The following is a 72,089-nucleotide window of genomic DNA, read 5'->3' on the forward strand; positions in this document are numbered from 1 at the left end:
CTCCCCATTCTTTCCCATGTCTATTTAGGCAAAACATTTACGTTAGAACCTAGATCCAGAATAACCTAGTCCACCTCATAATCTCCTATTTGCATGGTGAGCCTCATCTTGCACCTTGTTCTTGCCTTATGTTCTCCATTTTTTCATACTAAGTGGTGTCCATCAGGAGCATTTTCTTTACCAGCACACTTGTTTATCAACTCCTGCAGACCCTTCACAGCCTTTCTATTGTGCTAAACTTTCATGCAAGTTTCCAGGAACATGGTAAGTACAGAGGGATCAACCTCTGTAGGTGCACTAGTTTCTGGTGCTTTGTTCTGACTTCCTGCAGTAGATGCCTCAGCGAAGCTTTTCTTGGTTTCCATAAAGGTTTCCTTCACATGCACTAGATCAAAACCCGCTTCCTTCTTTGGGTCCTTGCTAACCCATTCGTATTCTTCAAGATGTTTTCCCTTATCATCCCCTATTGTTACTGTGCTTATCAACACGATATTTACCTTCAGGTCTTCCTCGTGGGGCTCAACTCTCATCAACTCTCATCATTTGTAAGTTTTGTGTAGGGTGTTGTGGCTGCGCCTTCTTCTCCTGCATCTTAGCTATCAGCACAGGGAATTATTCTACAGTGTGGTAAAACTGAGTGCAGTATTGACATGATGGGCGCGTCTAATTCTAACACTCCCGCACGTAGTTCCCTTGTGTTCCACAATTATAGCAAATGACCTATCCGGGACCTATACCAGGTCCTCCTCCTCCTCGGCCTCGTTCGCGCCCCTGATATCCTCCACACACTCCCCCAACGACATGATTCGAAGGCTGTGTTTCTGCTTGCATTCAATAGGTAGGTGTCCTTTCCATCATTAGTTCATAACTATGACAATGGAGCTCATCGTGATCCATTGATTTGCATAAGCTGTAGAACAACTGTTATGGTGTATGAACGAACTTTGCAGCAAATGAAAATTATCCTTTACATGTTTTCCAGCCACCTAACAAATAGCACACCATAGCGTGGGTCCCACACTTGTTCTTGCTGGAGCTTCCTACCTTAGGGGCATCTATCCCCCTCCTATAATATAATTCGCGAAGAGAGGACAGTGGTCTTTATCATGCCCCTGGATCTTAAATTTGAGGCACTAGACTTCCTCGCGCACCTCTGGCCTAGCCTCTTTCTCTTTTTCAAGCTCTGCAATTCCAAGTAGAGGTTCTACAATTACGAGTGAATCTACTGGACTCCTAGAGTCGTGTCCTGAATAGGTTTCTCGTGCAATCTCATCACGATTTCCAGGTCTTCTTCTTGAGTTCCTATCTTCTTCTATGACAAAGCAATCGTAAGGTGGGGTAGAAGCGAGGCTATAAACCGTTCGCGGTGTTGACCATATGTGAGTTGCATATTAGCTTCATGGATCCCACATTTCAGCCTTTGATCGACTCCCATGGTGTCTCGCTAGCCCTCATCATGATTTCCTTAAACCCAACGACTGACTGCGAGTCAAACTTAGGCTTACTAAACTCCTTGTTGAAAGCATCCTTAGTATATGCTAGCGTTGCTAAAGGATGATCAATATAATACTTAATATACCATGTTAGCGCGCGATCCTGCAGAGCGGTAAATAAGTGCGCCTTCTTTATGCTGTCATCAGTGATTTGCTGTGCGGTCCACATAACATTCACAACAAACCATAATTGATCTGTATCTTCGATCCTTATAACCTTGAAAATTAACAACTTTACTGAGTTCGACATGTTGAATGGCGGAGGTGGTGGCAATGGTGTGGGTGAAGGTGTATGCTGTGGAGGTGAAGGTGGAGGTGGAGAGGATGGATGATGTATCTGTAAAAAACCCAATCTTATCAGCTAGACTGCACTCTGCAGTGAGGCTTGTGACGTTCCCTCTTCATCACTCGAAGGAGGTCCAATCAACGAGCTATATTCAGGGCTTATTTTTTCTCGATTTCAGAAGATCTGTCCACTTCACGTAGATCCGAACATCAAGGCAACAACATAACCCATTTTTCACACAAGAGAATCTTAATCCAGGTATTCAAAGATATAAGATACTTACCTCGCGATCCTTTGAAGAAGCATCGCTCTGCTTCGCTGTAGCTGACTGAGGTATCAACTGCGAACTCTGTAACAAATCCTCCTATAATTCGATCGAGCCTGTGGTCAACAACGCGCGTGATCTTGTCGTTAGAGGCTTCCAACCTTCGCACTAGCTACAATTCCACACTATTGGACCGTCAAGCCTCCACCTTCCTTGGTCTTCTGCCAACTTGGCTATCCACTCGTATAGTTTGATCAGGAAGGTGCATAAGAAAACTTTGTGTATTTTTGTGTACAAATATCTATCCAACCACTGCTCCTTTGACAGGTGCAGATTCCTGTTCTCTTGCGCCGTGAATTCGTGAATCTTCCTATCCAACCACTTCTCAATTTATTTCTTGGTCAAATTCTAGTGATGCAACATCACACATCTCTTTATGCAGATCCTGATCCTAGAAAGGAAACCATTTGTTGGCTTAGGGGGTCCTGACCCAGGTTCAGAGTTAATTGTGCCAAAAAATCCCTATACTACTGGCCCTTTCAACATCAACCCGTGTAGCACAAGTTGAAGTCTCACCTGAAGCAGTATGAGGGGATGATGGAACCAAGTTTCCACATACAGAGATCAGTGTGATGTCCTTTATTTCCCTAGACCTACCTTCGCGTAGATCTATAAGCGCCTTAGTGCTCTACACTGTAATTCCCTTTAACGACTTCTAGACCTTCGCGAAGGTCGACGATTGGTCTTTGCAGACCCTTAATAGATGAATTAGCTACCTACGCACACAATAAAGAAACCCTAGATCTAAGTTCACATAGATCTACTTATGTATTCAGTAATCGTAACATAATTTACTATAAGCTTCACGTAAATACGTAGCATACACTGCGTTTAGTTATTAAGACTTATCTGATAGATTCGCGCATTGATACATCATTAATTCATAAAGACATTATTTCAATCACAACATACATCACAAACATAAATAATAGCAGTAAACAGATATACACATGAAGTTCTCCAACCTTCTTCTTTATTGATCTTCAATATAAGGTTACATACCCAAACTTCCCTGTGCACTCAGCTGCAGGGGTCTACACACTCAGCTGCGGACTCTACTCTAGGCCTCCGCGCACTCAACTGTGAAGCCTTTTCCCTCTTCTAATGCTCACATTTATGCACTATCTCTCTAAGACTCCATCCATTCTTACCACAAACCCTCTCTTTTTACTCTCTAAGACACACCTATTTATATCATTTTACATACAATCCCATGGTCTGCGGACCATGGGTGGATCTCAAAACCAACTTAACTTTACATAAACAAGGGTAAAAACCCTTTTTGACTCCTAACTACCTATGCACTCCGCTTCCACAAATTGCGGAGACTTTACATGTTTTTACAAAATTTACATCAAAAATTGGGTTTTTAACCCCAAAACTACACCAAAACTGACCCAGCGGACCCATCCCAACAATTAGATTTAGCATTCAATATACAAACTCTTCCAACCTCCGCACCTAGCTGCAGGGGCCCACGCACTCAGCTTTGAACTTGCCAAGGTCTCCGCGCACTCAGCTGCAGGAGCCTTCCCCTTTCACCTAAGTACAGGAAACAGAGCTTTCCTGCCTTAGCACTTGCCTTTTTACTTGTTCTTCACTAAAAGTTGTTCTCCTATACTCGCTATGACTTAAATATTTATAGCCTTTCTATTACAATATAATGGCCCGTGGCCTATGGGTGAGTCTCAAAACCATCCTATTACTTACCCATACAAAGGGCTAAAGCCCATTTGACTCTTACTTAGTTGCATGCTCCACTTCCACATTTCGTGAAGACTTTACATTCTTTACAAAATTCTACTCAAAAATTAATTAAACTAACCCAAAATTGACCCTAGGGACCCTATCCCAATAGGCCCCCAAAAAAAATATGGTCACTCGTCCTCGAGTCACTCAACTAGCTTCTCTACTTTATGGTGGAGCTCACTGAAATTTTGCTTCAACGCTTCCAGCTCCGCGATGCCTTGTACTACAGCCTACTTCACCTCTTTAGCAAGTATTCTGTAGTTGGTCCCTCTACCACAAGCTGCATGGTCCTATGAGTCTGTTCCAGAGCTTTTAGTTTCTCTTGAATGGTTTGAGAAATCTGGCTGGCCTCCTCTGTCCAAGGTTGAAGCTGAGCCTTTAACACTTATTCTTTTTGCTGCAATTCCTGTACTTGTGCATGTAGCAACTTCCCTTCCTGCAGGTGTCCAAAGCATTGGACTGGTGCCAATGTGTGCGCAATCGCCCTGGTCTCATCATATTTCTTTTGGGCTTCCCTGATTTTTGTACTTAACCTTTGCAGTTTTGGGCTCTCCTGCAAAGTATCCGATAACTCCATGGCGTTGTTAAAAAGGAAGTCGCAACCATCGACTGCATTCTCCAGAGTAGTCATGTGCTCTTTTATAGCTATGCCGCGCTTCTCCCTGACCTCTGGCAGAGTAATCGACTATAGCTTTAGCTGTAATTCTGATATCTTCATCTGGAAGTCTAATGTGATTCTGCCTATCTCATCTTTTGATTCACGAACCGCAATAGTCAATTTCTTGATCTTCTCTATATCTGTGTGTTACAGGGAAAAGTGTTTATATAGAACTGCTCTATCCCACTAAGGTGTGACAGTTGCCTTAGAAACAAACAGAGAAAAGCTACTTATGTTTTTCCTTTATGAATTATAGATAGAGAGGAATAGAAAGACCAACCTATGTCTTGCGCTAATCCTTTGATTCGAGCCCTCTCTTCTTTGATAGTCCCTAGCTACCTGCTCCCTTGCACGCCCAGCTTCAGAAAGTACCTGTAAGATCACAGAAGCATAGCACTATACAAAGACATGGATCTATATTCATAAACAATCTAGGATCAGATGTAAATTAATCATACAAATGTAACAAGCATCAATGATACAACAACATGGAGGAAAACTCAAATAACTTTTATTGATAAAACAAGAAAAGATCCAGGAGGAGTTACAACCAGTTGTTCCGACCCAGCATCAACCTCCCAGCAAAGAAGCCCCTCTTCACCTCAAACAAAGCTTAGATCACCCAACAATCTGATGTTTGTCTCTAGAAACCAACAACAATTCCTTACAATATGCAAAATTCCAGCCTCTGGATCTCTGGGATGAGGGATCCATATATAGATATCTGTAAGGGGGATGAGTCAGCTTGTGATTTGATTAGTGTCTTCTCTCTAATAGTTCTTGCTTCCACTTGGAGACTGAGGGCCTCTTACTCATCCTTGGTCGAATTCAGTGAGGCAAGTGTCACAAGAGAAGATTCTGGAAGCTTCCATTGCCTCTCCACCTCGCGGAATGACACTGCCATTTGTCATTTCTCACCCATCGCACCCCACAGAAGGGACTTTTGAAATGCAACGCACCCTCACAGTGTATTTAGGTGAGATGCAACGCACTTAGCCAGTGGAGCAGCTGCAATGATCTTGTTTTGACCAATTCTGAGTAGTTTTTCATGGAGAACTTCTGGGAGAAGCTGTAATCTGTCGACCTTGTTCCTTTAGGGGTTAGAACAACACTTTTAGGGACTTATGAGCCCTTGGTTTATGGACATTTCATGCTTGGGGTTGTAGGGCACAAAAATGTCTATAACAGTTGCCCCCTAAAGTATGAGGCCGTTAACCTTTTGGTGTCGGATGAAATGCTTTATTATGACGATCCGAAGTTCTTTCAATGCTGGGAGGAGACCTGTAATAAGATACAATACAATACATTATCTTCATAATATTTTCATGATCTAGCTGAGGCGGGCATTCCCATGCTCAGCTTTATAAATTCATTTTCATGTACATAGGACAGACAATCGTCTGAGTGTAGACTGATGATTCTGGTAGAGCCATCATCCTTTTGGTAGGATGATTATCTGTGCTGCAATGATGTACATTTAATGTCTTTATTTCCCTGAATATATATCGCAGCCCGGATGGATGAAACTAGATCCGGGGTCTTCAAACTCATCTGATCTTCACTCGAAGTACAAGTCGATCCATGTGAGAAATGTTATGAAGTCGAACATTGAAAGACATCGCTTGATTACCAGTCAATGATGTAAACTGTTAACAAGCGCGAGAGGAATCATCGATAATGATAATGACCCTCAAGGTACTTCAGTACAATTCACGTGGTGTGAATAAAGGACTTGGTGTCGAACACCACGCAAAATCTTTCGGTCGAAGGCCATTGATGTAAACTTGTCGCCGGAACTGTGAAACTTGCCATTGAGGCATGCAAGCTTCAAAGTACTGAATGGGGTGTTCCTAGATCAACTTCTTGGATAATGAGCTCATGTCGACAAGAAGTGATCCGTCACAGGAGGGCCTTAATGAATCCCACATCAATGAAACGGAACGGAGCAAATGATTTTAATGGAGGTGAGGACGATCTGGTGATATAAGGTTCAGGGTGGCGGTCATGAAAGAATGGAGTATAATGGATGGTAGTGGGTGATACACAGGTGAATTCTCTGAATGACTTCTCTTGAACATATCGGCGATACTGATGTGATGGATTGGTAGCATTAACCCCAAATGTGGATGGTATGGCGTGACCATGGTGATGTGACTGGTGAATGAAACAACCCAACCCGACTCGGACACGGAGCGGAAGTGTCATGTTCAAGAGAGACTTGCTACCAACAAAGTTTCTTTGAGTTTTCTTCCCAATTTTTCCCCAGTCATTGCTAACCAGTACCTCTTTATTTTTGTCAGGCTTGAGGAGGATAACATATGCTTGTTCTATAATTTTCCCTTTGGGCAAACCCATCGCTATGTTTTAACGAGCCTAGCGATAGTGAGACTTGTTCTCGTCTATAGACAAGTTTGTCGCTATTAATCTTTTTAACGAGTTTAACGACAAAGATAACTCGGTCCCTTTCAATTTTAGAGAGTCTAAAAAGGAACGTAAAGGTAACTCCAAAATTCCTTTTTCGTCATCTAATCCCTTAAGTCCGAAAAAGTATAAAACAATACAGAAGGGATGGATTTTCGATACTTTTAACGAGCCGAACAAAACAAGCGCTCGATCTTTTTGTGTAATAATCCCTCAGGTCCAAAAAAATTAAAATCTAGAGGAGGGATAGCACTTCCGGTCCCTTTAACGAGCTGGAGAGGCCAATGGCTCGACAATCTTTTCATATTTTATGAGTCAGTTGAAAAGAGCTTAAAGGAGACTCATCTTTTGAGGAACGAGTGATAAAACCGGTAGCAGCTGATTCTAGGTAAGGTTTGGAATTTTCCAATCACGGCAGTGTCACAAGGATGGCTAGTGAAATCACTCTTCGCAGTTGTTCCTCAAAATGGGTAAACAATCAAATGGAGGTGAATGATCGGCCAATGAAAAAGTGGAGGTGATAGTGCAAACACGACCAAGGCTTTAATGGTTGAAGTACTACATTCACGATGGTTATTTACCGGGGAATAGTTCATTTTTTAATGAGCTTAAACGCGGGGGGAAACATTTGCTCATGTCTTATGTTTATTTTTTAACGAGCTTGAACTATGTGCTAAAACTGCTCGATCAATCTAGTCGTGTGATAAGAATGTCTCATATAAAACGACAACTTTTAGAGTTTTGCCCCACATCCTTTCTTTATGCAAGTTAGGAAACGACCAATCCAAAAAAACAGATAAATGATTGCTCTTTGCTTGCACTCCAAAAGGTTTTCATGCCCCCAGGTATAAAACAGAGTTTCAAGGTTACCCCTTCTTTAGTTCGTTAAAGCATTTGTTTTACCGAGAGAGGCCTACCTCTTACAGGTTACCAAAGATAGTTCTATTTACGGCGTAAACAAAACACTTCTCTGGCGATGTCTACCGAAATAAACAAAGGTGAGCGGCGATGCCCGCCAACTCACATAACTTTGACAAGAGAATCTTGTTCTAGATTAACTCCCTCTTCAAATCACGGATGGGGGTACAAACTAGTCATATTCTCCCGCGGAAACCTACCCTATACCTGAAGTTTTCCTACCGAGGCAGACCAGGGTGCATGCCCCCTGGGTTTCAGTCATGTCCCCCCGAATCACTCGCGCTCATTGGGAGGACGGACTGGAGATTGAGACATTTCTTGCGTGAAAAGACCATTCAAGGATGGTATATGACTATTTGCTCTGTATGATCCGGGAAATGAAAGTTGGTCCACGAGCTTGACCACTCTTCCTTCGTGTGGAAAACACATTACTCTAAAGAGTGAGGAGACAATTTCTCCCATGCAATAAGTATAGTCTCGTCCAAGGAGTAGATTTTAATCTAGGGGTCCTTGAACTACCATTACGTTCATGTGAACGGTTTTCCCTCTCAATGTTATGGGCACATTGGGAAGGATCCCTAACGGTCGACTGGTTCCTTTGTCAAAACCTGTTAGATTTCTCATCTCAGGCAAAAGCGATGGCGAACCAAGCGCTTTCCAAGCAGTTGAGGAAAGGATACTCACAGAAGCCCACTCATTTATGATGGTACCAGCCATAACCATTCTATATATTTGAACAATAATCCGGAATGGTATACTGGCTGGTAAACGGGGTCTGCCTAGTTGATTTCAGTCGAAGGAGACAACTAGGTTTCTTGGAGGTGGGACCGAGTAGACGGCTGGGTACGACTCTGACGAACTTCCTTCCTGCGGTAAAGGAACGGGTAAATTGCCCCCATGTTCGTTGGAGTCTGTGCTTATGAAAATAATTTGGACGGTGTCATCCTTGTTCTTTTCAGTGACTGTATCATCTGAAGATGGAACCTCTGAAGGCAAGACCGGGTCAACTGCCGCCTCGACCTTTTGACTTTCGTCTGGTATGGATTCAGATGGTTTATCTTCAATGATAGGTGCTTCGGCCGAACACCTGAGCGGGCCAGCCGGATTTTCAACTAGTGATGGACTCGGCAAGAGTTTTTTATATCCAGGAGGAAGTCGTAACGGTGAAACCGGACGATCGTTCAAAACTCTTTTAGCTTCGTCTAAGAAGGGACAACGGTGGACGACATGATTGCCTTCACACAATTTACAAGGAAATCTATATTTTCCTTTTTGTCCTGGGGCTTCACTTTCACTAGTTGACGGTGTGTTTTCAACATGATCATCAGAAGTTGACGACACCGGGTTGTGAAAACGAGGAGACCAGTCCCTTAATATCCGAGGGATGCAAGGATAATCTCTGTGATAGTGGTCTCCTTTGCAAATGACACATGGCGATTTAGGCCTGGTCGGTGCAGTGTGTGGATTTTCGCTAGACGACACTCATTTGTCCCCATTCGCTTTTGGCTCCTTCTTCTTCATCTCTTTCTTCTTCTTTTCCTTCTTCTCCTTAGGTACTTGACTTTTGGCTTTACCAGCCCCATCAAGCGAAGAGGAAGGAGGAGAGGAAGAATTAGAGGAAGTAGAAGGTTGGTGGGTAACTCTGGACTCGTCTAATTTCTGATTCAATTGTTCAGGAATTGTGGTGTTCTGAACGACAGAGGTTGAGAAGAGCCATACATGCAAACCAATTATCAGTCCTGGAAGTGACAATGTGGCCATATGGGGTGCACCAACATCTCCCCAAGAGGAGAAGGGACTAGGATTTCCTCCAAGGGGAATTCCTTGGTTGGTGGATTCCATTTTCTCAACCCAAGATCAACGTAGGAAAGGGGTAATGAATATTCCGTTTAAAATAAATTTTAGATGCTTTGACACAACTTGTTTTTTCAGTTTTTAAGAGTCGAGAAAAAACAAAAGATGACTCTAGTCGCCTTCAATTTTTAATGAGCCTGAAGTGACAAGTGCTCAGATGGACCTTTTCCATTAAGGAGTCTGAAAAGGAACGAAAGGGACTACTCTGGAAGTCTAGGTAGAGGGAGTACCAAACCAATCGCAAAACTGCAGAATACTTTTTACGGTACGGCAGTCAATCTTCCTGAATGCTGTGTTTAGTGCATTGCGATCGATAGGGCGGCAGACACGGCTTCCTATGGATAAAGGATTAAGCCTATAGGGGTCTCCCAAAATATACTCGATGGTACGTGGGAGCACAAGTCCGTACTGGCACTTATCATCTCAAAGTGGAGGAATCACCCAACCATCAGTGAGAACAACAGTTACCAGGCTTTACGACGCCAGAATACGTCTCTAGCCTAGACCTCTAAATGTTGTGCGTTAAGTTCCAAAGCATTGTTAGATTCATTGAATTTATTTTAAATTGATCTTGTTTATGAAGTTTGTCTTTCGGGTTCACCACGAGATGTAGATGTAATTCCTAAAATGCAATCTAAGATGATAAACAAACTTTTTATCTTCTTAATGCAATGAAAATCCTAGCTACTAGGGAAAAGAAAGACAGAATCTTTTCACAAAGAGCAAAGAGCACACTCTAAATGCACTTTTCCTAAATCAAGCCCATCAGACTGTCTATATGCAAATGCACATGCATGTATTTGTTTTTCGACTTTCTTAATATATGGATGCTAAAAAGAAAGTTGATGCACAAATCTGAATTTCTTTTCAAGCGACAAATATAAACAAGCTTCTTTTCGAAATAAAAAATGGAGACGATTATGACACCTTACGATTTTGAAATGAACACTCGTTCTTGACACTAGAAAATTACAAATTCAGACCAAAAGCAACAGTAACAGGATAATCGACCATCAACAGCAATTAAACTCTTTCCTAGGATTGAAATCGACACTTGTGACAGTTTCAAATCAAAGGGCGACAGTACGATTATGTTACTTTTGCAAAGGAGAACTGTAAACGACTCAACAAACACACAAAAACATCTACAGTTCTTTTGTACAAAGGAGGCGGAATAACAGCAAGGAAAAGGGCTTTCAAACAGACATATACTGATCACAGGCAGCAAAAATCAGGAATAGAACTAGAAAGAATGATCCACAGAAACCACAACTGCACAGAGCTAGTCTGATCAGCGCACCTGTAACATAGAGAATCTGAAATGCAACGCAGGCTGTCCACTCGGGAAGTGCGCTGAATTTCAGAATCTCTGAACAGTACCTGCGCTGGGCTAGAAACGAGACTCTGTTCAGTCTCCGGGTCACAGTTTGTAGTTCAGATCTTGGTTTTTGGCCGAGTAAAAAGCAATTAGTAATGCAACAATCAAGGGTAGATCTAAGGAGGATCTAAGAGCTATCACAAGGGCAATCAGATAGTTTGTGAATCAGTTGTTTAAATCATAAACAGATCTAGTAGATGGATTGAAGTAGTAGTTGTCTACTTTGCATTTGTTATGGCAAATGCAGTTCGAATGCTACTCGTAAGTTTATGAAGCAAACAACAAAGAATGATAAACAAACAAACTAATTAGGTCCCCAGTGGAGTCGCCATTTTGTTACAGGGAAAAGTGTCTATATAGAACTGCTCTATCCCACTAAGGTGTGACAGCTGCCTTAGAAACAAACAGAGAAAAGCTACTTATGTTTTTCCTTTATGAATTATAGATAGAGAGGAATAGAAAGACCAACCTCTGTCTTACGCTAATCCTTTGATTTGATCCCTCTCTTCTTTGATAGTCCCTAGCTACCTGCTCCCTTGCATGCCCAGCTTCAGAAAGTACCTGTAAGATCACAGAAGCATAGCACTATACAAAGACATGGATCTATATTCATAAACAATCTAGGATCAGATGTAAATTGACCATACAAATGTAACAAGCATCAATGATACAACAACATGGAGGAAAACTCAAATAGCTTTTATTGATAAAACAAGAAAAGATCCAGGAGGAGTTACAACCAGTTGTTTCAACCCAGCATCAACCTCCCAGCAAAGAAGCCCCTCTTCACCTCAAACAAAGCTTAGATCACCCAACAATCTGATGTTTGTCTCTAGAAACCAACAACAATTCCTTACAATATGAAAAATTCCAGCCTCTGGATCTCTGGGATGAGGGATCCATATATATATATCTGTAAGGGGGATGAGTCAGCTTGTGATTTGATTAGTGTCTTCTCTCTGATAGTTCTTGCTTCCACTTGGAGACTGAGGGCCTCTTACTCATCCTTGGTCGAATTCAGTGAGGCAAGTGTCACAGGAGAAGATTCTGGAAGCTTCCATTGCCTCTCCACCTCGCGGAATGACACTGCCATTTGTCATTTCTCGCCCATCGCACCCCACAGAAGGGACTTTTGAAATGCAACGCACCCTCACAGTGTATTTAGGTGAGATGCAACGCACTTAGCCAGTGGAGCAGCTGCAATGATCCTGTTTTGACCAATTCTGAGTAGTTTTTCATGGAGAACTTCTGGGAGAAGCTGTAATCTGTCGACCTTGTTCCTTTAGGGGTTAGAACAACACTTTTAGGGACTTAGGAGCCCTTGGTTTATGGACATTTCATGCTTGGGGTTGTAGGGCACAAAAATGTCTATAACACTGTGGCGTCTTTCGGAATATGTAATTCTGGGATGGAATTACATGCCTGTGTAATTACTGCTTCCACACTCTGACTCAGTGCTTCTAGCTCTTCCTTTTCGTTCAGGGCTTGAGCCTTCTCAGTGAATATTTGTTCATCATTTACCTTAATTTCACTGATTAATGTAAATGTGCACTGCTTTTTAATTCTAATCTTGTCTGAGCCCCTTGATGCAACGGATGGAGGGTCTGAAGTGGAAGTGCAACTAAGTTTACCCCTATGTCTTTGATCGTGCCCAGTAGAGTGCGGTCTTCCTCTGTCTCTGCGCAGACTAATCCTTCTGGTAAGGAGATGACTATGAGATCCAGAGTCTTTTTTGTCTCCAATACACGCTCGCTCCCTTATGCGAGGCTCGCTTCCACCCTACGCGCTTGCCCTACACTCGCTTGAACCCTGCCTATTTGGATTTGCAACTCGCGCAGATCATTCTGGATGCTCCATAGTGTTTTCATATATTGCTGCTCAAATTGTTGCCACAACTCCATTATGGTGTCTTTGAGTTTGTCCCCAATTTCATCGAGGTCCCCTTCTGTGAGGACCATTGGGTGAATGTGCGCTTTCTTGTCTGATTTGTGCTTCTTCCTTGGCCCAATAGTTGTCTTCTTATTCTGCTTTGTTAACGTGAAGGGAGTAATTTTCTCCTCCCCTCCGTCTAGCCCTGCTCGGACAGTGCTTGTTCCTTATTATGCTGGGAAACTGATGCTTCGACTTCCACTATTTCAGTGTGCTCTGTCTTAGCACGCTCTTTCTCAATGCGCTCTTTTTCAGTAGCTACCTTAGCAACAACTTATTTCTTTCTCTGCTCGGCCAATTCCTGCGCTGCTACCTATGTTGCTTCTTTTCATTTCTATGCAGTAGATATTTCTTTGCCCTGACTAGTACTTGCACCAACATCCATGTTTTGGCGCCACTCTGCTCGCCAACTCCCCATAATTTCTTACACGTCTGTCTCCTGGACTAGGGATGGAAACTTATGCTAGATATGCTCAGGGTCTCACCTCACTTGGATCAATACATTATGGAAGTTGGCCTTAAACTCTACAAAGGCCCAAAATTTCTTAAACGAGGTTGGAGAGAACCTTGGCCACTGACTTATCACTATGCGTAGGTCCATCTCAACCAGTATCCAAAAAACCTTTGACTCCATGATTTGCTATGGATCCTTTGTCGACCACAACGAAGCGAACTTCGTTGCATTGGGTAATTCTTCCTCCTGCGGAGAAAAACGACTATCCTTTGGCAGTCCCATGCTACTAATACAATTAGCAACATGAGCTAGGCATAATGAAACACCTTGCTCTCCTCCTGTGCTTCGCAACAGTTCGCTAGGAATTCTTTACATAAGTATTGTGCCTAGTTGTACTGCACCCCCTTCGCGCACTGTGCAACCAACGAAACTATTGGCGCCGGAACTTCATCCGTGCGACATTTCCTCATTATCTTCCCAGCTAGAATTTTGGCAACAAACTGCATTTCCTAATCTGGAATTGAGCAGATATAATATCCGCGTGAATTTTTGATCGGCCCAAACTCTGTCTTCATTTTATCCACCAGCTCCTTTTCTTTGCTTTTCCCTCCAAAATCCTTGGCAGGGTCTGCCCCTTTATAGGCCAGCTTCGTAATTCTATGAATGAGCATATCAGTTATAGGGATGGGTTCACCGAGCCATAACAATCCATCATGCATTGGCGTGAGAAGCTAGCACACACAAACAATGTTGATGATTAACTTGTGGAAGTGTGGTATGCACAGCATATGTAGTAATCCGACCTGCTCGATGCCTTTGACCCATTTCATGGGTTCAATCCTTGTGACCCCAGTTTCTTCGTAGTAAATCTTCATAATATACTTATTGGTAGCTAGGCGAGGGAATTTCTCGTGGTTAGTAAGATCCCAATCCTCCATCTTCAACACCGGGATGCACGTTAAGAGCATGCCTTTAAAAACTACCTCCTCTGGTAACACCGATGTAGAGATCGTAAATTTACCCGAATCTGGGTCCATGGGTACCTTGGCCTTCCCTTTCCTCAGAGGCATATATGCCATAAGCCTTGTGATAAGCTCACCCTCCTCCGTGTCCAACTCCTCAACTCCATCGTGGAGTTCCTATGCCTCCAAGTCAATTTGTTTCTGCAACTGATTTTCCTTATCCTTTTTCTCTTTCTGTCGAACCTCCGGGTTCTTCCTCAGTGACCGCGTCACCGATACAAGTTTCTTCTGCTTCTCCTTATTCACTTGTTCTTCACCAAACGTTGTTCTCCTATACTCACTATGAATCAAATATTTATAGCCTTTCTATTACAATACCATGGCCCGCGACCTATGGGTGAGTCTCAAAACCATCCTATTACTTACCCATACAAGGGGCTAAATCCCCTTTGACTCTTACTTAGTTGTGCCCTCCGCTTCCACATTTCGCAGAGACTTTACATTCTTTACAAAATTCTACTAAAAAAATGATTAAACTAACCCAAAATTGACCCTAGGGACCCTATACCAATAGAGATGAAACATACAATTGATGAAGGTGGCAGAGACAAAGTAGCACATCACATCATATAAAAGGTGGCTTTCAGTGGATGTTGGATGCCAGTTGGAAGAAGATGATTAATAGAAAAGGTCTCCTAGGTGTACCCAATTTTGATGAGTAATAGGTCAAACACGCAAAAAAGCCCTAGAATTTTAGGTAAAAAATATGTAAGAAAACATTAGAATTTTAGGTAAAAAATATTCATGAAAACCTTAGATATTGATGTTTTCTTTATAGTTGAAAATTAAATATAAGCTAAACAAAACCTTGAATTTTCCTTTAAAATATAAAATAAATTTGAAAATTCGGTTAATTAATGACTAAAGGGAGAGGGCTAGTGCATACTATAATTTTTTTGGGGCATATGGGGTCAATTAAGGATTCCCTTGAAGAGATATAAGTATATGTAAGGTTGCTCACTACAAATAGTAGAGAATCACCTAACTCATTGATAACTTCAAGATGATTCAAGGTAAGGTATTCCGCTAGTAACCTTCCAAGAGCTTTGAAAAGAGGGATCTGTTCAAGAAGAAATAAAGAGAACACACCATCACCATTAGAAAAATACAATTACATTAGATTCATTCATAAGTAAAATCCATAAGACAAAGTGAGACCAGTAACATTTCAAGAAATCTTACAATCTTCAAAACCCTAGTAGTTACTCTAATTTTCCATCTATAGCCTTTATAAAAGAGAAATAATAGAAAAGTAGTGATGTTTCTCCACAAGTAGCATTGATTTACAAATGAGAAGTGCCTCTCTTGTTTATATGAGTTCAAGCTCCATTCTCATTAAAATAATTATATCCCCCTAGCAAAATCCTTAAGAACATAAAATATGATTTTATCTCTTACAAACCATAGATATAAGGTTACATTAAATAAAATATCCATGATACAAGAGTGGATAGGCATTAAAGACCCTAAATTATGATTCCAAAGTGGGGTAAAGATAATCTTATACCAATATGTCCATCATAAATGCATGCCAAAAGAAAGGTGTGGCACATGTGATCTTCACGGTGGACAAATCACTCAAAATGATGTGAAAAGGCACATGTATGTGCTCCAAAGTGAAATGTTCCCTCCAAATGGTACAATGTTTCATCCTCCAAGTGCAAATTTATCTCAAAAAGGTCCATTTTCCCCTTCAAAATGGTGCCACATCATCTCCAAGTGTGATGTGCTCAAGGAAAGGCCCAACGTCCTCCATAAAGTGTGGAATGACCTCAATTAAGTTTGCAAGAACCCTCCTCAACGTCCTTAAAAGAACTTAAGGCTCATGTCCACATCATGTCCATGGAAAGTACATAGTTCAAGGAGGGGATTTAAGGGCCTAAATGTGACCATCAGTTTAGGGCATGTATATAAGTCAATGAGCATAGAAAGTGAGCCATGTTATATGTAAATGCGACTAGGTAGATTTGATTAAGTATCACCTTAAAGGTTCACAATATTTTATAAAATTCACACCACTTGAAATTTTAGGTATGGGAGGATCATAATTATGTAGGTTTTAACCCTATATATTTAATTGTTGCAAATATATTCTTAATAAAACATAAAATATGCAAGGAAAAACACACACATTAACACAAAGATTTTACCCTGGAAACCCAAACTAGGAAAACCATAAATAATTTCAGTACATTTTTCTTTAAGGTATTACAATACAATATATATATCTCATAACATCCATAAAATTATAATCCATTTACCATGGATTATAATACAACCATATTTCTTTAATACAAACTACAAAACAATGGGCTAAACCACCATGTGCCACAAAATTGGTAAAGGAGAAAATCATGTACCAAAAATTTCCAAAAATGGATGCAAAAACTCGCTTAGATTTTTTTTTGGGTTTGTTGTCCTCAAACCCTCACACAAGGGGCCTTTCACACCCCTGCAAATATCATAGGAAAGGGGGGCTTCACCCCTTATGCAACCTCCTTGAATGGGGGGGGGATTCTACCCCCCTATGACCCCCCCACTATGCCCAATGCAATGTACAACACATGCGAGTAGTCATGCAAAAAATATAACTCATACCCAACATTCTCCCACTTGTTTTATTTTAACAAAGGGGGTCACAAGAGTACATGATCAAAAATCAAGGGAAATAATTCCCATTTTTTGTCTACACCAAGAGAACTCCTCAATGCTCGCAAATTTTTTAATGAATCTACAACATTCTTACAAGTGTCTACCTTCACTTGCAACACCTTTTCTTCAATCGTATTTCTCAAAAAGTGATACTAGACACTAATATTCTTTATCCTAGAATGACATGGTAGGTTCTATGCTAGGAATATTACACATTAAGTATCACAATCTATCCTTACATATTTCTGTACAAAACCAATACCTATACACAATATTTGTAACCATATTACTTCCTCGCTTACATGAGCGGGTGCCATGTATTCAACTTGAGAGTGCCACTACATACTATCTCTTGCTCATCCAACTGATTTCTCCTCCAAATAATTTAAACACATACCCACTTGTAGATATTCTATGATCCAGATTGGATCATTATATTGCTTTTCATCCATCTTGATCCACTCAGAGTGGAAAAAGTGGAGGAATAAATTCACGGGATTGTTTTCACTGGTGGGACCTAGTTTGGAGAAAAGGGTCTGAAACCTTTCAGGAGCATTTTGAGGCATCAAATGATGTTTTTTGGGGATAAAAATGTCTTTCTTTAGTCCAACACCTTTTCATTAGTTTATAAACATAGAGATATTTCCAATGGCGCAAGAAGTGCATCAATTGGAGTTCGTATGCGAAAGTTATGCCACTCAGAAATTAACCTTCCTGTTCACCACCATGGTTTGAGAGGATGTCGTGTCAGCCCCAATTATTCATGGAATAGGGGCTAGCCACATGATTTTGATGTAAAAGACTCTATAAGAGTATAAGTTGTAACTCTGGTTAGGATTTGAGGTAGTCAAACGTAACCACTAGTAGGATATCGGTTTGTGTTATAACTAGGACACTAGGAGGAAGATGCATTCCATTCTTTCGAGTGCATTTGCTCCATAGCTGAAAAAATAGCCAAGAGGGATAGGAGGTAGAACATACAAAGAGTAGTTTTTCACTATAACAATCCACGAGCCACATGCCATACATCTTTGTACCTGCAACCATATTTCCAGAGAGAGAAAGAGAGTGGAGCGACCTCACCTTCCATCTTGGTTTTCTCCCGAAAGGGTTTCCAAGAGGATATCATGTGTCTTATGTGTGTAGTGTCTTATGTGTGTATGAGGTATCTTATTGTGTCGTTATCTATTTCCTGCATAATTTTCATTCGCATGCATGCACTAATTACAGTAAAATCTACAAATCTAGAAATTTAATAAAACTGTAATAGTGTAGAATTTCAGTTTTTTAATATAATATTATCAAACCTATTGTGAAAAATTGTCCAGTGGAATATCGAAAATAGTTTACAGATCTTTCTACAATCCATATCTCCAGCCCAATTCATATCAACAAAGGCATGTATGTCCAACACTCTATCAAATTCTAGTCTTCCTTGGTAGCAAAATCCATAGCTAGTAGTGTCACACAAATAGGTGAAAATGATCTTTATTGATGTTTAATGATCCTTCCCTGGTTTTGAGATATACTTGCTTAATACTCCCACTACATGTGAATTGTTTCGTTTAATACATACCATTGCATAGATCAAAATATCAACTACATTGGCATATGGAACACAAGACATGTCCTCTTCCTCTTCCCATGTGTTTTGACACTGATTTCTTGATAAATTTACACCTACATGAATACACACCTTTACCGGTTAACATTATTTCATCTTAATCCTCTACAATATTGTCTCAACATACTTCCTTTGTTTTAACTAGAGTTTCCTATTTTCTCAGTCCTTTCTAATTTCCATGTTGAAAATGAAATTTACATCACTAATATCCTTTGAGGTTAAATTTAGATGACAACTGCATTTCACTTCTTGGATGATTTCCTTGTCATTTCCAATCAACAACATATCATCCACATACTAGACCAAAGAAATAAGATGATCACCAACTAATTTGAAATATACACAACGATCCACTTTGCTCCTTGTGAAGCTAAGTCCCAATATATTAGTACCAAAATTTTGATACAACATCCTTAGTGATTGCTTTAACTCCTAAAGGGACCTTTTTGGTTGGCACACCAACTTTTTCTTTCCCTTCATCAAAAATCCTTCTGACTACTTAATGTAGATTTCTTCTTCTATGTTCCCATGTAGGAATGTTGTCTTTACTTCCATCTGTTCTACTTCAAAATGAAAAGAAAAAAACAATAGATAAAAGAAATCTAATAGAAGTTAACTTGGCAATAGGAGAGAAGATATCACCAAAGTCAGTTCCATGTATTTGGGAATAACTTTTTGCTACTAATAGAGCTTTGTATTTCTCCACTTTTCCTTTTGCATTCAACTTCCTCTCAAACACCCATTTTCTACCAATGGGATTTCTTCTTACTAGAAAATTCACTAGATTCCAAGTCTCAATATTGTCCAAGGATGCCATTTTTTCAACCATGGCCTTTTTCCAAAGTTTTCCATCCTTTGAATTCATTGCCTCCTTAATAGTTCTAATATCATCACCAAAAATAAACAAAGAAAAATTTGAACATAAATTAGGTGGAATATATCTTTATGACTACCTTTTTTCCTGAACTTATCTCCTCAATACCAGAGTATGTGGTTCTTCTTCTTATTCTTGTTCTTCTGTAGAGTTTGATTCATCATCTTTCAATTAAAACTCTATCTTTTATAGTTATTTCTCCCTTGGTAGGAAGTTTTTTTTGACAACATCTTTGATTTATCTAAATACCACATATCTACTATACACAACCTTCTTTGTTTCTAGATTCCCGTTGACGGTGCTGGAAACCGTCAACATACAAGGGGTCTTCCCGATATGAAGTTGCAACTAGACCTCACACCATTTGGAGTAGGAGCCCCATCTGTGAAATGGGCCCGAATTCCATATTCTTAATAGTTTTCCTTGGTTGCAATAAAAAACATAAGAGAGTACACATACTTTCAAGATAAGAAAGTTAGCCTCATGAAGTACTCAATTGCAATGTGTATAAAGGTTCTTTCACAGACGGAAAAGAGAAAGCGAGTCCTTAGAAGAAAAGTAATAGTAATATCCTAATAAATACACACACATATATCTAAAAGAATTATTAATTATCTTGTGAAATAGTTCACAAAGAAACAATGATCATGAAAGCAAGAGATGCACAATTCAAAGATACATACTAAAGCCAACAAAATAGTTCATTTTCATTAGTATGTATAAACACAAACATACACTATAAACAATAAAATAATAGTCTTACAACACTCAAAATATATGCATGAAAGTGTGTCGACTCTAAGAGATTCAAATAATTAAGTGAAAGACCCAAGATACACCATTACAATGATACACCACTAGCTCCAATAGTGGACATTAAGTCACCACTTGCTCCTCAAAAGGATGATCTTGTCTCCTATGCCTAGATTGAGAAGCCAAGGTGAAAGGTATTTTGGTTGAGCTATAAGGGTGTATTTATAACAAATGAGGTGAATCTCCACCTCCCTTGTGACTCTTGATCTCCCTCGTGACTCTTGATCTCCCCCGTGAATTTTGTGCTTCTATGTGACCTTTGAGCTTCTGCACTAATCTAGGACTTTCCAGTCACTTTCCACATTCCATGCGTGACCCTTGGGCTTCCACACATTTACATTTTCTCATTTTTTAGAAATACAAAATTACATTCCACAAATTGTGGAAGAATACATGGACAACATACGACTTTTGTGGTGACACTTTGAGAAGCCATAATTTGTTGACTATGACATAAAAATTCATTGTAGTGTATCAATGCTAAGTTCTTCTCTTTGTTTCTATGCCTTCAACTCTTCATGATGTATCTTTCCTATACTTCATCTTCACCCTTCAAAGGTCATGGTTATAGTATTAGAGTCTTCCAAGTCTTCTTGAGTTGTCATCTATCTGTCGTAGTTCAAAGTTCCTTTATCTCTTTGTATGATGATCTCTTTGTGATTTATCTCCATAAGTGTCTTCTTGTGGCCTCTACTTGATGTCCTCCTTGAACATCATCTTGTCATACTAGGATGATAACACCTGCAAATGAAGTTCACTCATGACAAGAAAATATCAGTCCTAAAATCACCCAGTCTAACTTGTTTCTCATACAACATGCTAACTGTGATGGGACAATGTGCAAGGGTGGCAAAGAGAGGTCCTATTGGGCGTATTGTTAAGTTTTAGGAGCTAGGGGGTGATGCTCTGTGCACTATGACTATGCAATGAACAATGGAAAGGGAGAAGGCAAGTCAAGGATTGCACATTAGGCAGGATAAAGAGGCAAGGAGGCATGCTTGGGCAATGTGACCGCACAATGCACAGTGGCTGAGGGAGAGGCTCAAAGGATTGCACAATTGAGAACTGTAAGGATCTAGAAGAGGCTCCACTATATACTAGAATTGCACAATGCGCAAGGCAAGGAAGGGATGGTTAGAATTGCACGTTGGGCAAGTGAAACCAACAAGGCTAAGTAACCGATCTCTGAAGTTTCTTAATGCGTAGTTGAAGGACGTTGTCCTATAGGATTGTGTAGTGTGAAGTTATATGAGATAAGAAATTCATCACTGTGGCTTAGGAATGCACAGTGTGCAGTAAATGGAGGTTTAAAGTTGATCATTGATTGTGTAAGTTGTGAGGATAGAGAAAACTCCAAAATTGACTAAGTGTGAGATCAATGAGGAAAGAGGGTAAGAGTAAAAGAATATAACAAGTATTGAACCTGATCAAACACATGAAAATAATATACACAATACCTGAAATCAACATGTATTCATTGAAATGATAGTAAAATGACACTTATCTTCAACTGTGACACTTAAGATATACCTTTACGACATAAGTGTCGGCTGCGAAGAGAAAGTGCGCAATGCCCCATGGAATGTGTCTAATACATGTCCCTATGATAGATAGGATCCACTAAGCAAGCGAATGCACTGGAGCTGCCCCTTAAAGGTGCGAAAAAACTGCTTTTCACAGAGGATGACACTTCCCCTAGCAAAAAATAACACTTTGGATTTCTTCAGAAAGGAACTTGAAAACTTAGAGAACAAGTATAAGATCTCCCTTAGATCTTTAAAATACCAAGTGGACCCCAAGAATAGGAAGGGTGTTTACATTATCCCATGCTCTTGTGGGACTCCCTACATTGGTGAGACTGGTCGCTCGATTAATCAAAGGATTCGTGAGCATGTTGCTGACATCAAGCATGGCAGGACCCACTCCTCTGCTTTGGCAAAGCATGCAGATAAATATAAGCATCACATTTGCATTAAGGAGGCCCAATTCATTGCTAGGGTTAGTCATTTCCATCATCGTAAATTGAGGGAGGCCTTAGAAATTGAAAAACGACCCAATAGTTTGAATAGAGATGATGGTTGGAATATTACTAGAAGTTGGGTCCCTGTCCTGTCCTCCTAGTCTTTTAGGCTTCTTTTTGGGATTTATTTTGTTTGTTTGTTTATCTATGTAGGTATTGGCGTCATTTTTTATAGTATTTGTTGTTGATTTATTCTTCATTAGAGTTTAATTTCTTGATCCTTCGTGTTTTTAAGTATTTTACCATCCTTTTCGTTCTTAACTCCTTTTAGTATTTTTGTTATTTGTTTAATGGGCCTCAACCCCATATTTTATTGTTGACCCTGTTTTATTTATTGATTACTTTTCTTTGAATGAATATATATATTTATTTATATATATTTTTCTTTTGACTTGTGCATATTTTTGTTTTATTTATTTTTTCCATTAATTATTTTTAATTTAGTTTATTTTATTTACATTAATTATTTTATTTATTAAATGTTCTTGTCTCGATTAGGGCCTTGACTCCTTTTTATAATTTTTGACTTCCCTCCTTGTTTAGAGTTTGACTTTGAGTTTTTTTTAATAAATTAATTTAAATATTATTTTTCAAAAACTAGTAATATTTGGTTTTAATAAATTAATTTAAATATTATTTTTCAAAAACTAGCCGTTTAATATAGCCGTTACCTATTAATATTTTTTAATAAATTAATAAACTAATATCATTATTTAAATATTATTTTTCAAAAACTAGACGTTTAATATAGCCGTTACTTAATAATAATTGTTTTTAATATATTAATAAATTAATATCATAATTTAAATATTATTGTTCAAATATAGCCGTTACTTGAAATTATGTCTCTACATTGCTCTCTATTTAAGCATTTTCCATGGTCTGCCTCTTCATCTGGTCCTGATGATGAACCATACTTGTTGGTTCAAAACGCATCGGCCAAAAATTTCTCTTATGTGATTTCTACCGAAAGACTTTGCTTAAGTATAAGATCACTTCAATAACTCAACATGACAATTCACATGATCAAAGGGAGGCTCCAAAATTTGAATGTAGGCAAAATTTGGAGGGTATTGTAGCAACGACAATAATTCCAAAGATTATAACCTTTTAGGCCATTTTTATATCCAATACAGATACACTTTTCAACTTTCCTGTCCAGCTTACTCCTATTCTCCTTTAGAATGTGTACATAAGCATCACAACCAAATACCCCGACTTGTTTAAGAGAGGGTTTCTTACGAGTTCATATTTGTTGTGGAGTCTTGTCATCTAACACTGATGAAGGTGATCTATTTACTGCATAACATGCAATGTCTGTTTCCTCTGCCTCAAATTCCCGTCTTAACCTGACACCACTGAGCATGATCCTTGCTTTCTCTATTAATGTCATGTTCATCCTTTCTACAACTTCATTATGCTAAAGTGTGTATGAAGTAGTATTCTTCCTTACTATACTACACCTACTTGTATAATTCTTATAATTTATTTTTGCAGAATTCTCCACCATTATCTCTCCTCAATCCCTTAATTTTATCCTTTTTTATTTTTATTTTCCACAAGATCCTTAAACTCTTTGAATTTGTTGAAGACATTAGATTTCTTCTTGAGGAAATAAATCCTTGTATTCCTCGAGAAGCTATCTATAAATGATACATAGTATTTATATTTACCTAGTGAAGGAACCAACACAGGTCCAAACACATCACTATGCATCAACTGTAATATTCCCTTTGACCTAGTAGCATGAAAGGAGAATCTAACCTAATTTTGCTTCCCTATAAACAATGTTCACAAAAATCAAAATCTACAGAGATACTAGACATATCTTCTACCATACCATTTCCGTGTAGTACTTGAAGGCCCTTCTCTTCAACATGTCCCAGTCTTTGATGCCACAACACAGTGTTTTCTCCAAAGGTTGTAGGAAGTTTTTCCTTCTTTTGCTCCACTCATAGGAACAATGAAATTGTTGTACCCTTCACTAACAACTCTTCCTAGCAAGCTATATAGAGTTTCAATATGAAAGCCCCCTAACAATACCATTGCTCCTCGAAACATCCTGAAGGTATCATTTTCAAATACTATAATTTGTACACTTTTTTTATAGAAAAAACATATTGTCCATTAGCACTTAATATGAAACAATGAAAAATTGTACGTTGTGTGTTTGGAACCAAAATTATCAAATGAGTGAGTTAAGCATGGTGTGGGAAGGATCTCTAGGGAACTATTTACGGAAAAACATGGATGCCAACTATGGAACTATTGTCTCTAATCAAACCACAAGAGAAAATTTCTCTTCTTGTTACCCTCATATGTGAGGGGGTAACATGCCACATGTAAGGTGAAGGAATATCATAGAAGAAATCATAGTGTGCCTTATATGAAAATATTTTCAAGTTGAGAGACTAATTGACACTAAGGTTATGTTATGTGATTATTATTATATAACATGAGGGGATGAAGTCCCATGCAAGTAATCTCCTTGTGTGGGATGGGAAATTATTGACTTCATATATGACTTGGTTGGGGATATAACATTCCATATGTTTGGACTCATCCATGATATAAGTTAATTATACTAACTTAGTTACCATATACCTATAGTTGCTTATGTAGTCATGGGTACAAGACATCATTTTAAATATATCTCTCATTCTTTATGCTTTTTTGCTAAGGAGGATACAATTTCAATAATGGTATATGGCAGTGTATAAGATAGTATAATAGGTGTCAAATAGATAAAAATCCCATGCTAATAATGGTGCACAAGGCATGGCACTGAAATAGCTAGTGAGGTTAATACCAATTTGAGGGGGGATGCTATCACATCATCTCATATATTTTCACCCTAAGGCTAATGTCTAGATTGTAAAATATTTTGATGTGGGTAATCCCAACATAAACCACCTTTGTCTCCTAATTTTTATGCACGTATCATTGTTCACATATACACATAATCAAGAGGAGTATTCATGTGAAAACATATTTTGACATAGGATATGACATTATAGTAACATAATATTGTATACATCACATAGATAACGAACACAAGATGAATGTGGCCCATAAGGTATGACATGGAAAACACTAGAGAGAGACTCAAAGAAGTAATGAAAGGAAAACATTATTATATTGTTGGGATCTACATTTTAGATTCTTTTAGGAAAAATATAGTATTCTTACTCTAGCATGTTCTCCTAGATTGCATGTTACATAAGCTTTATGAGTAATATTGGAAGAAAAAATGTCATATGATTTGAAAAGACTATCCACCTTGAAAGTGAAACACACAAAATTGATTGATTGATTGATTTTTCTTTTAAATTCAAAATTTGATACCTTAAGTAAACAAATATCCCTTACTATGAATGCCTTCATAGGAAAACCACTATTATGTCACCTATAATTATATTGCATCCATCGCTAACCATGAAATGAGAAACATCATCATAAAATCAAGAAGATGTAAGGAAGAACTTTTATTAGCAACCACATTCAATATGGGGCACTCCCCAAACCACTTTGATGTGACAACCTCCTAATGCAAGACACCAATATATTTGATACACCGTCAAGAACTTGTAATGAACTTTATACTGAGAAAGACATAAGTGACTATGCATGAATTTGTGATGGAATATGGATTCAAAGAACAAGGATTCATTCATAATGAAACAACATGTTATTACTATTACTATTAATGATTATCATCTCCCATTCTCTTGATTAATATTTTCTTTTCTAGGTTACAAATATTGGGGAAAATTCTTGAGTAATCCCCCTCATTTTGAGTATGGTGCCTATGGTAAACCATAGAATATTTAGGGCACAATGTTGGCCAACCACAAAGATATAATACATTACAACAATATAATCAATATTGAGCTCAACATGTCATTTATGGGAATTAAATATGGGTAGAGAGAATAACAATAATTCCTCCCAACCACCTAAAACAAACCCAATTGGAAAAATATATTTTCTTCATGTAGAAAAACTATTAAAATTAACCTTTATTAAGGTCCAAGCATTTCTTAAAAAAGAAATAGCAACAAAAATTTATCATAATCTTCCCAGTATTCATGGCTTTCTAGTGCTTACTTTAATTTTACAATAAGTTTATTTCCAACTTTTAAAGGATGCAAAAAGAAATATAAAATTTATCGTAATCACGTGCACTAGAATATAAAATCCATTAGCTCAAGATGGAAATCCGCTTTTCAATCTTAGCTAGGCCTTCGATAGTATCGTTGACAAAGATCCCAAACTTGATATCAATTATAGGGTTATTTTTAAGTACCATTCGCATTGGGAACAAACCTCCCCAAGGAATTTTGAGCCTATATATCAAATAAGAGCCTTAATGGCTAATAATCATATCTCTTTCAACAAAATATTCATGAAGAGGTTTCCTCATAAAATAATGACACCTCCTCATTTTTCAAATACAAAATATGTTGCCTAAAATACACATAGAGTTCAAGTTAGTACATAATGAAATGGCCTCCAATACCAAAATGGGAATATCGCAATAGAATATTTGAAAACGAACTTCATAAAATACGAGTATCATTTCAAATCTTAAATTTGTAAGATACCATTGAGGACAAGCTGTGCTTCAAATTAGACACGTGAATCAACCTAGTGTTGAAGTAGATGTTATTGAAAGTACAATTGTGAAGGGCCAGAGAGATAATGCCAAATAATTGATGATGTTTGAGGAATGGTTTTACCAAACCAAAAGTAATCACAAATGGCAATGATCACCTATTGACATATAATAATGTTATCCTTCAATGATTGGAAATGTTTAATATATATCTATATAATAATAATAATAATAATAATAATAATAATAATAATAATATTGTCACACGAAACAATTTAATGAATAATTATCTTATCACAATAAAGGAGGAGGTTGAGACAACTCATGACACAACTCGACATGACACTGCTGACATGTACTGGCTGACTGTGGTGTCCGTGTCGAGCTGCTATGCTGCTGTGTGATGATATGCTCTTGGTGTAACATGTCTTCACCTCCGCATGGAAAAGTGTGCGGTGTCTTCGATGGTCTTGGTCTTTTCTTGACGATGCATGTGAATGTGTCCCCTTCGCTTGCTTGCTATATGTGCTTCATGTGTTTGTTCGATCGCGAGAAAGTCTTATAGCATGCACCTCTTTTCCATCCCATTCGTTGTCGCACCATGTTTCATCGATGTACCTATTCCTGCAATCACTCATGACGAGACAACATCAAATCCAAAAATCTCCTAGTCTACCATGATGCATTATTTTCCATTTTGGCGCAGGTGACCAGGAAGGGGACAAGGCATTGAGGTTATGGGAGAACAACACAGGCCGGGATGTGGGGCTTCGGACAACTGTCGAGAAAAACTGTGTAGATGTCACTAGGAGACAAATTTTCACGATGTGAGACAACAATCACAGCTACGGGGAGAAACCCAGTCGGGAGGCAGAATTTTGCAGTTTCTGAGAGAGGGCCAAGAGGGGTGTCGGGGAGATGCTTGGCCAATCTGCGTAATTTTTCAAGGGAGCACTGGGAAGGTCATCCAGTTGGGATATGTGCAATTTCTCCGAGGAGGACAGTGTGGGAAACCAAAGGCACTAGCAAAAAAACCTGCGCAGTTTCCTAGAGGAGCACAAAATCGGGCTCTGGGAGCGGCTGGTCAAAATTGTGCAATCCTGAGAGACAGGTCGGGTCCAGACAATTATGGCAGTTTTTGAGCTGGTTGCAGAGTGGGGAAGAAGGGTTGGACATGACAACTCTGCGCAATTCCTGAGCTAGTTGCAGAGCCAATAAGAAGGGTTGGCAGGGAAGGAAAACTTTGTGCAATTCCGAGGCTGTTTTTGGAGCGGGAAGGAAGGGAAGTGTAGGACAGCACTGTGCAATTCCTGAGCTGGTTGCATAGCTAGAAAGAAGGGTTGGTAGGGCAGGAAAAATCTGCACAATTATGGAGCTCAGTACAACCCAGGATCATAGCTCAAGTTCATTCTCTGGTTGACCAGTGGGAGGCTTGATGGGAGATCTTGCAAGAAACGCAAAGTGCATCGGCTTCTGGGACAACTTCTGCGCAATTATCAGAGTGAGTTAGCTGGCTCATTTCCAGAATTGCGCAGAGCAGGATGCCTGAAGAACAACCTCATGCTCTATGCAGTTCTGATCAGCAGTGCAAGGTCACTGAGATCGGGTTCGGCTGATGGAGGGTTGTCCGGTCGATAGATTTTCAGGAAAATTGGATAAGTGTGAAAGCAAGTGTACTTGTGCAGACACGACAATGTGATCACACACTCAACACGACTCGATGACAAGACACCTCAAACCAAAAAGACAACATATGCTTAGTGAGACTGACATAAAGGTTGAGAACGACATATGTAACATTTGAGATATGTCTTAGAATGACCATGAAGACACTTGTGCGAAAATGTTTACAACTTAATGTGTGAGTGTGACCAATGTCGACAGAGCGAAAACAACTCATATACACAAAGACAGACCTTCAAAATGCTAGAACAAACTCGCAAGCATGACATAGTGATCAACATGCCAAAAGATGACTAATGATCGATCAAGCGAAGAGGGTGTGAAAACTCAACAAGAGCTCATGGGATGAGCCTGAGTGTTTGTGACCATCAAGTTAAAAACCAAGTAAGGCTTTGAAATTTGGATGGAGGCCAAAATTTTGGAGGTGTTGCAACCGCTACAACACTTGGCGACACACTGGTTGAATACCAACTTCTCTATTTCGGTTCATTTTCATCATAGGGCCTTGGCCTTTCAGGAAGTATTGATTCATTGTGTGAGTTACTTTGGATTCCCCACTTACCCCATGGATAGACATGGTTCACCTTGTACAACCTCAGCAAACACAACAATTTTTTTAGCTAGATCACAGTGTTTCAAAATTGGGAAGGCTAGTTTGGTTTGCGAGCTTAATATTCACATTGTATAAGTTTTCATATCTGGTGTTGTTCTGGCTAGCAGGCCTAGAAAGTACCATGACGGAGTCACGTAGGAACATAAGCATTTCTCCATTGCCAAAAAGCCTGGTTAGTACCTCGGTGGAGTTGTCTGCTTCACCTCTCTGCGTAGGAAGCCTTTCTCTTCTTTCACCTTTGTATTTTTTTGAAAATAGGACTGTGCATAGGAACTTATTTATTTTTGGGGTGGAAGAGGGATCCCGACTTATTGAGAGTGAAATAGGTTTTTCCTTCAGAGAAGCATATAAGACCTCTGATTTAGATTTTCTCGTTTAGATTTTTTCCCATTTTTCATTTCTACTAGTTGGATTAAGCTTGAACACATAGAGCAGAAGACTGAGTACAGACATGGGGTCAGCTGGACCCGATCTCAGTGACCTTGCACTACTACCCAGAACCGTGCAGATCTTGAGGCTATCCTCCGAGCAGCCTTCTCTGCACAATCTTGGAAATGAGCCAACTAACTCACTCCCAGAACTGCACAAAAGTTGTCCTAGAAGACGATACACTTTGCACTTCCCGCAAGATCTCCAATCAAGCCTCCTGCTAGTCAGCCGGAGAAAGAACTTGAGCTGTGATTTTAGGCTGTATTGAGCTCCAGAATTGTACAGAGATGTCCTGCCAACCCTTCTTTCCTGCTCTGAAACTAGCTCAGGAATTGTGCAGAGCTGTCCTACCCTGCCCTTCCTTCCCTCTCTATAAAAAACTCGAAATTACGTAGAGATGTCCTACCCTTCCAACCCTTCTTGCGCTCTTTGTAACTAGCTCAAGAATTTCATAGAGCTTTCTTTTCCAACCATTCTTCCCCACTCTACAACCATCTCAAAAACTACACAGAACTGTCCGGGCCCAGACTGTCTCTCAGGATTACGAAGTTTTGACCAGAAGCTCTCGCAACCCGACTTTGTGCTCCTCTGGAAAACTATGCAGATTTTTCTTCCAGTGCCTCTAGCTGTTTGCACTGTCCTCCCTGGAGAAATTGCACAGATCCCAGCTGGATGACCTGCCCAGTTCTCCCTTGAAAATTTGCGTAGATTCAAATCTAGTTCCTGTAAGGAATTATTCCTAGGAGATCTTCCTGTGTGTTGATTTCCAAAATATTAATAGTGCCTCAGACAAAGACAAATACCCTATACCGTCTATGGAGCACATCTTGCAAATAGTATCTGAAGCTGAATTTTTTTCTCTCCTTGACGGATTTGCTGGATATAGCCAGGTTCTGGTAGGAGAACCTAACAAACTCAAAGCTACTTTCCATACCAAGTGGGGTACATTCGCTTAAAAAATAATTCCATTTGGGCTTGTTAACACAGACACAACCTTTCAATGCGCTATGGAAATTTCATTCAGTGGGCTCATTGGATAGAGCATGGTGGTCTACCTTGACGACGTGACAATCTTTTCTAGAAAATGATCATACCACCTGCGCCATGTCAAGAAGATTTGAGCGATGTTGAAAGTACGGGATATCCTTGAATCCCAAGAAGAGCATATTTGCAATGTCTGAGGGGAACCTCCTTGGGCATATTATCGCTACGAGTGGGATCAAGGTTGATTTGGACCGAGTTCGGACTATCACACAAATTCCTCACCCAGTCAATAAGAAATCTAGGTAGGCATTCTTGGGAAAGATTAACTTCCTCCTGGAGTTCATCTTAGATTATGCGTAGATTGACAAACCTATCCAAGATATGATCAAGAAAGATGAAGTCTACAGTTGGGGAAACAAGGAAAATGATGCATTTTCTCGTATCAAGCAGGTAATAGTAGATGCACCTACATTGTACAACCCATATTTTCGCAAAGATTTCTTGTTGCATACATTCTCTTCCGACAATTCACTCGCTGCAATTCTCACACAAAAGGATGAGCTGAACAACGAATGTCCCATCTCCTTAATGAGCGTGATCATGCCAAGACCCGAGTTCAGCTATCCCTCCATGGATAAATATTAGGCATATTATATATACAGGGCAGTGAAACACTTCAGACCCTACCTGTTGAAAAATCAATGTATAGTATTTGTGCCACACCCAACAATTAGAGGGTTGCTTGTTCAACAAGAGCTAGGTGAAATATGTGCAAACTAGATGACAAGACTTTAGGAGTATGATATCAATATCAAGGTAGTTCACACTTTCAAGGGTCATGGTCTTTGCAGACTAGCAGCAGAAGCAGTACACGCCCATGAGGAAGAAGAAGAGCTCGCCGGTTGGGACCAAGAAATTGAGATGTATAATATAGAGCGAGCACCACTCCCTTCGCACATAAACTCTTGGTACGAAGAAGTGCGCCAGTACCTTGAACATGACTATTGGGTTGTGTTATATTCTTTCCACGTAGTTTTTGGACCCTATGTTAGGTTGGGCGGACCCACCTATGGTTTTGTGCATGATTTTTGCACATGTTTTCTGGACGCGATGGTTTTTCAGTCCATGCTATTGGATGTGATGGTTTTTAGTCCATGGTATTGGTTGCTTCGGCATGTATAAATATGTATTATAACATTGAAAGGAACATAATGAAAACTCAAGCTGGTAGTATTGGTTTTGGGATCCAGTGGGAAAATCTCTGTGTATATGTGTTTTATGTGTTATGCTCTCGCATTGTTTGTTTTTCTGTGTTTTAGAATTCGTATGCAGGTAATTTTTGTACGTGGTTAAAGCCTACATTTGGTATCAGAGCTATTTTTGGCTTCAAGGGGATGCCTTTATTGCTGAGGGGTTTCGCTCAGGCCTGTGGTAGACCCTGTTCAGTGGGAGATCTACGAGATCGATTCTGGTGGTGAAAGAAGATGGTGAGTGGTGGAAAGATAGAGATCGAGAAATTTAATGGTCAAAGTTTTGAGTTGTGGAAACTCAAGATGGAGGAACTGTTGGTGGATAAATATGAGTGGATCACGGTAGATCAAGGTACGAAACCAACGGGAGTGACCGATGAAGAATGGAAGGAGTTGGATTGGAAGGCAAAGAGCACAATATGATTGTGTGTCTTAGATTCAGTATTGCTTAATGTATCAGGGGAAGCTACAACAAAGGCTTTGTGGGACAAGTTAGGGACTTTGTACCAATCTAAGTCTCTGGTGAATAAACTGTTCCTGCAAAAAAAGCTGTATAACCTAAGGATGAAAGATGGAGACTCGGTGACAGAGCATCTGAATGCGTTTAATACTGTGGTAAGTCAGTGAGCACCTGTTGATATTAAAATTTCAGATGAAGATAAGTGCATCAGTTTGTTGTGTTCTCTACTAGATTCATGGGATAGTCTGGTTATTGCAATAGGTGGCAATGCAACTGCCTTGCATTTTGATGAAATAGTCTCATCCTTGCTGACGGAGGAGAGGAGACAGAAAAATATGGAGAGCCAGAATGGTGATTCCTTGTCTGTATGAGAATGGTCCCAGAACAAAAACAAAAATAAGTCATCGAGTGGGAGATCTAAATCTAGAGGGAGATCTAAATCTCCAGGAAAACCTGTAAAGGTGGTGTGCTGGAAATGTGGAAAGGAAGGGCACTTCAAAAGGGACTGTAAATCTAAAGCTTCTGATAAAGGAAATGGATCTGATGATGCGCCTTCTACAGAGGCAAAAACCACCTCAGATGAAGGTGGGGATGTGTACTTGGCTTCTTCAAGTACACATGTAGATCATGAGGCATGGTTGATTGACTCAGGTGCATCCTTTCGCTTCACTCCCCATAGAGAGTGGTTCTACGAGTATGAGAAATATGATGGTGGTGATGTCTTCTTGGGGGATGACAGGAAGGCTAGAATCATTTGTTGTGGAAAAGTAAAGTTGAAGTTGCAAGGTGGAAGGGTTAGAACACTTCTGGGTGTTCTACATATTCCTGCATTGGCCAGAAATCTGATTTCTGTAAGCAAGCTGGATGATGCAGGTGTAAAAACAGTGTTCGAGAAGGATACCTGCAAGATGGTTCAGGTAGCACTGGTATTGATGTGGGGAGTTCACACTGGAACTCTGTACAAGCTGCAAGGTAGCACTGTTGTTGATGGGTGCAATAGTTCTGTGGTTCCTAAAAGTGGAGCAGAAAATCTAGTCATCTCTGGAGAGAGGACCATGCTGTCGCATCAAAGGCTTGGACATATTGGAGAGAAGGGCCTTCGAATACTTCATGGCAAAGGTATGGTAGAAGGTATGAGTAATAGCTCTCTAGATTTTTATTTCTATGAAAATTGTGTATATGGGAAGTAGAATCGAGTGAGTTTCCCCTCTGGAAGTAAGAGGGCGAAACATATATTAGAGCTTGTGCACAGTGATGTGTTTGGACCTGTGAAGGTTCCATCACTGGGTAAGTCTATGTACTTTGTATCATTTATAGATGACTTCTCAAGGAATACATGGATATATTTCCTTAAGAAGAAATCTTAAGTCTTTGACAGGTTTAAAGAATTCAAGGCTCTGGTGGAAAACTAGACAGAGAAGAAGATAAAGGTGTTGAGGACAGATAATGGTGGAGAGTTTTGCAGTAAGGAATTTGAAGAATTCTGTAAGAAGTGTGGTATAGCATGGTAGAAGACTAATCCATATACACCTCAGCAAAATGGAGTTGCAGAAAGAATGAATAAGACGTTGACGGAAAGGGCAAGAAGCATGCTCAGTGGTGCTAGGTTAGGACAAGAATTTTGGGTAGAGGCGGTGGATACTGCATGTTATCTGGTCAACAGGTCACCTTCATCAGCATTGGAGGATAAGATTCCACAAGAGGTATGGACTGGTAAGAAACCCTCTCTTTCACATATGAGGGTATTTGGATGTGATGCATATGTACATGTTCCAAAGGAGAAACGAACCAAGTTGGATAGTAAATCTGAAAAGTGCATCTTTATTGGGTATAAGGATGGTTTGAAGGGTTATAAGCTTTGGAACCCATTAACAAGGAAGGTTTTGTACAACCAAGATGTGGTGTTCAGAGAGGTGAAATATGTTATTAAACATGAAGTCCAACCAAAGGAACTTGAGAAGATAAAGTTTGAGCTAAAGGAGGAAGAATCAAACTCTACAACAGAGGAGGAATTAGAAGATGAAGAGCCACAAACTCCGGGTGTAAGAATATCAGTTCGAGAAAGAAGGCAGCCAGAAAGGTATAGTCCATCTACTTTTTGTTCAAATTTTTCTTTATCTATTACTGATGATGATCCCAGAACTGTGAAGGAAGCAGTGGATTCAGAGGATGGAAAACTTTGGAAAGAGGCTATGGTTGATGAAATGGCATCTTTGCACAAAAATGAGGCTTGGAATCTGGTGGAGTTTCCGACTGGATGGAAACTCGTTGGCAGCAAATGGGTGTTCAAAAAGAAGACAAATGCAGAAGGAAAAGTGGAGAAATACAAAGCTCGGTTGGTAGCAAAAGGCTATTCCCAGGTGTCGGGAATTTATTTTAGTGATCTTTTTCTCCTATTGCCAAGGTAACTTCTATTAGATTACTTTTATCTGTTGCTGCTGCTTTTGATTTTGAGGTAGAACAGATGGATGTGAAGACAACGTTTCTTCGTAGGGATCTGGAAGAGGAGATCTACATGAAACAACCTGAAGGCTTTGCGGTGAAGGGTAAGAAAGAACTGGTATGCAAGTTAAAGAAGTCTCTGTATGGGTTAAAACAGTCACCAAGAATGTGGTATCAGAAATTTGATACATTTATATGGGGACTTGGCTTTACCAGAAGCAAAGCAGATCATTGTGTGTATTTTAAATTAATTGGTGACCATGTTATTTATCTGGTCTTGTATGTGGATGATATGTTGCTGGTTGGAAATGACAAAGAAATTATCCAGGATTTGAAGACCCAATTGTCCTCCAAATTTGACATGAAAGATCTTGGTGCTACAAACTCTATTTTGGGCATGGAAATTAAAAGAGATCGGGAAAAGAAGAAGCTTTGGTTAAACTAGAGGAAGTACTTTGAGACAATATTGCAGAGGTTTAATATGCAGGATAGTAAACTAGTGAAGGTTCATATTCCTGTAGGTGTAAAGTTATCTGCTAAACAATGTCCCAAGACACAAGAACATGAAGATGATATGTCCCGTTGTTAACGGGAAAAGTGTCTATTCAGAACGACCCTATCCCACTGAGGTGTGACAGTGACCTCAGAAACAAACAGGGAAAACTACTCTTGTATTCTCCTTTATGAACTATAAACGAAGAGGAATAGGATGAACCAACCTGTGTCTTGCGCTAGTCCTTTGATCCAATCTCTCTCCTCTTTGACAGCTTCCAGCTACCTGCTCCCTTACTTGCCCAGCTTCACCAAGTTCCTGTAAGATCACAGAAGAAAGAAACTACACAAAGACATGGATTTATGTTCATAAATAGCTTAGGATCAGATTTAAGCTAAACATACAAATATAACAAACATCAATGATATACAAGCATGTAGGAGAAACTCAAATAGTTTTATTGATAAAACAAGAAGATCCAGGAGGAGTTACAACCGATGATTCCTGATCCAACATCAACCTCCCAGCATAGAATCCCCTCTTCACCTCCAACAAAGCATAAATCACCCAATACTCTGATATCTATCTCAAAACCAACAACAATTCTCTGCAATGTACAAAATTCCAGCCCCTGGATCTCTTGGTGAGGGATCCATATATAGATGTATGCAAAGAGGATGAGTCAGCTCATGAATTGATTAGTGGCTTCTCTCTGTCAGTTCTTGCTTCCACTTGGAGACTGAGAGCCTCTTACTCATCAATGGTCGAATTCAGTGAGGCAAGTGTCATTGGGAAAGATTCTGGAAGCTTCCATTGTCTCTCCACCTCGTGGAATGACTCTGCCACTTGTCATTTCCCGCTCAACGCACCTTGGTAGTGCATTTAGGTGCATTGCAACGCACCTAGCTAGTGTATTTGGGTGCTTTTCAACGCAGCTAGCTAGTGGAGCAGCTGAAATGATCTTGATTTGACTAGTTCTGAGCAGTTTCTGGTGGAGAACTTCTGGGAGAAGCTGTAATTTGTTGACCTTGTTTCTTTAGGAGCTGGAACAACACTTTTAGGGACTTAGGATCCCTTGGTTTATGGACATTTCATGCTTAGAGCTGTAAGGCACAAAAATGTCTGTAACACCCGTGTTCCATATGCAAGTGCAGTCGGTATCCTGATGTATGCAATGGTTTGTACTAGACCAGACATTGCACATGCAGTGGGAGTATTGAGCTGGTTTATGTCAAAACCAGGAAAGGAGCATTGGACAACAGTGAAATGGGTTTTCAGGTATTTGCATGGCAATGGTGATTATGGTTTGTGCTACCAAGGAAGACCAGGATTGGAAAGAGTGTTGGATATTCGTGGCTTTGTTGATTCAGACTGGGCTAGAGATCTGGATCAGAGAAAATCTACAAGTGGGTATGTTTTTAACCTATTTGGAGGTGCAGTTAGTTGGATGAGTAAGAAACAATCTGTAGTGGCACTATCAACTACAGAGGCAGAATACATGGTAGCCACTCATGCAAGCAAGGAAGCAATTTGGTTGTAGAGATTGTGTTCAAGTATGGGGTTAGTATAGGAAGCTATAAGGATAGACTGTGACAGCCAAAGTGCAATTTTCTTGGCAAAGAACCTTGCATATCATTCAAAGATAAAGCACATTGATGTTCAGTATCACTTTGTGAGGGATATGATAGAAGACAAAAAGGTGTTGTTGGTAAAGGTGGACACTTTGAAGAATACTGCAGATGCATTGACAAAATCTGTGAGCTTTGAGAAGTTCTCCTGGTGTAGAGAAACAATGGGCATTTCAGGGCTGGAAAAATGACTAAGCTCTCCTGTGGCCCCCTATGGAAAGAAAACAACAAGTGGGAGAATGTTGGGTTGTGTTATATTCTTTCCACGTAGTTAACAGGGGGTTTGAGGGGTACCCATAACCCCACTTTATGGGGTCCGGGGCAGCGCCCCGGAAAAGGTTGATTTTGGACCCTCTGTTAGGTTGGGCAGACCCACCTATGGTTTTGTGCATGATTTTTGCACATGTTTTTTGGATGCGATGATTTTTCGGTCCATGGTATTGGACGTGATGGTTTTCGGTCCATGGTATTGGATGCTTCGGCATGTATAAATATGTATTATAACATTGAAAGAAACATAATGAAAATTCAAGCTGGTAGTCCCGGTTTTGGGATCCAGTGGGAAAATATTTGTGTATATGTGTTTCATGTGTTATGCTCTCGCATTGTTTATTTTTCTGTGTTTTAGAATTCGTATGCAGGTAATTTTTGTACGGGGTTACAACCTACAATGACACCTTGATTTCTCACTTTTCCATGCAAAAGAAGAGGGCACTTCGCCTCAAAGCCTTATCTTACCTGTTGGTGCATGGAGTGCTTTACAAAAAGAATAATAACAAAATTTTTCTCAAGTGCCTGGAGGCACAAGATTCAAAGAGAGTGTTATATGACATGGATAACAAACCAACTGGAGGTCACTTCACGGGTTAAAAAAACGCGCATAAAGTCATGAGAGTCAGTTTCTATTGGCCCACATTAATTAAGGATGCACATGCTTATGCTCGCAAGTGCCTGGTCTATCAGTGATGTGCCGACAGAACTCGAATATCAGTAGTACCGTTGTAGCCTGTTGCAGTGGATGAACCATTCCAACAGTGGGCTTAGACATCATTGGGGAAATCTCCCCCCATTCATCAAGGAAACACCGCTACATCCTGACTGCTACAGATTATTTCTGGATGAAACAAGTTCCACTCAAACAAGTGAATGACCAGGAAGTCATCGACTTCCTTCAGCAGAACAATATCTCAAGGTTTCGCATTCCTGTATCACTTGTTTTTGACAATAAAACTTACTTATCTTTGTTGAAATTGCATGATTTTGCATTGCTATATGGTATTGTGCTCAAACACTCATATAACTACTACCTGCAAGGGAATGGTCTAGTTGAATCAACAAGTAAGAATGTTATTTGCATCATCAAAAGGACCATTTACTATGAGTAGTGAAACTGGCATTCTGCCCCAGTGAATGCACTTTGGGCTAACAGAGTTACACCAAAACCCTCTCTGAACACATCTCCATACTTCCTTGTATATGGTAAAGAAGCCATATTTCCACTCAATATCTACTTTCCTGCTCTTTAGTTATCACAAGAATCTCGAGGTAAGCTGTGTCTATTTATTCAACATAGGGTGGACACATTATACAAGTTACAGGAAGAACAAATGAAAGCAAAAGAAAAATTTACACTCCACCATAACCATATCAAGAGATGGTTCGATCATAAGTCTGCAGGGAACACTAGCTTCACTGTGGGTGACTTAGTCTTGAAATGGGATAAACCCCATGAAGACAAAGGCAAACACATGAAGTTCCAGTCTCTGTGGATTGGTTTGTACACGGTTCATGAAAAACTTGGCCAACTCACGTATCATTTGCAATCACTTGACGGAAGGATTGACAACCTTCTTGTTAATGGTCAAGATCTAAAATGTTATTTTCAGTGATCTGGGGCCGTGCCCCACCCATGTACATAGCATGTTTACTGTTGCTCTGTTACTTTGCTGTTTTTGTTTTGCTACTTTACTTTCCTATTTTTGCTTTTTTTTTAGTTCGCTTTTCATTTTTGTTTTGTAAATAAGTGTTGTCCTATACTGTTCTGGATTTTGAATAAGTATGTGGTTGAGTTTAAAGAGTCTTGTGACACTGCAACACTTGGCTAGTCCTATGTCCGTCTTCTCTGTGCTTGGTTGTAACTTTTGGCCAATGAAGCCTGGACAGAAAATACGAACCGTATGTAAGGGAAGCTCTGGTCAAACCATGAACCTGTGTCCAAACTAGGAAACCTCATGCCTGTACTTAGTCTTCTGCTCTGTGTGTTCAAGCTTAATCCAACTAGTAGAAACGGAGAAGGGGAAAAATTCTAAACGAGCAAATCTAAATTGGAGGTCTTGTATGCTTCTCTAAAGGAACAACCTCTTATGTTCTCAATAAGTCAGGATCCCTCTTCCACCCCAAAAATAAATAAGTGCCTATGAATAATCCTCTTTTCAAAAAAATACAAATACAAAAGAAGAGAAATGCTTCTTGCATAGAGAGGTGAAGCATGCAACTCTACCGGGGTACTGACCAGGCTCGCTGGCAGTGGAGCAATGCTTGTGTTCCTGCGTGACTCTGCCAGGGTAATGTCTAGGTCGGTTGGAAGCAGAGCAACACCAGAGATGAAAATTTATACTCTGCGAATCTTAAGCTCGCAAACCAAACTACCCTTCCTAATTTTGAAACACTGTGATATAGCTTGAAATTTTGCTATGTTTGACTGAGTTGGTACAAGGTGAACCATGCTATCCATGGGTGTTGTTGGGAAAAGTATCTACTCAGAACGCCCCTATCCCACTCTAAGGTGTGACAGTGCCTTAGCAACAAACAAGGAAAACTACTTTAGTATTCTTCTTTATGAAATGTAAACAAAGAGGAAGGATGAACTAACCTGTGTCTTGCGCTAGTTGGTTGATCCAATCGCTCTCCTCTTTGTTTGCTTCCCGCTACTTGCTCCCTTACTTGCCCAGCTTCACCAAGTTCCTGCAAGATCACAGAAGAGGAAAACTACACAAAGACATATATTTACATTCATAAATAGCTTAGGATCAGATTTAAGCTAAACATGCAAATATAACAAAACATCATTGATACACAAGCATGTAGGAGAAACTCAAATAGTTTTATTGATATAATAAGAAGATCCAGGAGGAGATACAACCAAGTGAGTCCCGATCCAGCATCTACCTCCCAGCAAAGGAATCCCTTCTTCACCTCCAACAAAGCATAAATCACCCAATGCACTAATCTCAATCTCAAAACCAACAGCAATTCTCTGCAAAGTACAAAATTCCAGCCTCTGGATCTCTGGGATGAGGGATCCATATATAGATGTATGCAAAGAGAATGAGTCAGCTTATGTTTTGACTTGTGGCTCCTCTCTGTCAGTTCTTGCTTCCACTTGGAGACTGAGAGCATCTTACTCATCCTTGGTCGAACTCAGTGGGGCAAGTGTCATTGGGGAAGATTCTGGAAGCTTCCATTTGTTGGAAATAATACTGAGAGGGGGGGGGGGGGGGTGAATCAGTATTATCTGATCAATAAAACTTTTCAAATACTCTGAAACATATACGCGACTTTAGTTAAGTGAACCAGCGTGTACACGCTACTGTGTCTAAAGAAACCAGCATATAACCAGAAAACTTATGATTCAGTTAGTTTATCTTCAGTAAATGCATCAGGACATTATTAACCATATTAAAAGTAAACAGATGCAGTATAACAGATCACCACACAAAAGCAACACACATGAACACCATGATATAAGGTGGAAACCCAATGTGGGTGAAAACCACCTGCTGCAAGTCGTCTCTATCTTTCTTTAATAAGAACTTCAGTTTACAATCTTTTGTACTGGTGCAGCCTTATACCAGTACGCAGGCTACAACCTGCAGAGGGCTACAACCCTCTCTCGTTCTCCAAACTTCCTTGGAAGGGAGCTCCAACCCCCTTTGCTCTTGTACTAGCTGAGATACTAATACGTAGGTGCAGGCCTACAATATTCTTTCCTTCAGGTACCACTTTTCATACATTTTCAGACTGGATATTCCTGAAGCACAACATTACAATCTGAAGACCACAATTCATTCAACTTTCATAGCAGATTACGAAACAACCAATACTTGCATCAACAAATACTGAACCACTGATACCCTGTCAAACCCAGTCACCAGAACACAGAGCAGACTACAGAACTCTGCAATAACAGTCAGATCCAACTGCAAACCCAAAAATCAAGCTTCAAAAGATATACGCTAGTTCAATGAGAGAAACCCGCGTATACACGCTCTTTTAACGAAGACAACCTGCGTACAGATCTAAAAATAAAATCTCTCAACTTGTAGCTGTACCAGACATCAGTTAGATCCAGAACATAACATTGCGTCAGTATGCAGATCTAGAAATACGCATAATCAACCATATCATAATAGAGCAGTTCAAACCATTAGATCCCGATCTGTCCTTAGATCTAGTCTTCCATCAACCGATGTGATATCTCCTTGGCTTAGATCAAGTCACCCAGAACCTGCATACGAGATCTTTTCCTTTTCAGATATTCAAGACCTTTTCCATATTACTGCCTAATGATCTTCTTCTCCTTATATAGCCTTAGGCCTTGCTCAATACCAAGGGCCAAAACCATAGAAATCCAATACCATCAGCTTCAAAACTAGAGATCAACACATCTGTTGAGATACTTTGGTCCAAAGACATAGGCTCAAGTACCGAGGACTAACTACCACGGACCAAATGGAAGCTTCCCGACATATACGCCTTTTTAAGTTCATGCATCTGCGTGTATACGCGACTTCGTATGTAGCTCACCTGCGTATACGCGACTTAGAATGTAGATCACCAGCGCGTATACGCAACTTGGACATGATTAACCTGCGTATATGAGATTTCTCTTCATACTTGAAGTCTGACCTGAGATCTGTCATCAAAGAGAGTTGCCATCAAGGACAACACCTGAACCGTAGCGCCACCCCTGTGCCAAAATGCCAACAATCTCCCCCTTTGGACTTGATGGCAACCCCAAGATCCTTAGAATCCTTCTCCCCCTTTGTCATCAAGGGCAAAGGGCTGTGCTCCCCCTGAGACCATGCTGATATCTCTGCTCTGCTGTGCTGAACATGCTCCCCCTCACTGTAGGCAAGATCTACAAAAGATGTTCTTCAAGGAGAACCAAGACTTATACATCAAAAAGGACCTTCCTATCACCAAAAGACTCAATACATACATCCATACTCCCAACTAAGAGGGGATACATCAAAAAATAACAATCAATTACATTACATCATTCATCCCAGGCATAGTGGGGAAACCAACATAGGCCGTTACATGACCATAGAAGAGATATCACAAAAGAGATACATGACATAGAGACAACAAATCTAGACCAAGACTTATGAAAGCCACCAACAGCATCTGATAAACATCTTTTAGATCAGCAACCAAGATTTCCTTCTGTGCTCCTTCTCCTGAAACCAACAACAGTTGAGAACTAGAACCAAAAGTGTCTAAATGCCAACAATGCTTTAAGCTGCTCCCCCTGAACCTGTGCCTGCTGCACCCCCTGAAACTGTGCCTGAAGAATTCTGGCATACCCATCTCAGACCTTCTCCAACCAGAGTCTGCCCTTACTGTTCAGAACTCCATATACGCGACTTCTCCTGCATAAAACAGCGTATGTACGCGGATATAAATTCTGCAACACACGTACACCATACACGCGACTTTCCCCGCATAAATATGCGTATATACGCGGATATCCCTTACAAAAATCGCGTACACCAACTTTTCTGTAGAACAGACAAGCTTCAGCAGCAGGATGAAGCATCAATTACTCCCAGCTTATGTCTGAGATACTCAAAAGTTTCCCTGGGCAGTGGTTTTGTGAGAATATCAGCAACTTGTTCCTTAGAAGGAACATACTCCAACTTGACCTTTTGCTCAAGCACTTGTTCCTGAAGAAAATGGTACTTGATTGGTATGTGCTTGGTATTTGAGTGCATGACTGGATTCTTTGAAATGCTGATTGCACTTGTATTATCACATAAGATAGAGACTGGTGGAGTGCAAATGATTTGAAAATCTTGCAAGGTCTGCATCATCCAAAGAAGTTGTGTGCAACAAGATGCCGCAGCCACATATTCTGCTTCAGCTGTAGATAAGGCAATCGAACTCTGTTTCTTGCTGAACCAAGATACTAATCTGGAACCCATGAAGAAAGCACCACCACTTGTGCTTTTTCTATCATCCACACTTCCAGCCCAATCTGCATCTGTGTAAGCATGAAGAGTGAGATCTGTATCTCTAGGATACCATAAGCCATAGTTTTGGGTCCCTTGAAGATACTTGAAGATTCTTTTGACTGCCTGAAGATGAGTTTCCTTTGGGTTGGCTTGAAATCTTCCAACAATTCCTACTGCATGTGTAATATCTGGTCGGGTACCTGTCAAATAAAGCAAACTCCCAATCATGGATCTATAAGTGGGTTGGTGAACTGCTGCTGATTCATCATTTGCACTGAGGCTGCATCCTGTAACCATGGGTGTACATACTGGCTTTGACTCTTCCATGCCATACTTCTTCAAGATCTGCTTGAGGTATTTGGTTTGGGACAAGAAGATACCTCCTTCATTTTGTTGGATTTGCAATCCAAGAAAATATGTCAATTCACCAAGTAGTGACATCTCGAATTCTTTCTGCATAACCAAGGCAAAGTTTTGACTCATAGTCTCTTCATTGCTGCCAAAGATAATATCATCTACATAAACAACAAGAATTAATAATTTGTTATTTTCAATTTTTATATAGAGATTGCTATCTGCTGATCCTTTTGAAAAGCCTTGTTGGTGAAGATATTTGTCCAACCGATAGTACCAAGCCCTTGGAGCTTGTTTGAGACCATAGAGAGCCTTTTTCAATCTGCATACAAGGTTTGGATCATTCCCAAGAATGAAACCATCTGGCTGTTCAATATAAACTTCTTCTTCTAAGTCTCCATTCAGAAAGGCTGATTTCACGTCCATTTGAAATACCTTGAAGTTTCGAAAGCTTGAGAGAGCAAGGAACATTCGGATGGCCTCAAGTCTTGCAACAGGAGCAAAGGTCTCTTCAAAATCTATTCCTTCTTGCTGCGCATACCCTTTACAAACAAGTCTGGCCTTGTTTCTAATTACTTCTCCATTTTCATTCAATTTATTTTTGAAGACCCATTTTGTCCCTATGACATTTTTATCTTTTGGTCTAGGAACCAATTCCCAAGTGTTGTTCTTTTCGATCTGCTCAAGTTCTTCATCCATTGCTTTGACCCAGCATTCATCTTTGCATGCCTCTTTCACATTTTGTGGTTCAGTGGAAGAGAGTAATGCCAAATAGCTTGAAGCTTCTGCAATTCTTCTTCTTGTTTGTATTCCTGCTTCTTTCTGCCCCACAATCTGAGATTCTGGATGATTCTTTTGAACATATCTGGATGGAGTCTTCTCTTCTATCCTTGTCTGCTCCTCTGGTTCTTCTTGAGGTTCTTCTTCTTCATCATTTTGCCTTTGAGGGTAGCCTTCATCTTCTTCAATGTCTTCATGATGAACTTGCCTAGGAATATATCCCTTTTCATCAACCACTACATCAATGCTGTCAACAATTCTGCCAAGTCTTTTATTGTAGCACTTGTATGCTTTGCTATGTGGAGAATAACCAAGAAGAATGCCTTCATCTGCTCTTGGTTCAAGTTTGCCAAGTTGCTCATCAGTATTCTTAATATAACATTTGCTCCCAAAGATTTTGAAGTGCTTCACCGAAGGAGTCTCACCACTCCAGAGCTCATGAGGTGTTTGAGTGCTGTTTACTCGGACATTTGTTTTGTTAAGAATAATAACCACAGCATGTGCAGCTTCACCCCAGAAAGTTGCGGGAGTACCTGATTCATCAAGCATAGCACGAGCCATTTGTTGGATTGTTCTGTTCATTCTTTCCGCAACCCCATTTTGCTGAGGAGTTCTAGCTGTAGAGAATTCTCTTCTTATCCCATGTTCTTCACAGAAATCGAAAAATTCGTTTGAGGTAAACTCCCCACCTCTATCAGATCTGAGGCACTTAATTTTATGTCCTGATTCATTTTCAACCAAAGCTTTGAAGGATTTGAATTTTTCGAATGCTTCATCTTTGTGCTTCATAAGCCCTAACCAGACAAACCTGGAGAAATCGTCAATGAATAATATCAAATATTCTTCTCCTCGAGGTGTCCTTTTCCTAAAAGGACCACATACATGTATGGACTAGCTCAAGAGGTATGCTGGCTGATCCTTCCTTCTCTGGAAAGTTAGTTCTGGTTTGCTTTCCAAACTGACAAGATTTGCATATAGTGTTGTCTGGAATTTTGATATCTGGAAGACCACGAACTGCCTGATATTTGCATGCTTTCCTTATTTGTGAAAAGCTTAGATGCCCCAACCTCCGATGCCATAGCCAGTGTTCATCATCCTTGCTCAAATAGCACTGTTTTGGTCCTTCTTCAAATATGTATAGATTATTTGGAGTCCTTCTTCCTTTGATCACTGTTTTACCTGTATCAAGATCATGAACACAACATCCATTTGATCTAAATATTACTTCTGTTCCTTGATCGCACATCTGACTGACACTCAGAAGATTGTGCTTCAATCCATCAACATACAAAACATTTCCGGCTTTGACCTTTTCTTTCAATGGAGCAACACCTTTTCCTTTTATGGCTGCAGAGATATCGTTTCCAAAAGAGACTTTCTTTCCTTTTTCTAATGCGGTATATGACTCAAGCTTTTCTTTGTCCCCTGTCATATGCTTCGAACATCCGCTGTCAATGTACCATAGACTTTCTTGACCTTCTGCATAAAAGGCTATCCCACATCTTTCTGGTTGCGGTTCCTTTATTCTCCATGTTCTGACATTTGAGGTTTGTTCCTTCTGAGTTGTCTTCCGGAACCTGCTCCTGCATTCAGAGTCTTCATGACCAAAGTTATTGCAAATAGAACATTCAACTTCATTTTCAAGAACCGAAAAGTTATTATAAGTTCTTTTCATGGTTCCAGTCATTCTCCCTTGCTTTTGAGCTTCTCTAGTCATGATTGTCTTGTAGGCAACACATTGAGCTGCTTTGTGACCGAAGTTATGGCAAGAAAAGCATTGGCCATTAAAGAAACTTCTGCGATAATCAGATCTATCATCCAACCGATTGTAGCTTCTATTCACATTCATTCTTGGAGCAAATTGGGAAGATTTTACCTGTGGCTGATTGTAGCTTCTGTTTGTCCTTAAGGCAGTTTGGTCTATATTTGTTCTTGAGGTAAACTGTCCCTGATTCACCTGATGACTTTTATTTGGCCTTTGCTCGCTTCTCCTTGCTGCATCAAGATAACTTTTAGAGGTAGAGGCTTGAGAAGTTTCTCCATTATATCCAAGACCTGTCTTGATCAGAGGAGATCGCTGCACATTGATAATCTCATCGAAGGTTTCAGATCCTTTAACAAACTTAAGATTAATCGCTTTGGTTTTTTCAATCTCCTTTCTAAGACAAACAATCTCACATTCCAAATTTTCAAGATGTTTTTCCTTTTCAGCTAGTTGACATTGTAGAGAATCAATAATAGCACTCTTCTCTTCTAAACAAACTTTGAGATCTTTCATTTCTTCATAAAAGCCTTCTACATCTATAGCATCCATGTAGTCATCATCTTCAAAAGCCATTAAAAGTTTATATCTATTACCTTGTTCATCTTCATCACTATTTGAAAGACCATCACTATCTTCATGAGTGTAATAGCTTTTCTTCTTTTCATTTTGTTTCTTGTTCCATTTAACAGGTTCTTTTCCCTTGTCATTCTTATCTTTGTGAGGAGATTTGGCAGCATAATGACCTACTCTTCCACAAGAAAAGCATTTAAAAGGTAACTTACCTCTGAACCTTCCAGATCCCCTTTGAAGATTTCTGACAAAATTTGATTCCTCTTCTTCATCTTTTGGTACGTGACTTGCTTCATAATAATCTTCTTTGCCTGAAGCCTTGAAGGCAGCTTCTCTTCTGTCTGATGGACCTCCCTTTCTCATTTCATAAGCGGTTAGAATTCCGTGAAGCTGAGACATAGTAAGAATTTGCAGATTTTCCTTTTCTTCTATGGCAGACACTTTAGATTCAAACTTGGGGGACAAAGATCTTAGAACCTTTTCAACCACAATAGCCTCTTTTATTTCTTCACCCAAGTTTTTCATACAATTGACAATCTCATCTACCCTAAGGAAGTAGTTAGCCACACTTTCATCATTATACATTTTGAGAGTCTCATACTTAATCCTGAGAGTTTGAAGTTTAGCACACTTTACCTGTTCGTCCCCTTCATAGCTCGTGACCATTTTGTCCCATATTTCTTTTGCAGATTTATAGTGCATTACCTTCATGAATTCTGATTGAGATATACATCCCAATAGAGTATTGACTGCTTTCGCATTTGTTTCATATTTCTTTTTCTCGGCTGCATCTGTAGGAGTAGCTGAAGGAAAAGTGTAGCCTGTCTCTACGATGTTCCAAACTTCTGTACCAAGAGATTGAAGATAGGCAGCAACTCTTACCTTCCAGTAATTGAAGTTTGTCCCATCAAAAACCGGTGGCCTGATTGATGCTTCTTTCTCGTAGTTGCTCATGATGAACGATCTACCTTCAAGCGGTCAAGCTTCTCTGAAGGACCTGCTCTGATACCAATTGTTGGAAATAATACTGAGAGGGGGGGGGGGGGTGAATCAGTATTATCTGATCAATAAAACTTTTCAAATACTCTGAAACATATACGCAACTTCAGTTAAGTGAATCAGCGTGTACACGCTACTGTGTCTAAAGAAACCAGCGTATAACCAGAAAACTTATGATTCAGTTAGTTTATCTTCAGTAAATGCATCAGGACATTATTAACCATATTAAGAGTAAACAGATGTAGTATAACAGATCACCACACAAAAGCAACACACATGAACACCATGATATAAGGTGGAAACCCAATGTGGGTGAAAACCACCTGCTGCAAGTCGTCTCTATCTTTCTTTAATAAGAACTTCAGTTTACAATCTTTTGTACTGGTGCAGCCTTATACCAGTACACAGGCTACAACCTGCAGAGGGCTACAACCCTCTCTCGTTCTCCAAACTTCCTTGGAAGGGAGCTCCAACCCCCTTTGCTCTTGTACTAGCTGAGATACTAATACGTAGGTGCAGGCCTACAATCTTCTTTCCTTCAGGTACCACTTTTCATACATTTTCAGACTGGATATTCCTGAAGCACAACATTACAATCTGAAGACCACAATTCATTCAACTTTCATAGCAGATTACAAAACAACCAATACTTGCATCAACAAATACTGAACCACTGATACCCTGTCAAACCCAGTCACCAGAACACAGAGCAGACTACAGAACTTTGCAATAACAGTCAGATCCAACTGCAAACCCAAAAATCAAGCTTCAAAAGATATACGCTAGTTCAATGAGAGAAACCCGCGTATACACGCTCTTTTAACGAAGACAACCTGCGTACAGATCTAAAAATAAAATCTCTCAACTTGTAGCTGTACCAGACATCAGTTAGATCCAGAACATAACATTGCGTCAGTATGCAGATCTAGAAATACGCATAATCAACCATATCATAATAGAGCAGTTCAAACCATTAGATCCCGATCTGTCCTTAGATCTAGTCTTCCATCAACCGATGTGATCTCTCCTTGGCTTAGATCAAGTCACCTAGAACCTGCATACGAGATCTTTTCCTTTTCAGATATTCAAGACCTTTTCCATATTACTGCCTAATGATCTTCTTCTCCTTATATAGCCTTAGGCCTTGCTCAATACCAAGGGCCAAAACCATAGAAATCCAATACCATCAGCTTCAAAACTAGAGATCAACATGTCTGTCGAGATACTTTGGTCCAAAGACATAGGCTCAAGTACCGAGGACTAACTACCACGGACAAAAGGGAAGCTTCCCGACATATACACCTTTTTAAGTTCATGCATCTGTGTGTATACGCAACTTCGTATGTAGCTCACCTGCGTATACGCGACTTAGAATGTAGATCACCAGCGTGTATACGCAACTTGGACATGATTAACCTGCGTATATGATATTTCTCTTCATACTTGAAGTCTGACCTGAGATCTGTCATCAAAGAGAGTTGCCATCAAGGACAACACCTGAACCGTAGTGCCACCCCTGTGCCAAAATGCCAACACCATTGTCTGTCCACCTTGCGGAATGACATTGCCATTTGTCATTTCCCGCTAAGCGCACCCTGGTAGTGCATTTAGGTGCGTTGCAACGCACCTAGCTAGTTTACTGGGGTGCTATGCAACGCAGGTAGCTAGTGGAGCAGCTGAAATGATCCTGATTTGACTGATTCTGAGTAGTTTCTGGTGGAGAACTTCTGGGAGAAGCTGTAATTGGTTGACCTTGTTCCTTTAGGGGTAGGAACAACACTTTTAGGGACTTTGGATCCCTTGGATTATGGACATTTCATGCTTAAAGCTGTAAGGCACAAAAATGTCTATAACAGTTGCCCCCTAAAGTATGAGGCCGTTTATCGGGTGAAATGCTTTATTAGGAGGATCCGAAGTTCTTTCAATGCTGGGAGGAGACCTGTAATAAGATACAATACAATATATCATCTTCATACTATTTTCATGATCTAGCTGAGGCGGGCATTCCCATGCTCATCTTTATAAATTCATTTTTATGTACATAGGACAGACAATCGTCTGATGGTAGACTGATGATTCTGATGAAGTCATCATCCTTTTGGTAGGATGATTATCTGTGCTGCAATGCTGTACATGTCAATGTTTTTATTTTTCCTGAATATATATCGCAGCCCGGATGGATGAAACTAGATTTGGGGTCTTCAATCTCATCCGATCTTCACTCGAAGTACAAGTCGATCCATGTGAGAAATGTTTTGAAGTCGAACATGGAAAGACATCGCTTGATTACCAGTCGATGATGTAAACTGTTAACAAGCGCGTGAGGAATCACCGATAAGGATGATGACCCTCAAGGTACTGCAGTACAATTCACGTGGTGTGAATAAAGGACTTGGCATCGAACACCACGCAAAATCTTTCGGTCGAAGGTCATTGATGTATACCTGTCGCCGGAAGTGAGAAACTTGCCATTGAGGTATGCAAGCTTCAAAGTACTGAATGGGGTGTTCCTAGATCAACTTCTCGGATAATGAGCTGATGTCGACAAGAAGCGATCCGTCAAAGGAGGGCCTTGATGTATCCCACACCAATGACACAGAACAGAGCAAATGATTTTGATGGAGGTGAAAACGATCTGATGATATATGGTTCAGGGTGGCAGTCATGAAATGAAGTATAATGTATGGTAGTGGATGGGACACGGGTGACTTCTCTGGATGACTTCTCTTGAACATGTCGACGACACTTATATGATGGATTGGTAGCATTTACCCCAAAAGTGGATGGTATGGCGAGACCATGGTGATGTGACCGGTGAATGAAACAACCCAACCCGACTCAGGCACGGAGTGGAAGTGTCATGTTCAAGAGCGACTTGCTACCAATAAAGATTCTTTGAGTTTCTTCCCAATTTTTCCCCAGTCATTGCTGACCAATACCTCTTTATTTTTGTCAAGCTTGAGGAGGATAACATATGCTTGTTCTATAATTTTCCCTTCGGGCAAACCCATCGCTATGTTTTAACGAGCCTAGCGATAGTGAAACTCGTTCTCGTCTAAAGACAAGTTTGTCGCTATTAATGTTTTTAACGAGTTTAATGACAAAGATAACTCGGTCCTTTTCATTTTTAGAGAGTCTGAAAAGGAATGTAAAGGTAACTCAGGAATTCCTTTTTCGTCATCTAATCCCTTAAGTCCAAAAAAGTATAAAACAATACAGAAGGGATGAATTTTCGATAGTTTTAACGAGCCGAACAAAACAAGCGCTCGATCTTTTTGTGCAATAATCCCTCAGGTCCAAAAAGATTAAAATCTAGAGGAGGGATAGCACTTCCGGTCACTTTAACGAGCTGGAAGGCCAAAACTCGGCAATCTTTTCATATTTTACGAGTCAGATGAAAAGAGATTAAAGAAGACTTGTCTTTTGAGGAACGAGTGATAAGACGGGTAGCATCTGATTCCAGGTAAGGTTTGGAATTTTCCAATCACGGCAGTGTCACAAGGATGGCTAGTGAAATCACTCTTCGCAGCTGTTCCTCAAAATGGGTAAACAATCAAATGGAGGTGAATGATCGGCCAATGGAAAAGTGGAGGTGATGGTGCAAACACGACCAAGGCTTTAATGGCTGATAATGTTACATTCACGGTGGTTATTTACCGGAGGATAGTTCATTTTTTAACGAGCTTAAACGCGGATTGAAACACTTGCTCGGTCTTATGTTTATTTTTTAACGAGCTTGAACTATGCGCTAAAACTGCTCGATTAATCCAGTCATGTGATAAGAATGTCTCACTGAAGATGCCATTTTTTATGGAGCTTGCACATTACAAAGCTTTGCCCCGCATCCTTTCTTCATGCAAGTTCGGAAATGACTAATCCTATGAGTTTAAAGGGTTAGAGGTCCTAAAAATTTAAAAAATAAATAGCCGCCCCTTGCTTGCATGCAAAAAGGTTTGCATGCCCCCAGGTATAAAACAGAGTTTCAAAGTTACCCCTCAATTTGCAGACAAAACATTTGTTCTATCAGGAGAGGCCTACCTCTTACAGGCTACCCAAAGATTGTTCTATTTGTGCGGCAAACAAAACACTTCTTTGGCGATGTCTACCGAAATAGACAAAGGTGAGTGACTCCGTCTGTCAACTCACATAACTTTGACAAGAGAATCTTATTCTAGAACAACCCCTCTTCCAATCACGGACGGGGTACGGACTAGTCATATTCTCCCGCGGAAACCTACCCTATACCCGAAGTTTTCCTGCCGAAGCAGACCAGGACGCATGCCCCCTGGGTTTCAGTCATATCCTTCCGAATTACTCGCGCTCATCGGGAGGACGGACTGGGACTTGAGACATTTCTTGTGTGAAGAGACCATTTAGGGATGGTATATGACTATTTGAAATGCGTGATCCGGGAAATGAAAGCTGGTCCACGAGCTTGACTACTCTTCCTTCGTGCGGAAAACACATTACTCTAAAGAGTGAGGAGACGATGGCTCCCATGCAATAAATATAGTCTCGTCCAAGGAGTAGGTTATAATCCAAGGGTCCTTGAACGACCATTACGTTCATCTGAACTGTCTTCCCTTTCAATGTTATGGGCACATTGGGGAGGATCCCTAAAGGTCGACTGGTTCCTTTATCGAAGCCTGTCAGATTTCTCATCTCAGGAAAAAGCGATGGCGAACCAAGCACTTTCCAAGCAATAGAGGAAAGGATACTCACAGACGCCCCCTCATCTACGATGGTGCCAGCCATGACCATTCTGTATATTTGAACGATAATTCGGAATGGTATGCTTGTTGGAAAACGGGGTCTGCCTAGTTGGTTCCAGTCGAAGGATACAACTAGGTTGCTTGGAGGTGGGACCGAGTAGACGGCCGGGTATGGCTCTGATGAACTTCCTTCTTGCGATAAAGGAATGGGTGGATTGCCCCCGTGTTCGTCGGAGTCTGTGTTGATGAAGAGAATTTGGATGGTGTTATCCTTATCCTCTTTAGTGACTGTATCATTCGAAGATAAAACCTCTGAAGGCAAGACCAGGTCAACTGCCGCCTCGACCTTTTGACTTTCGTCTAGTATGGATTCAGTTGGTTTATCTTCAATGATAGACGCTTCAGCTGACCACTTGAGTGGGCCAGCTGGATTCTCAACTAACGAAGGACTCGGCAAGAGTTTTTTATATCCAGGAGGAAGTCGTAACGGTGAAACCGGACGATCATCCAAAACTCTTTTAGCTTCGTCTAAGAAGGGACAACGGTGGATGGCATGATCGCCTTCGCACAGTTTACAGGGAGGTCTAGCTCTCCCTTTTTGTCCTGGGACTTCACTTTCGCTAGTTGACGATGTGCTTTCAACATGGCCATCAGAGGTTGAAGACACCATATTGTGCAAACGAGGAGACCAGTCCCTTAGTATCCGAGGGATGCAAGGACAATCTCTGTGAAAGTGGTCTCCTCTACAAATGACACATGGCGATTTAGGCCTGGTCGGTGCTGTGTGTGGATTTTCATTAGACGACACTCGTTTTCCCTTATTCGTCTTTGGCTCCTTCTTCTTTTCCTTCTTCTCCTTAGGTACCTGTTTTTTAGCTTTACCAGTCCCGTCAAGCGAAGAGGAAGGAAGAGAGGAAGAATTAGAGGAAGTAGAAGGTTGGTGGGTAACTCTGGACTCGTTTAACTGCTGATTCGACTGTTCAGGAATAATGGTGTTCTGAACGACATTGGTTGAGAAGAGCCATACTGGCAAGCCAATTGTCAGTCCTGGAAGTGACAATGTGGCCATATAGGGCGCACCAACATCTCCCCAAGAGGAGAAGGGACTAGGATTTCCACCAAGGGGAATTCCTTGGTTGGTAGGCTCCATTTTCTCAACCTAAAGATCAACGCAGGAAAAAGGGTATGAATATTCCGTTTAAAATAAATTTTAACACGCTTTGACACAACTTTGTTTTTTCAGTTTTAAAGAGTTGAGAAAAAACAAAAGATGACTCTAGTCTCCTTCGATTTTTAATGAGCCTGAAGTGACAAGTGCTCAGATGGACCTTTTCCTTTAAGGAGTGTGAAAAGGAACGAAAGGGACTGCTCTGGAGATCTAGGTAGAGGGTGTGCCACACCAATCGAAAAACCACAGAATACTTTTTAGGGTACGGGCGGTCAATCTTCCCGAATGCTGTGTTCAGTGCATTACGATCAGTAGGGCGGCCGACACGGCTTCCTATGGATAAAGGTTTTATGCCTATAGGGGTCTCCCAATATATACTCGACGGTACGTGGGAGCACAATCCGTACTGGCACTTATCGTCTCACAGTGGAGGAATCACCCAACGAACAATGAGGACAACAGTTACCAGGCTTTACGACGCCGGAATACGTCTCTAGCCTAGACCTCTATGTTGTGCGTTAAGTTACAAAGCGTTGTTAAGTTCATTCAATTTATTTTAGGTTGATCTTTCTTAGAAGTTTACCTTTTTGGATCACCACGAGATGTAGATGTAATTCCTAAATGCAATCTAAAGATGATAAGCAAGCTTTTATCTCTTTTCAACAATGAAAACCATAGCTACAAGGGGAAAAGAAAGACACAATCTTTTCTCAAAGAGAAAAGAGCACACTGTAAATGCACTTTTCCTAAATCAAGCCATACAAACTGTCAAAATGCAAATGCACTTGTGCATGTATTTGTTTTTTCACTTTCTTAATATTGATGCCCAAAAAGAAAGTTGTTGTACAAATTTGAATTCGATTTCAAGTGAAAAACACAAACAAGCTTCTTTTCGAAATCAAAAAAGTAGAGACGATTACGACACTTTATGATTTTGAAGTAAACACTTGTTTCGACACTAGAAATTCACAAATTCAAACCAAAGACAAAAGTAAAAGCATAATCAACTGTCAACAGCAAACAAACTTTCTCCTAAGATCAAAACGACACTTACGACAGATCTAGACCTAAGGGCGACAGTATGACCAGTTTACTTTTGCAATGGGAAACTGTAAATGACGTAACAAATACACAAAAACAAATACAGTTTCTTTTATACAACTGAGGTGGAATTAAGGCAAAGAAAAGGGGTTTTCAGACAGGTACACACACTGATAACAGGCTGCAAAAATCAGAGATAAAACTGAACAAAATGAAGCAAAGAACCTCAGCTGCACAGGGCAAAGGCTGATCAGCGCACCTGTTGCATAGAGAAACTGAATTGCAGTGCAGGTAGCCCTCTCGGGACCTGCATTGAAATGTAGAACCTCTTCACAGAGCCTGCGCTGGGGCAGAAACGAGACTTCTATCCGGGTTCTGGGTCATGGTTTGCAGTTTAATCTATGGTTTTTGGCCGAGTAAAAGCAATCAGTAAGGTACAATAAGAGGGATGATTTAAAGGAGGACTAAGAGCTATCATAAAGGGTCATCAGATCATTTGTGGATCAGTTGTTCAAATCATAAACAAATCCTAGTGAGCGGATTGAAGTAGCAGCTACTTTGCATTTGATAATGGCAAATGCAGTTCGATTGCTACTTCTGTGTTTAGGAAACAAACAACAAGAGAAACACAAATAAACTAACTAGACACGATCCCCAGTGGAGTCGCCATTTTGTTGTTGGGGAAAAGTATCCCCACTCTAAGGTGTGACAGTGCCTTAGCAACAAACAAGGAAAACTACTTTCGTATTCTTCTTTATGAAATGTAAACGAAGAGGAAGGATGAACTAACCTGTGTCTTGCGCTAGTTTGTTGATCCAATCGCTCTCCTCTTTGTTTGCTTCCCGCTACCTGCTCCCTTACTTGCCCAGCTTCACCAAGTTCCTGCAAGATCACAGAAGAGGAAAACTACACAAAGACATAGATTTACATTCATAAATAGCTTAGGATCAGATTTAAGCTAAACATGCAAATATAACAAAACATCATTGATACACAAGCATGTAGGAGAAACTCAAATAGTTTTATTGATATAATAAGAAGATCTAGGAGGAGATACAACCAAGTGAGTCCCGATCTAGCATCTACCTCCCAGCAAAGGAATCCCTTCTTCACCTCCAACAAAGCATAAATCACCCAATGCACTAATCTCAATCTCAAAACCAACAACAATTCTCTGCAAAGTACAAAATTCCAGCCTCTGGATCTCTGGGACGAGGGATCCATATATAGATGTATGCAAAGAGGATGAGTCAGCTTATGTTTTGACTTGTGGCTCCTCTCTGTCAGTTCTTGCTTCCACTTGGAGACTGAGAGCCTCTTACTCATCCTTGGTCGAACTCAGTGAGGCAAGTGTCATTGGGGAAGATTCTGGAAGCTTCCATTGTCTGTCCACCTCGCGGAATGACACTGCCATTTGTCATTTCCCGCTCAGCGCACCCTGGTAGTGCATTTAGGTGTGTTGCAACGCACCTAGCTAGTGTACTGGGGTGCTATGCAACGCAGGTAGCTAGTGGAGCAGCTGAAATGAACCTGATTTGACTGATTCTGAGTAGTTTCTGGTGGGGAACTTCTGGGAGAAGCTGTAATTGGTTGACCTTGTTCCTTTAGGGGTAGGAACAACACTTTTAGGGACTTTGGATCCCTTGGATTATGGACATTTCATGCTTAAAGCTGTAAGGCACAAAAATGTCTATAACAATGGGGTAAGTGGGGAAGCCAAAGTAACCTGCACAATGAATCAATACTTCCTGAAAGGCCAAGGGCCTGTGCTTAAAATGAACCAAAATAGATAAGTTGGTATTCGACCGATGTGTCGCCAAGTGTTGTAGCAATTGTAACAAAACCCTAAATATATTTGAAGGTGGAAAAAATCGCAGATAATAAGAAAAATAGATACAATAAGATGGAAACTTATATTTCTATTAGATGATCAAATTGGTACATGTAAATCCCCTTCATAAGCTAGTATATAGATCTAATGTAATAAACATAATCTCCTTAATTCTAATCAAAACACATTATATCAAGGTTCACTATTAACTACTTTTAACCACAACCTTGTTTAAACTTTACACTAATGACACCCTATAAATTTTAACATATATCATAATACCTAAGTAGACTTAGTATTATGAGTTATTAAATATAAATTTCCAATATTATATGATCACACACAATAATATTTCATTAATGCTTCAATGTTCTTGGTATCTCATTATATAAGTTGAAGATGTATCCTAGTAGTAAGGATAATTATACAAGAAGGTTTAGCTAAGATTTGAACACAAGTTGTCATTGGTAGAAAGAAAGATAGAGAGATGACCTTGGAAGATGGAATAGAAACCCCCAACATTGACTTACATGAGAGGATGGCATTGAAGTGCAATTAAATAGAGTTGTGACATTTGAGCTCAACACATTCACCACCCCACTCCCATAATTATAAGTGATCAAACTTCCATTTTATTTCCCTTTTTTCCCTTATTTCTATCATTTGGAACACAATAAGACGCGTTCATCTTTACAAATTTTTGGAGCATAATACATATAAAAGTTATAATTTCAAATCTATTCAACATCATCATTGAAGGTGAAACACTCTATATGTAATTATTTTGTTTCCCTTGGGATGTCCTAAAATACTAGTGAGTTAGAATGTGAAACCTTATTTGGTTAAATTTTAAATTTAAACCCAATTTTTTTAATGTTTTTTTATTTTGTGTGTGTTTGTATTTACACATTTACATATTTTGTGAAATAAGAAACCGGGGTAGGCTCGTACACATGTGATATGGGTTTGATTTCATCCAATACTAATATAACCTCCAGGCATACCCATAATGCCCCACTCATGACACAAAAGGCTAGTGGAGGTTTGAACTAGTGATGTCATGACGAGTGCCTTAGCAATGCACTCTATCATCAACTCATCTACACCCTGGGGGAAATGATTTTTGTATATATTAAAACTAATCCATTATGTTATGTATTTTAGCCTTGAAGGATCCATGTCACCCTCTGTAAATGTAATTCTTATGGATGAATGATATCATGAAATTGTTAAAAATGAATATCGTTGTCTACATAGGAATGCATTATGGCCGTACTTGCTCAAATGGATATCATGCTCCTACAAATGATCTTGCTAAATTAATCTCTCAATCAAACAATGATAAACCTTCAAAAAGGAAAATCCTTTAGTTGGGAAATATTTTTTATTTATTTATTTATTATTATTATTATTTATTTATTTTTATTTTATTTTATTTATTTTTATTTTTATTTATTTATTTATTTTATTTATTTATTTATTTTTTAATTTAATTTAATTAATTAATTTATTTTTATTTTTATTTTATTTTTAATTTTAATTTTAATTTTTAATTTTTAATTTTTAATTTTTTTTTTATCTTTTATTTATTTTTTATTTTTTATTTTTTATTTTTATTTTTGGGGTTGAAGTGGTAGGAAATATTGGATAAAACATAAAAATGACATTCTCATATTGAGGGTGGCAGTGGGGGGAAATATTGGAGAAAAAATAAAAATGGGTGGGGGTTGGGAGAAACATTTGAGAAAATTTAAAAAATGTGGGGGGAGATATTGGAAAAAATATAAAAATGTGTAGGGGTAGGGATAAATATTGAAGAAAATATAAAATGTGATGGTGGGGAGAAATGTTGGGGAAAATATAAAAAATGTGGGGTGAATATTGGAGAAAATATAAAAATGGAAGGGGATGAGGGGAATATTAGAGAAAATATAAATACATTTTATATTTTATCCAACATTCCCCCCTATCCCCACCATCAAGATATTGAGGATTATCTAGCTTCTTAAATGGAAGGAGTTGACAAGAAAGTCCCATAAAATATCTTAATAGTTTGTTTCTCTAGTGAATTAAATTAGTAAAGACAACATGATAAGTATTTGGTAGGAGAAGTAGTTTTCTCTCTGTCCCTCTTTAAAGGGAAGTAGTCTAGTAGAGTAAAACTCCAAAATAATATCACCCCACCCTCAAGTATGCTTTACTGAGTGAATATGAGGTAGTTGGTACTAATCCAACACGATTATATCAATTCCTTCCAACATTACTTATACAATTATTGAAACCAAGATAATTGACCCCTTCTTCGCTAAGGTGAATTGCAACCCAAATAACTATGCACAACTTCATTAATAATTATCACAAGCACTAAGAACACATTAAGGCAACATAAAAAAGGCACAAGCCACAAGAAAGGCGATGAAAATGCAAGCCATATATATGAGACCACACGTAAGGGAGAAGAATGCCCTTTGAGGTTTGAAATTGATTCTCTAACACCTTAACCTTTAATTCCCCACTAATATTGTAATTTTAATTATGACTTATGGATCTGTAATTGAAAATTGAAGGTGATATACAAATCACTAGTGAAATTTTATATGTGTTTTGGGTAATGGATCAAGTTACTAAACACATTAACAAGTGATTTTTAAACACAATTAAAAACCAAACAAAGACAATAAACCATTTTAAAAGCACATAACATCAAAACATGATAAACAAGTTCACCCCTCTCTTGGGCTACATCTCCGGGTCCAACTTCTAATGCAAGGCCTCTTTCATTATGCTCAAAAATATGTGTTTACATGAATTTTAAGTGCTCAGAATGCAAAAACAATGTCTCTAATGGATCCAAAACTATCAAAAACCCCCATATGGGTTATTTTTGTACCTCATTTGGCCAAAAATTGAGAAAGTTATGCTTGTTACGAGTTTTTACCCAATTCCATAGCTAAGCATCCTCCAATTCGACCCAAACCTGGCTTGAGCACCCCAAACCCGAAACCAACGCGCAACTCTGGCCTACAATCCCACCCGATGGGAGAAATCATCATACAGTTAAACTGTCCTCTAATGCCCAGTTCTGAAAAAATAGGGTCACATGGGGGCTAGTGCCAAAGGTTGGGCTAACTGCTCGCCCCACTGATTAGGCCCCCAACAGTTGGTGCTTGGTCTTATCGTCTCTGCGGAACTAGGGGCGAGCACTAAAATATGGACGCACTCAAATTGTATTGCAATGAGGTCATATGTCGTCCATGTGGCCTGGGGCTGGCCCCCTTTTTCCTCCGCGCACCTGGTCCTGTAGAGGGTCATGTGACCCCAGGGATGGCCCCTTTACTTCTCCGTCTGTGGTTCTTGTGTAAAGGTTCCCGGTACATGTGTCGTGGGTAGTGACGACAGGGCTAGGGCTAAGCCCTGGCCCACGGTCTCACCCCTTGATCCTCATGGGTGTGATAACCAGGGCTGGGCCTTAGCCCCAACCCTACCCTCAAAGGCCCTCAACCTTTAAACTTAAAAAAATCACTGAAACATATGAAAGTTAAGTGGCATGGTAGTGGTTCAAGCCTGTGGTTTTTTGATGTTAGGTCGCATGTTCGATTCCGATGGGAATCTTGGCCTGGTCAAATAATTTTAATGCCCTGTTTGGAGGCCACATGACAACCAGCCATTGGCCCACATGACCCTCCTTCATTGGTCCACATAAATGAACCTATAACCAATATAATTTCACCATTCACGAGCCAATCAACAAGAGATACTTCTCAACATACCATTGGCCGAATTATACACAGTCAACTGCCTAGTCACTTGCCTAGTCACCATACACACTGCTAACTGGGCGTACATGCAACCCAACTTTTAAAATTTTAGTTGTTTGGCAATTCGATAAGAACACGATATCAAGAGCATATGATATCAGTTTTGAATGAAACGAGTTGTGGTTAATTTAGACCACCGAGATCTATGTACTGGGATAGGTTTCAAGCATTTTTTAGCACTAAACTGATCCCTTGATCACTCCTCCCCATTGGAAGCTTTTGGACCTACAAAAGACTACTTCCAGTCCACAAATAGATGAGGGTACAGTTCCCTCACCCTTCCAACATAAATCCATTTAGCTTTTCTTGGATTTGTGCCTTTGAGACCAACACGAAGGAACTCCACATTCCCTCATTTTGAAGTTCTTATCCTTCTGTCAAGGATGGTGTCAGGTTGAAATTCTTCAAGAAATTCTGGCGAGAAATCTTCTATTGAAGGAATCTGAACATGCTCTCCTTGATCATCAATCAAAGAGACTCGTATAATCTCAAATTCTCAACATTAGTAACTGCATTACATTTGCATATAAGGAGGCAAATCCAAATGGAAGGTATTGTCACCAATATTTTATAGAATCTTAAAAGGTCCATACCTTATTGGTTTCAACCTTTTACCTTCTATTTTAAGCCTCTCTTTGCTAATGTAAAGCCAAAATTCATCTCCACCTTGGAAAATATGGTCAACACGATGCTTATCATGCCTTGTCTTGTACTTGGCTTGGCTCTTTTGCAACTATTCTTGAACCATTTGATGCACCAATTGAACTTGATCAATGAGTTTCTTGGCCTTATCAATGTCACTATGACCATCAATAGCAACATTCTTCCCAAAGATAAAATCCAAAGGATATTTTGGTAAGTAACCAAAGCATGCCTCAAATGGAGAGGTTTGAGTCGTTGAATGATTTTCCTGGTTATAAGCATGCTGAATGTAGTGTAAGTGTTCATCCCAAAGCTTAGGATGTTTGTTTCAATAACCACAAAGAAGATTTACTACCGTTATATTCACCAGTTCTATCTGACCATTGGTTTGTGGATGGAATGATGTACTCTTCTTCAACTTGGTTTCCATGAGTGCCCATAAGCTATACCAAAATTTCCCGAGAAATAGAGAATCTCAATCAGAAATAATGGATTTTGGCAACCCAAAATGTACCCATACATGTTGAAAGAACATTTGTGTAGTTTGTTCAGCTATAACCTGCTTCTTACAAGGCATAAAAATACACATCTTGCTGAAACGATCCACCACAACATAAAGATAATCATGATTTTTTTAGACATAGGAAGTCCTCCTACAAAGTCCATAGAAACACTTTCCCAAGGACGGGAAGGAACTAGAAGTGGAGTATACAATCCTAACTTTGTATTGTTATGCTTACTTGTAACACATAAATAACATGCTCTTACATATCACGATACACTTTCATTCATTGTAGGCCAATAACAATACCTTTGTAATTGTTCCACCATCTTGCCTACACCAAAATGGGCAGGAATAAGAGAAGTATGCCTTTACATTATGATGTTGACTCTTTCACCCTATGGAATGCATAGCTTGCCAAGATGATGCAAAATTTTATAATGCACATGGTAATCTAATTTCTGTACTTGGTTGCCTTGACACAAAGTTTCATATACATCTTTAAATTCATCATCTAAAGCATATTGTTCAACATAGCTCTCATGCATGATATAATTATGCTTAATAATAACTGAAGCACTAACAATTGGTCTAGAAAGCATATCAACAACCTTGTTATAGATACCTTTATTATACATTATCACCAAGTGGAATTTCTGTAAGAAACCCATCCATCTGAAGTGCCTCACTTGTTGTAGCTTAGTTTGTGATTGCAAGTATTGCAATGGTTGATGATCAGTGTGAATGATAATTTCCTTTCCCATCAAATAGTGTTTCCACTTTTTCACACTTTGCACCAATGCATACAATTTCTTGTCATATGTAGGATAGTTAACTATTGCACCATTAAAAGTTTCAGAATGGTAACATATGGGCTTACCATGTTGCATAAAAATCACTCCCATGGCATGGTCACTTGCATCTGTTTGCATCTCAAATAGCTGTCTTAAATCAGGAAGTGCAAGAACTAGAGTTGTACTAAATCTCCCCTTCAATGCATCAAAATCTTTTTGCTGCTTGCCTCCCCATTGAAAAACCTTCTTAATGCTTGTCAAGGGATGTAATGGAGCTTCAATTTAAGAAAAGTTAGAAATAAAATTTCTCCAATATTTGACTTCTCCCAAAAAGCTTCTAACCTCAGTTACATTATTGGGCTTGGGCCAATCTACAATGAATTTAACCTTTGAGGGATTTATCTTCAATTCACCCCCTCCAACAATATGTCCCAAGTAAACTAATGAGGTCTTTCCAAACTCACATTTAGACATATTTAAAAACACATTTTCTTTCTTCAAGACATCCAATAATTGTTTCACATGCCTAACATGTTCTTCACGAGATTTTTCTGAATATCAATATGTCACCTAAGTAGACAATTATAAAATCATCAAGAAAAGGACTTAAGACATCATTCATAACTCGCATGAATGTTGTAGAAGCATTAGAAAGCCCAAATGGCATAACCAACCATTCAAACAAACCTTGCTTTGTTTTGAAATCTATCTTCCATGTGTCTCCTTCAACAATCCTAATACGATGATAACCACTTCTCAAGCCCAACTTAGTGAATTACACAACATATTTCAATTGATCAAGAAAATCATCAACTCGAGGAACAGGGTAATGATTCTTTACCGTAATCATTTTCAAGGCTATGAAATATACACATATGTTCCATGTACCATATTTATTTGGTATTAAAACAATTGGTGACCCGCATGACGATGTGCTTGGTCTGGTGACCGATTTTCCAAGCAAATCTTAGATTTTTCTTTTGATTTCTACTTTCTCCATGACTAACATCCTGTATATGCCAATGTTTGGAAGAGGACAATCTTGCTGCAATTGAATCTCATGTTGGATACCTCTTTTAGGAGGCAATCCTTTGGGCTCCTGAAACATCTCATCATATGTGTTAACAACCTCATACAAATAAGATTCTAACTTTGCATCACGTGCTTGGAAAGCTTCATTTTCAACTTTCTCTTTGGGTTTGATCATCAAGAGTACAAAGTTATTACTAGCATTAACTAACCTCTTCATTTTTCCAACATTCACAAGTGACAAATTCAATTTCTTGTTATGTGCTCTAACAATGTACTCAAATCCATTTTTAAACAAGTGATATTTTTTCTCATGGTGATGAAATATGGCTCTCCTATCATATAGATATAGGCTTCCCAAAACAATACCACAAATGTCAAGTGGAATGACATCAAGCTCTACCTCATCTATAAAGTTTGCAGTGATGGAAAATCTTAATTTACATATTTTTGTCACATGCAATTTTGCATTGTCACATATCCAACCTAAAGGATGTGGTTTAGGATGAGTACTTGTTTCCAAATTCAATTTCTTGATAGTGTCTTCGAAAATGATGTTTTCTTGTGAACCACTATCAAATAGTGTATCTATCTTGGTATGTTTTGAAATAACTATAATGCGGAAAAACTCTGTTCTTTCTTTTTCATGTTGAATTTCATTTAGGCTACTACTTGAAAAACTAGTACTTGCAATAGAGTCCTTACCTTTGAATCCCATGGCTGTGATCTTTATTTCATCCCCAGAGTCAGATCCTAAATCATGTTGTGTAGTTGCAACAGTCTTTTGTTTCCCTTTGTTGTTAAAATTTTTGGGTCTCATTTCAGGATGAAGTTTCCAATAATGGTCTTCATCATGGCCTTCTTTTGAACAATGTTTACATGTGAGTTTTTCTCCCTCTTTCTTGACTGAAGCATTCTTCTTTCCTTTTCCTTTGAATTTTCCCTTTCCTTTGTCTCCACTCTTAAATGGATTTTTGCTACCCTCTTGAGGAACATTCTTCCCTCTTTCTTCTAAATGAGTTGCATGTACACAAACTTCATCTAGTTTTGTAGGGTTAAACATGAGAATTGTGTGTCTCAAATAACTATGCAATCCTCCAATATATTTGAGTAGAGTATCTTGAGAGGATAAATCTATACCAAAAATCAAATCTATTTTTCTAAATTATTGGGTATAACTTTGTACATTTTGACCTTTAGCTTGCCTAAAGTTTTGCCAATCCATATTAGCTTTTTGCATGTATGATAATGGATAAAATTTCCTTCTTATTGCAACAACAAAATAATTCCAAGAGGATAAAACCTTACCATGTTTCTTCATGTCCTCTTGAGTTTTGGTTTCCCACCAAATAAGTGTTGCACCTTACAATCGAAGAGAAGCAATCTGAATTTTGGTCTCATCATCCTTGATTATTTGTATCCTACAATTTGATGAACCCAATTATCCAATTTCTCAGCATTTACCTCCCCATTGTACATAGGCAATTCAAACTTTATATCAATCTTACGCAAAGGAGTTTTACCATGTCCCTTTGGAGAATTTGGAGGTGTTTGTGAAAGGGTAGAAGAAGTATAATATGAGGATGAAGATGAGGATAAGGATGAGGTGAAGGTGGTGGTTTGTCACCATTCCCTCCATTCACTTTTGGAGGCTTGTATCTTGTTCCTCAATCTCCTTTTGGAGGTTTTGAGCTCTCTCCATACACTCTTGAATTCCTCTCTTCATAAATATCTTTAAGCATTTTAGACATCTCAAAGAAATATTTTCTCATCTTTAGACATCCCTTCAAGACCTTCTTCATGTGCCATGACTATTGAAGCTTGAGGTGTTTTTTCTCTCCTTGAAACAATTTCAGATCTTGGTGCCACAAATTCTCCTTCTCCTCTTTTGAGCTTCAACCTTGTAAGCACAAAAAAAACACTTGCAAAGAAAATTAAACCTTCATAATAACCTGATGCTCTGATACCAAAATGATTTGCAATTGAAAACTGAAGGTGATGTACAAATTGCAAGTAAAATTTTATATGTGTTTTGGGTAATGGATCAAGTTACTAAACACATTAACAAGTTATTTTTAAACACAATTAACAACCAAATAGAGACAATAAACCATTTCAGAAACACATAACAACAAAACATGATAAAGGAGTTCACCCCTCTCCTAGGCTACATCTCCTGGTCCAGCTTCCAATGCAGGGCCTCTTTCATTATGCTAAAAAATATGTGTTTACATGAATTTGTAGTGCTCATAATGAAAAAAAATGTCTCCAATGGATCTAGAACTGTCAAAAACCCCCATCTGGGTTCTTTCTGCACCTCATTTGGCCAAAAATTGAGAAAGTTATGCATGTTACAAGTTTTTACCAAATTCCATAGCTAATCATCCTCCAATTCGACCCAAACCTGGCTTGAGCACCCCAAACCCGGAATTTGCACACAAATCTAGCCTACAATCTCTCCCGATAGACAAAATTATTAGATAGTTAAACTGTCCTCTAGTGCCTAGTTCAGAAAAAATAGGGTCATATGGGGGCCACATGCCCAGGGACCGGGGCTAACCGCTTGCCCCCTCTGGCCGAACTTCCAACATTTGGTGCTTGGTATTATCATGTTCACGAAACCTGGGGATAACGTTAAAATTTGGGTGTGATCCAACTGTATTACGGTGAGGTCGTATGTCAGCCATGTGGCCCAGGGATGGCCACCTTTTTCCTCCGCACACTTGGTCCTGTAGAGGGTCATGTGATCTCGGGGATGGCCCCTTTACTTCTCCACCCACGGTTCTTGTATAGAGGCTCTTGGTGCATGTGTCATGGGCATTGACCACATGGCTGGGGCTAAGCCTCGACCCACAATCCTGTCGCTTGATCCTAATGGGCGCGGTGACTAGGGTTGCAGTTTAGCCCTGACCCTACCCCCAAAGGTGCCAACCTTTAAACTTTAAATAAAAACTGAAACATATGAATGTTAAGTGGCATGGTGGTGGTGCAGTGGTTCAGGACTGTGGTTGCTTGATTCTAGGTCACATGTTTGATTCCGATGGGAAGCTTTTCCTGGTCCTAAAATTTTAATGCCTTGTTTGGAGGCAATGTGGAAACCAACAAATTGCCCACATGACCCTTCTTCATTGGTCCATGTAAATGAACCTCTAACCAATAGAATTGTGCCATTCACAAACCAATAAACAAGAGATACTTGTCAACATACCATTGGCCAAATTGTACGCAGTCAACTGCCCAAAGACCTGCCTAGTCAATGTACAAACTGTTGTCTGGGCGTACTTGTTTGGAAGTTCGATCAGAACACAATATCGGGAGCATACAATATTAATTTTGAGTGAAATGAGTTGCGTTGGATTTAGGTCACCAAGATCTACACACTATACATGTTCTAAACATTTTTGAGAACTTTTAATTTTTAGCACTAAACTGATCCCATGGATCACTTATAGTGCGCAAATGACTAGCATGGATATGTTGATGCACTTTATTTGATGTAATTAATTTTATTTTAGTATATTGCTAAAAGTTGAAGAAGGGAGAAGCCTACATAGATCTTGATGCCTGATAGGAAGTAATGAAACAAAACGAGAAATTCCTTGCCTTACCCTGAGTTATGTTGATGTTTGTAGCTTGGGAAATTACCTCTACAAAAGCTTAAGTGTCTAGTCATGCATAAGTCACCTAATACACTATTAACCTTAAAAATTACTTTAGTGATTAAAGTCATTTATTTTATAAGACAAAAGTGAGTTAATCTAATGAAGTGCAAAGGTTTTTGTATTAGTGAATTAAATGATTCTCAACTATTCATCTCAAGTGAGGTGAGATCTAATCTCATCTGACAATCACTTTGGATATTAGGGTTGTGGATTCAATCATAACTCAAGCTTATGAAAACAAGGCTAAGTTAAGGGAGAAGGTACACAAGACATCTTGAGTACAAGACATAGAGAGAGGAAGATCTTAGCGCTTGGGTGGAGAAGAACTTCCACTCAAGCGTGTTGGGTCTGAGGAATATGAAAGGAGTAATAAGGGAGATCCAGATCATCCAAGATAAATTGAATAATAGATCTAGGAGTTGGTCAAATAGATCAAATGTAGGTTCATTATTGTATAATAAATGAATGATATTTCAACTTCCATGAGACTAAAAATAGTCTATGGGACTACCAACCTCCCTGTCTTTTATCTTTTGCAATTCAATCCTTTTCTTACTCGAATTGATGATGAGATGACCAAACTTCTAATAGTCCCCTCACTAAAAAGACAATTCCAAGGAGTTGATGCTAACGTACTGCCATAACTATCCCTGATGTCTCTGAAATCATCACATTCTAAAATGAAATGCTTTTCCGATTCCACTGCCCCAGAAGTGAAAAAAGTACACACTCGTTCTTCCCAAGATTATTTAGGTCTATTCCACTGTCTCGTTTCACACCAAAGTTGATGTGAGTTAGTTCTTAATTGAGCAATAAGAATCTTTGTTCTCCACGGAACACTGACTCAATGTAATATTTTGTTGGAGATCACAAGTAGGGTTGAATTCTAAACATAGTACTTCTTCTTTCTACCCAACTCTTTTCCCCATATATGCTTACCAAACTTCTCCATAACAAAATTATTTAACTCACTGCTATTTGTGGGACATGCATTGAGGTAAATATCTCATTTTTGCATGCATTTTTTGTTTTGTCTCATTCATGATTCTTTCTTTCACTCATGCCTTCATTGAAGATAACTTCCAACCATCTACCTACTCCCATTTGCTCAATTATTTTTAGATACCTTATATGACGCAACATAGCAATTACTTCGATGGGAGATGCTCCTGTTTCACTCAGCATTATCTCATAAGATAACCAAACTTTTTATTTTGAACTTGCTCATGATTAAGCGTTTTTGGCTTTTTTCGATTTGTTTCCATTTTGAAATAGGGATGTTGCTAGCCCACAGTTCACACCCATATAATATCACTGGAAAAACTAGGAGTCCAAAAAGCACTTTAATCATTTTTCAATCCCATAAATCTACCTTTATACATCTGTTTTGAAGTACATATTGTGCTTTCCACCCTCCTAAAATTATCTTCTTTTTGCAGTCCTCCCAATTAAGATTGTTGTTGAAATCGATCCCGAGGTACTTGTATTCATTTACTTCTTCAAGAATGTTGCCTTCAAAGAAGAACATATGCTGTATTTGCTTCCTTTTATTAGAGAAATTCATTATTTTGGTCTTACTGGTATTGAATTGCATCCCCACTACTTTAAAAAAATTCTCAAGTGCCTGTAGGTGCATCTGCAATCCATGAGCTAATTTAGCAATCAATACAAGATCATTAGCATATAAAAGAAGCTTTATCACAAAATTCCCCAACTGAACACCATGCCCGCCTTGCAGATTTAGCCACTCTTCCAATTTGTCAATATCTAAACTAAATAGGGTAGGGGATAAAGGGCAACCTTGCTTGATTCCGATGTCACTTCTAGAACTTTCTTAAATGCTTGGTGAAGTTCTAATTTTGACTTTCACCTCTTCATAAAGCTTATGGACAACAAATCTATATTGCAAAGGAATTTCAAGTTTTTCCATTCTACGCCCCAAATTATCTCGAGGGACCAGGTCAAATGCCTTTTTGAAGTCAACAAAGTAGAAAAATACTTCTTCTTTGTCCCCCCAAACTTTTTCAGTAATGTGCTCAGCGTGATATCATAATCTACTGTAGAATGCTTTGGCCTAAAACCTGCTTCCTCTTTTTCCCTCCTTTACTTTACTTCTGCCCACTTACTGATTCTATTTTTCTACCATGCTACTGAAAATATTTGCGAATAAAGGATTGATCATGATGGTTATATAGTTGGAAGGATTATTAATGTCTCCACTTTTAAAAAGGGGTATTGCTAGACTAGTTGTCCAATCTATTGGGAATCCTTTCCAAATTACTTTGTTGAATATTTTCATGATGTGCAATGCTGGAATGTTCATTCCCCACCTTATATATTCTGCTTGAAGTTCAACCAAGTCCTTTGCCTTCCCTATGACTTCCTAGGTTCTGAGTTTTAAATGAAGAATTGTTTGATTGAGAATACATATTTCTGGATTTAAGACATCTGTGGTATATACTTTTATACATAGTTACCGGAGAATCCACAGTAAAACTTATTTTTCGTCAATGTTTCAAGTCACAACTGGGATTCTCCGGTAACTATGTCTAAAAATACATATTTTGTGTGAGAATGCAAATTGTGTGTAATGTGTGATATACATATATATATATATATATATATATATATATATATATATATATATATATATATATATATATATATATATATATATATATATATATATATATATATATATATATATATATATATATATATATATAGATATATATATAGATATATATATTATTTATTTTTTTAATTTTAATTTTTATTTATATTTAATTTTAATTTTAATTTTAATTTTTTATGTTAAGATCCTAGTCATGCTTTTATTCAATAAATCTATGATAAATTTTCTAGGAAATAAATTGCTACGTTACTAGATTAATAATTGAAAATGGTATCTGTTGGGTGCAGGAATTACACTTAAGTAAACTCCTCAACACTTAAATTGTCAACCCGTGGGGATCCGTAAACTTAGAGATGAAGCACAGGCAATGCCAGAGATGGTATGAATGTTTCCAATATCAATCCCTACTTTCTTTAAAGGAAAGGTTACAAAATCAAACTATAGAGGAAAGGTCAACTTGAATCGCCAGAAATAATCTAAGACCGGAACAAAAGAAAATGCATTTGCAAAAGAGAAAAAGGGAAATCACTCTAGTTAATTATTGACTAACTATTGAGTGTGTGTTTCTTTCAGCAAAGACACTTTAGCAGTCTTCAATAGATGGGCCCTTCAAACCTGCTTATATAAAGATTTCCTTCTCACAAGAATATATCTTGCACTAGTGCAGGAACAAAGATTTATGTCAAGGTGTAAAATTATGTCTGTACTAAAAGTGATTTTTCTTTTGTGTAAGGTCCAGACTTTCTCAAGTCCAAAGAACTCAGTCCAAACAACAAGAAACTAGTTCTTGTGCCAGACCAGAGCTTCTTACACTTTAACTTTTAATCCTTGAAACCTATGCTTAACTACTGCAAGTGTTAGAAAGCCAAATTGCATAAAAGGGTGACTGTTTCTAAGTTTATCAAATTACAGAAAGAAAGAAACAATCCTTGTAATCTATCCTGTTATGAAATATCAATGAAAGCAAGAAAGCTGTTAGAAATAACTTAAAAAGAATTACTGCATCACACAATCTTGCACTGGTGCAGGAATGGTCCTTCTGCTTTAAACCAGGCAGAAAACTAAATCAAATAGATTTGCAGAAAGTGAATAGCACACCAACATGCACTGGTGCAGGTAATTTCTCCTGCTCAGACCAGGCGGGGAAAACTAGTTGAAATCAGATGCAAGAAAAGGAAATTTAATTACTTCATGTGGCAGATTTGCTCTCACTCAAACAAGAATTTAAAGGCTGTAAAGTAAATCACACTTGCCAGTTTAAAACATAAATTAAAAGGACAAAAAAGAGGGAGAACGTGTTGGGTTGGCTGGGCCCTAGCCAACCAGCACATTTCCCTTTTAATTAAAAACGGTACTTAGCACTTGCTCAATATATCAGCATTCAAAACATGAAAGATACGATGTAGAATAGTAAGGTGGAGCTCTGTCTCTTCTTATTAAGTCATAAAGCAAATGCATACATGATTACAATCTATCCTAGATTGAGCGATAACAAAAGACAGGCCTGTTACTGCCTTCCTGGTTCTATCTCTGTTCTATATACTTACTTAATCATTCATTTCTAACTTGTCCTATCTACATTGCTTCTTATATAGATCCTTTACTGAAGGCCAAGAGGATCATTCATCTCGTTACATGCTATTTTCATAATTTCGTTACAACAGATTGCATAACTATTTACAAAATAAGCTTGCGGCCTTTAAAATTAGGCGTTTTAACAAAACATGCCGTGGCTATCTTCAGCTATCTGTTTCTCCCAAATTTGACCTCAGCTAGTCTAGATTGCCTTGTTGTCATAGCTAGGACTCGGTTGCCTTCAGATGTGTTTGGTGGTCATGGCTAAGGCGATGCAAAAATAGGCAACAATCAAGGGGGGTCCGGATTTGCTGTCAAGATTCACGTTGTAGGAACTGGTGCGAGATTTGATAATCACAGTGTTGGCACTGGTTCGAGATCCGTTCTGCACTAAAATCAACGGTAAAGGTAAGCATTAACTATTAAGTAACATAGAGATATTGACGAGTTACAAAAGTAATTACAAGTGAGAAAGTACGTAATAATAATTAATAAATGCTAAGTTTGAATTAAAAATGTAAAATATAAAATGTGTCATCATTCTTGCACTAGTGCAAGATGAGGGCGTAAATGATAGGTAAAACAAGGGTAAATGGTTATGGTTTTAGGATGGAAAGATGGTAAAAAAGGGTACAATTTAGGGGACTAACATCCTCCCATCCCTAAACTATTGTGTGTCCTCACACAACTTCTTTACCTCTACAAAAAACTCAAAATTTTTAGCACTCTAGCTCAATCCTGCTTTGCTGCATTATCCTCTGGCTACACTATTTTAGCCTTATTCTTCTTGAAGTGCCTTAACTTCTTTTCTATCTTCTTCAACCGCTTAAAACAATGTCCATCCCAATACTTCCAGGTTCTGACTTTACTTTTCTTTTGCTTGAGCTCTGCCATTAATTCTCCTCTGCT

This window comes from Pinus tabuliformis, chromosome J (genome assembly GCF_031772625.1).
Source record: "Pinus tabuliformis cultivar Carrire ecotype Pingquan chromosome J, CPIR1, whole genome shotgun sequence".
In the NCBI taxonomy this organism is placed as follows: Eukaryota; Viridiplantae; Streptophyta; class Pinopsida; order Pinales; family Pinaceae; genus Pinus; species Pinus tabuliformis.